Source organism: Mastacembelus armatus, chromosome 13 (genome assembly GCF_900324485.2).
Source record: "Mastacembelus armatus chromosome 13, fMasArm1.2, whole genome shotgun sequence".
In the NCBI taxonomy this organism is placed as follows: Eukaryota; Metazoa; Chordata; class Actinopteri; order Synbranchiformes; family Mastacembelidae; genus Mastacembelus; species Mastacembelus armatus.
In genome coordinates, this window is record NC_046645.1 from 27344392 (window position 1) to 27415616 (window position 71225).

The 71225-nt window shown below is 42.5% G+C and overlaps 4 protein-coding genes and 2 non-coding genes across 7 annotated transcripts; all 6 read left to right on the forward strand.

Annotated features, from left to right (window-relative positions):
• The first annotated feature begins 14799 nt into the window (after window positions 1-14799).
• On the forward strand, window positions 14800-21582 carry LOC113135426 (mRNA decay activator protein ZFP36L1). Its single transcript, XM_026315465.1, has 3 exons — window positions 14800-14900; window positions 17689-17873; window positions 18579-21582. Exons 1-3 carry the CDS (start codon window positions 14894-14896, stop codon window positions 19809-19811), a joined length of 1425 nt encoding a protein of 474 aa, XP_026171250.1. The 5' UTR covers window positions 14800-14893; the 3' UTR covers window positions 19812-21582.
• Window positions 21583-24731: 3149 nt separating this feature from the next.
• rps3 (ribosomal protein S3) lies at window positions 24732-29871 on the forward strand. Of its 2 annotated transcripts, none has more exons than XM_026298751.1 (7): window positions 24732-24812; window positions 25623-25753; window positions 26396-26489; window positions 27066-27160; window positions 28606-28793; window positions 28898-29101; window positions 29801-29871. In XM_026298751.1, exons 1-6 carry the CDS (start codon window positions 24783-24785, stop codon window positions 29095-29097), a joined length of 738 nt encoding a protein of 245 aa, XP_026154536.1. In that variant the 5' UTR covers window positions 24732-24782; the 3' UTR covers window positions 29098-29101; window positions 29801-29871. The 2 variants fall into 2 exon arrangements, 1 of the variants encoding a protein (XP_026154536.1); XR_003295151.1 differs by having other exon boundaries at window positions 24747-24812; window positions 28898-29147; window positions 29801-29869.
• Window positions 26680-26829, forward strand: LOC113125799 (small nucleolar RNA SNORD15). Its single transcript, XR_003295211.1, has one exon. It is a non-coding gene; the product is annotated as a small nucleolar RNA SNORD15 (small nucleolar RNA).
• LOC113125798 (small nucleolar RNA SNORD15) lies at window positions 29378-29525 on the forward strand. The gene has a single exon (XR_003295210.1). It is a non-coding gene; the product is annotated as a small nucleolar RNA SNORD15 (small nucleolar RNA).
• Window positions 29872-30645: 774 nt separating the features above from the next.
• Window positions 30646-35852, forward strand: kctd14 (potassium channel tetramerization domain containing 14). The gene is made up of 4 exons (XM_026298515.1): window positions 30646-31055; window positions 33770-33994; window positions 34172-34306; window positions 34998-35852. The coding sequence occupies exons 1-4, from the start codon at window positions 31002-31004 to the stop codon at window positions 35307-35309; spliced, it is 726 nt and encodes a 241-aa protein (XP_026154300.1). The 5' UTR covers window positions 30646-31001; the 3' UTR covers window positions 35310-35852.
• Window positions 35088-41017, forward strand: LOC113125186 (uncharacterized). Its single transcript, XM_026298514.1, has 4 exons — window positions 35088-35222; window positions 37563-37715; window positions 38377-38851; window positions 40250-41017. Exons 2-4 carry the CDS (start codon window positions 37658-37660, stop codon window positions 40587-40589), a joined length of 873 nt encoding a protein of 290 aa, XP_026154299.1. The 5' UTR covers window positions 35088-35222; window positions 37563-37657; the 3' UTR covers window positions 40590-41017.
• Window positions 41018-71225: the final 30208 nt, after the last annotated feature.

A 71225-nucleotide genomic window follows, 5' to 3' on the forward strand; every position in this document is an offset into this window, starting at 1 on the left:
TGGGATACGCTGTGGCTGAGCAGCTGTGATCGGGTCAGGGGTCAGGAGCCCTGACAACGGCCTGTTGCCAGGGAAGAGGCAACGGCTTTGTGGTGCTGCCGATGGAGCAGGGAGGTGGGAAAATTGGGGGAAGGGACTGAGAGAAAGAGAAATAAAGAAAGAAATTAACAAAGAGAGAGGAATATAAAGCAAAAGGAACAGTGAGAAAAATGAAAAGAAAGAAAAGAATTTTAAACCTAAATTATTTGTTGTTCTAAATATTAAAACCACAGATAAAAATGTAGAAACGGAGGAAATTGGGGAAATTACTGATTTTTTGGTACTAAAAATAAAATGCAACCTTTGAAATTTTTTGTAATGAAGTTTCTTGGTCTATGCAAACTGGTTTTTATGTTGGACGGGAATAAATGGAAACAAATATTTCTATATTGACAGTCGAGGTTTCTTAAAATGAATAAGGCAAAATTCAAACAGTGAATAAAGAGTTAATTTTCATCAGTTAATGTACCAAATACCACACAGGATCACCAAACACACCTCTTTCTCAAGGTAATTCAATATTAGACTGCATTAGATACATGTCACACCTGGTGACATGTTTTGTGCCACTCAGAAGACACCGTAGAATTAATTAGGAGCAACTCAATTAGTTTACATGGAAATTTATATGTACCTAGCCTCACTCTGTCACCAGTGACTTTTTGTGTGTGTGTGTGTGTTAAACTGGTCATTGTTCTTGTCAGTGTGTGTCCGAAGAGACTTGAGAGATAAATAGGTGGTTTTCACTATTCACCCTTATTTTACAACAGTCCCTGGTCCCTGTGTGTGTGTTTGTCAGTGTGTGTGTCACTGTGCGTGTCTGTTTGTTGTTTATCTGTGTGTCTGGGTGTCTGTGAAAACGTGGTGTTGTGTCTGCAAGAGCATGGTTGTCAAAACTGAACTGAACTAGTCATCTAAAACCGAATATGAGTGATGTTTATAAAAGAAAAGAATCCCCCATGAAATTTTCTGGAAAAATATATGAACTACAAAAGTAAAAATCAACTCAAGGAAATTGAAAGTAAAACAAACTTAAATGAAACCATCACCAACCATGCCATCAGCCCCTGTTGATGATCTTGTAAGCAGTTTCAGCTCCAAAGTTATGACTGTTGATTCCATTGCCCCAATTAAGACCAAGGTATTGTCAGCAAGAAAAAAGTCACCTTGGAGAAATGCCACAGTGATTAAAATTCAGAAAAGAATATGCAGACAGGCAGAACGCAAGTGGCGAAAAACCAAACTCCAGGTTCATTTCGACTTGTACAAAGAGAGTCTTCACAACTATAACCAAAAATTTAAAAATGCAAGGCAATCATTTTTCTCAGAGGTTATCAATAGAAACAGCAATAATGCCCGCACATTGTTTTCTGTTGTAGACAGACTCACAAACCCAGCACCCTCTGTTCCTTCTGAACTGCTGTCCAAAAAGTCATGCAATGGTTTTTGCAGCTTTTTTCACAGACAAAATGTCAAAGATAAGACAAACTATATCTAGCTGCAGTCCTAGGAACATGACAATATCACCTGTGCCTCCGTGTTTTCCGGTGAATCTAGAACATTTTGATCTCCTTGATCACAGAGCTCTGGCAGAAACGCTTCTACAATTAAAATCTACATCATGCTGCCTTGATATTTTACCAACAAATTTTTTTAAAAATGTTTTTAACAGCTTAGCTCCAGATGTATTGCAGATTGTCAATAGTTCTCTTCAGTCAGGGCAGTTTCCCCAGGCATTAAAAACTGCTGATATAAAACCTCTTCTTAAAAAGCCTAATCTAGATGCTTCAGCAGTAAGTACCTACAGGCCAATATCAACTCTTCCATTTTTGGGAAAAATAATTGAAAAAACTAGTTTTTCAACAAATTCACAGTTTTATGGTGCAAAACAATCTTTTTAATGCACTTCAGTCTGGATTCGCACACACCACACCACAGCAGAGACTGCACGTATTAAAATTTTAAATGATTTACATTTGAATAATGATGAATCCAAAACCTCTGTTTTAGTACTACTGGATCTCAGTGCTGCATTTGACACAGTTGATCATGATGTGCTGCTTGATAGACTAGAAATGTGGGTGGGAGTTACGAATCTGAGCGAACAAAAATTAAATGTGGGGTTCCTCAAGGGTCTATACTTGGACCTCTCTTATTCAATATCTACATGCTGCCCCTTGCTCAGATTATGGAATACTACAACATTGACTACCATACCTATGCAGATGACACCCAACTTTATATATGAGTATCATCTCATGATTATAGTCCTCTAATTTCATTATGCGAGTGTATTAATCAAGTCAAAGAATGGATGTGCCAGAATTTTCCCCAGCTCAATACAGACAAGACAGAAGTGATTGTTTTTGGCCTCAAAAATGAAAGGTCAAAGGTCATTGCTCACCTTGACTCCATGTCATTTAAAGCTACAAATGAAGCCAGAAACCTTGGTGTAATCATTGACTCAGACCTGAATTTTAACAACCACATAAAATCCATCACTAAATCTTCCTATTACCACCTGAAAAACATTGCTATAATAAAAGGTTTTGTGTCTAAACAACATGCAGAAAAACTTCTTCATGCATTTATCTTCAGTAGGTTAGATTATTGTAATGGCTTGTTTACAGGTCTTAGCAATTAGTCAATCAGGCAGCTGCAGCTAATCCAGAATGCTGCTGCCAGAGTCCTTACAAACACCAGGAAACTGGACCATATCACACCAGTTCTTAGATCACTACACTGGCTTCCCGTTAGTCAAAGGATAGATTTTAAAATTTATATAGATTTTAAAGATTTTAAAGCACTAAATGGTTGTGGACCAAAATATATTCAAGATGTATTAGTTCCCTATGAGGTTTCCAGATCCCTCAGGTCATCTGGGACAGGTCTACTGTGTGTTCCCAGAACCAGAACCAAACAAAGTGAAGCAGCATTCAGTTACTATGCTCCTCACTTATGGAACAAACTTCCTTGTTTTCTTAATGTGCTTTTACATCTTATTTTAATTTACTTTATTTGATTTAAATTTATTTTATGTTAAATCTCTTTGTTTTTAGATGCTCTTTTCCATGCTTTTAATGTAATTACATGCCTTGTAAAGCACTTTGAATTGCATAGTGTATGAATGGTGCTATGCAAATAAATTTGCCTTGCCTTGTCTTGGCTTGTCTTACAGCTCTCATACATGTCCTGCACCACTCGAACATATTTCTCTGCCACTCCAGACTTCCTCATACAAAACCACAGCTCCTGTCTTGGCACCCTGTCATACCCTGGCTTTTTCCATATCTACAAAGACACAATGCAGTTCCTTCTGGCCTTCTCTGTACTTCTCCATCAGCATTCTTAAAGCAAATATTGCATCTGTGGTACTCTTTCTTGACATGAAACCATACAGGTGCTCACAAATGCTCACTTCTGACCTCAGCCTAGCCTCCACTACTCTTTCCTATAACTTCACTGTGTGAAGTGCCATCAGCTTTATTCCTCTGCAGTTTCCACAACTCTGCATGTCTCCCTTGTTCTTAAAGATGGGCACCAGTACACTTCACCTCCATTCCTCAGGCATCTCACTCACTCTCCAAGATCTTGTTAAGTAGCCCAGTCAAAAACTCTACTGCCAGCTCTCCTAAACACCTCCACAGGTATGTCGTCAGGACCAACTGCCTTTCCACTCTTCATCCTCTTCAACGACTTCCTCACTTCGTTCTTACTGATCTTTGCTACTTCCTGCTCCACAACAGTCACCTCTTCTACTCTGTGCTCTCTAACATTTTCCTCATTCATCAACTCTTCAAAGTATTCCTTCCATCTTTCCATCACACTTGTGGCACCTGTCAACACATTTCCATCCCTGTCCTTAATCACCCTTAACCTGCTGCACATCCTTCCCATCTCTGTTTCTCTGCCTTGCCAACCTGTACAAATCCACCTCTCCCTCCTTAGTGTCCAACATATCGTACAAATCCTCATATGCCCTTTGTTTGGCCTCTGCCACGTCTTCATATTCTACCTTCCTCTTCTCTCTTTGCCTATGAACATGCCTTCCTCCTCTCCTTCTTCAACCAACAGTAGTCCAATTTCCACTGGCATCCTGTAAGTCAACAGCACCAGTGGTGGTTGTTGTTAACCCGGGCCATGACCGATTCGGTATGGAAGTCATATTTGTGATTCACATGTTTGATTTGGCTTAAATTTTACGTCGGATGCACTTCCTGACACAACCCTCTGCATTTACCCGGACTTGGGACCGGCACATGAAGACACTGGATTGTGCCCCCTTGTGGTTGCATTATACATCTTCATGTAACTGTATCCCACAAATTATATTGAGATTTGAATCATTTCCAATATTAATCTGTTGAATCCTTCACTGACAAGTTTCCATTTATTTTAATTGGTATGATACCCACCTGTAGTGAGTGATGAGTGTGTGTTTTATTCAAGCACTTGCAGCACAGAAATCATGGTCTAACCTAAATATGGAGAAAATCAACAGTTATGTGAAATATGAGAGAAAGTGTTTAGCATAATTTTCTTTAACTTTACTAATGAGCTTCTGCTGCTCTGTTCAGTTAACAAAACAGACCTCCTTTGCTTTCAAACACAAACTAAGAATGGAAGATGGTTTAACAACTGACCTCTGTGAGCAGCGTAATATTCAAAGCTCATCCAGTCAGTGACACATGTGGATCAGGAGGTAGTTATCTTCAGTTACAATGCAGCTGTGTCACGCAGGTCGTCTGTGGTGCCTGTACAGTTATAACACAAATCAGTGTATTCCTAAACCCAACTGAGTAGTTTTAACATCTCAACCTGGTTGAGGAGTTTTAATATTATTGTAACAACTATGATAAGAAGCAAAAACTGGCCACTGCTTTAGTGATAACAGCCCAGTTTGAGTACTACAAGCACGTCTTTATGTCCAATTTTATAAACAATCATCCTTGCAGGAAACATTTCAGAATTAACCTTAATTTGAGTTTGGAAGTACAGCTCATATCGGTTACAATATTGCGAGCTGCTGCGGCTCGCCTGGAGACTGGGACTGGCGCCCTGGAAACTGGGACTGGACCTCAGTGGGGACAACGCTGCCGGCACGCTGAGGAGCCAGAAGCTGTGGTGGAGCCTCAGCAGGGATGGAGACGTTGGCGCACTGAGGTTCAGGCTGCTGCAGTGGAACCTCAACGGGGACGGAGACGTCGGCGCACTGAGGTTCAGGCTGTGGGACTGGGGCCTCAGCAGGGACGTCCTCGTCGGCGCATTGAGGCTCAGGAACTGGGACGGGGGCCTCAGAGGGGATGTCCTCGTCGGCGCACTGAGGCTCTGGCTTCTGCCCCTTAGGGTGGCGGCGACGCCAGCATTGAGGTAGCCGGGCTGGAGGTTCAGGTGGCTGGACAGCAGTGAGGAGGGACTCGGGTGGGGAAGAAGCGAGGAGGGACTCGGGCTGGGAAGCAGCGAGGAGGGACTCTGGCGGCTGGGAGGCCGGGGACCGGGAATCTGGCGGCTGGGACGCCGGGGACCGGGAATCTGGCGGCTGGGACGCCGGGGACCGGGAATCTGGCGGCTGGGACGCCGGGGACCAGGACCGGGAGTCGGACACAGCTGTCTCGCCAAGGAGAAGGGGCCTGGCAAATCCCTACATACCTCTAGCATGGTGTGGAGTGAGGGAAAAAGGTCGAAAACCTTCTGCACTCTCTCCCTCTGCGTCTCGTGGAGGGAGCACCAGAGCACCCGCTCCTGTTGGACGCACCAAACCAGAGGCGCCACATAATCCTCGGCCGACTGCATGGAGGAGCCCTTCACTCCAATTCTCCTCCGACGTCCTCCCGTCGGTGTCCGCTGGGTCCGTATGGGGCCGGAGCATTCTGTTACGCTATTGGTGTGGTGTCGGTGATGAAGGAGAGGTAGGATGTGCAGGGCACAACAGGTTTTATTTCCTGGATCTCCAGGGCTCGGGCGAAACACAAAATGTTCTCTGCTGTTCGGCGGGCGGGCGGGCAGACAGGACCGGGAACGGGAACGGGAAACACAGGCTGTGGTACGCCTCACATACGCTACACGCTATAATGCTCCGGCAGGGAACAAAGGAACACAGGGCATATATATACACAGAACTGAAGAACTAATTGAACGCAGGTGAACATAATCTAACTAATGAACAAGGCTGCCAGGGAAAGGAACACAGAACGAGACAGGAACTAACCAAAATAAGGAAAAACAGGAAACAGAGATCTCGGGGCCTAACAGTATCATCAGCGATGTAAGACTTTGCTTTCACAAAAACTTATTCTTCTGTACAGCATTTGCTTGGATTTTTCTCTCCAGTTTGGAATTTCCAGTTTCTCTTCAGCCTTTGTCTCAACAGTGAATCTGAGTGTATCAGGAAAAAGGGGGACAACACAGAGAGCCTCTTTCTAAACCTAAATATGGTCAAATGTAATTAAAGGTAGAACATGGTGCATGCTGTTTGCAGCTAATGTTATTAGTCAAGCCAATGGAGGAGGCAACTGCTTTAGCTTCAATAACACATGACGTTCATTTGTGTTACCTCACTGGCTTCCTATTCACACGTTGTCCTGTACTGTATGTGCCGCTGCTCTGAAACTGACCAGAACATGTCTGTGTAGCACTCTTATCAGCACTGCATCCAACACCAACAGGTTTTTTCTTCAGCAAATCTGCTGCACTGTTTCGCAGCTAAAAAGCAGCTTCTCTGCAGCTGCAGGAAACCATTTTATTTTATGAAGTCATATCTGATTTTGACAAATTGTAGATAGAGAGATTCAAAAACTTCACTTGAACTGTACCTTATGCAAAAAATCTCTCTTTTTCCAGGTTTTTTGTTGCTTATGTGTTTGCTTCCTTCTCGTTTCCATCTCTTTGTTTACAGATTGATTTCCGTTTCTAAACATTCGTTTTTTTACTTCCTCTCTTTCCATCTTGGTGCATTTAACTCCACCCTCATTCCTGCTCCCCTCTACCCAGTGACAGGTGGTCCTCTGCTTTCCAACAGACCAGCTGTCCATACCAACCAGCGTTTGAGAACTGTACGTGTGTGTGTGTGTGTGTGTGTGTGTGCTTTCACATATACACACCACTCACACACACACACACACACACACACACACGCACAGCCAACAGTAGTAAGTTAACAAACACAGAGTTAAGTAGGTTTAAGCTTCATCTCCACTAGTGCTACTGAGTTTTACTTTTAGTGATTCATTGTGGTCAGTCGGATTCGAGTTAAACACTGACATTGAGTTTCTGCTGCTCGTGCTGACTATCCGGTTCGTCTTCTATCATTGCTTTTTACCCTAAACAAGCACGAAATCCTCTTCTTTTGTCCACATGAACAAATCTATGAAGGAGGTCTCATGGGTTAGTGATCCAAAGAACCACATAAAGTTGGAATTAATATTACATTTTATTTAACTTTTTTAATTCAATTCAATTCAATTTATTTGTATAGCGCCAAATCACAATACAAATCATCTCAAGGCACTATACAAAAAAAAACCCAACAAATCACTTACGAGCAAGCACATGGTGACAGTGGAGAGGAAAAACTCCCTTTAACAGAAGAAAAAACCTCCAGCAGACCCAGGCTCAGTTTGGGCGTTCATCTGCCTCGACTGGTTGGGGTGAATGGATAGAGGAGAGAGAAAAGAACAGCAACAATAAACAACAAATAGACACTGCAGGTTGGTGGGGCCAGTAACTGCACATCAGCAATATACAGCTCCAGGACCAGGGAAACCTGCAGAAGGTACAGAGAGTTTTTTCTTCCGTTAAAGGGAGTTTTTCCTCTCCACTATCGCCAAGTGCTTGCTCATAAGGGATTTGTTGGGTTTTTAGTTTTAGTTTTTGTAAAGTGCCTTGAGATGATTTGTATTGTGATTTGGCGCTATACAAATAAAATTGAATTGAATTGAATTGAATTGAACTGAAAAACGCTGAGGTCATCAGTCTGACTGAGTAAATATATTAGTAAAGTAACATATTAGTAAAGTAGTAAAGTATTATTAGTAAATATTCACTGGTTTTTTCCCAAAACCAGGACCATGAACACTGATCCAGGTGCAGACAAAAAGTTCTTAAAAAATATTTTCATACTTCAGCTTCAGGCCTCCAGTGTCATAACTTCTAAAAAACAACCTTGACGTGTGAAGTTGCTCTAACATGTACACATACAGGAACACTGTACACACATATTCAGACACAGTCAACAGTAAACCACATCCAGAATTCAGGCTGTGCACTCTAACTGACGGCAGATGTGTTCGTTAACACCTCATCGCTCAAACATTACCACACATCTAACCACACACACACACACACATACAACGCAACACCCTGTTGTGTCTCATTAACTGCTCGGATTATCAATGTGAGGCAATGAATGTTGTCAAAGCGACTCACATGCTTATCAACACCAGGGGACACACACACACACACACACACACTAACACACTTGTTTCCACTGGTTCATATCAATGACAGACATATGAAAACACAAACAGCATAAAGATACAGCGTACATGGTGCGCCAGTATGTTTGTTTGTCTGCAGTCAAAGTGTGCAAGTGTACAAGACCACCCCTAAAACACACACACACACAGCTCTGCCGACCCAGTTTTCTTCCTGTAGTAATTACTTCACTGGGTGTGGTCTGCAGAGCTGTTGACAACAGACGTAATTGTGAACAAACACACACGCATATGCACTGTTGCTTATATATTGATGCACTGTTGCTTGTATATTGTGTGTGTGCAACACAGAAGGAAGGATGTTTTTCCTGCTGACACGTGATGTTGATATTCCAGTATTTTGGCAAAAAGGAGACAACCATTTTCAGGAAAAGGTTGGAAATGACTAGTCCTCGCTGATTTACTACAGCATGCAGGTGGGGACTGTGGCTCAGCAGTCCACTAATCACAGGGTGGTATTTTGATCAGCAGTTCCCTTCATCCACATATCCAAGTGTTAAAGTGTCCTTAGGCAGGACACTGAACCCCAAACTGCTACCAGTGAGCCAGGTCAGCACCATCAGTGTGTTTATGTGAATCCGAGGCAAAACTGTACCATATTAAAAAGTAAGTGTAAGTGCAGTCTGTTGGACACTGCTAAGGAGAGACAGTGGGTCAAATTTCACACCCAAACTGTGTGTGTGTGTGTGTGTCTGCAAAAGATGAATGGACAAATAGTGTTTATAGTTTGTTGTGCTAGTTTATACAAAAATACCAACTACTTTTAAACTTATTTTTAGAGCATGGTTAAAAAACACTACACTTCTGCAATACAATGTGCAAATGTGTAAAAACACTGAAAACCTGAGTAAGTTGATATGTAATGCAATAATGAGCAAAACCAAAGGAAGAAGTTCTTCTGGGAGCAGACGTTTTCTTTGCAGCCTCCATGCAGCAGTAAATCAAAGACAGCACAGCAGCTGAATTATTGTGGAAGATAATCAGCAAAGTATCAACACCTGAGTCATCACATCTCCTCCTGTTCTTCACTGTCCATGATCAAGGCTTTGCATTTAGGACCAATCCCACACTGTAATAACTGTGGAAAACAGGAAACAGCACAGAAATTCCAGAGGGACATAATGTTTGTGATGGTAATGACTGTGTTAGATACAGCTGGATGGCTGCATCCATAACCAGAATTATTTCTCAGGCATGTGCCGATGACAGTGTTGGTGCTCAGAATATGTTTACATTTATTAATCTTTGTTACAATAAGCAAAAATAAGAATGGGCACATACAAAGCCTACACACTCGGTCTGATGTGTTTCTCATGGTTTTTACAAAATGTTGAATGTTTGATGTAAACCAATGCACAAGAGGAATCAACACAATTGACACTTCATGAGCTTCCTGAAGCCAACAGATTTTGGGATGATAATGAAACAAATTGCCCTACACTCTGGCTCAAAGTGCACAACACCAATTTACCAGATAACTCAAAATACACAGTTAATTTAGAAGTCAATGCATTATTTTCAGCACTTTTATTTATTTATAGAGGGCCTGGTGTCGAGTAAGCTGGTTCTGTAGTGCTTTGGAAATGATCATTACTGATGAATAATGAAGCAATAATGCGTTGAACATTCTATGCACATTAAAAAACATTGGCAATATGGATATTTTATTATTGGCACCAGATAAGTAGGATTCAGCAGATCCCCCTTCTGTTTTTTAAAGCGATTTCCAAACAATGCAATAAAATAATGTATGGATTATGTTTCCTGTGATTTAATGAAAGGAAGTTTTTGTTACTCAGATCCCCCAAGGGCTCGTTGGTCTTTGTTGTTGCATCATAGTGAGCAGCTGGCACCAAATGGCCTGTGTGTGTGTGTGTGTGTGTGTGTGTGTGAGAGAGAGACACATTGAAAGATTCCAGGAAACAGGAAACCGGCGGGAAAATTACAGCAGCGGGGGGGGGGCAGCTTTTTGTCAAAATATAATCCAGTGGATGCTCACCACCATCGCCCCTAATTCATTTCAGTTTATTTGTAGATCACTAAAAAATTATCTCAAAGCACTTTACATAGAAACCCAACAAATCCCATGAGCAACCATGTTTTTCCAGAAAACAGAAAACAGCTGTTGCTGAACTGATGTGGGAAGTTGGGAATGAAATGGTGCTGTGTGTGTGTGTGTGTGTGTGTGTGTGTGTTTATTTAATTTAAGTAAAGGGCACAACATCCATCCATTATCTACCCGCTTATTCCTTAACCAAGGTCACGAAGATCTGCTGGAGCCCAAAGGGCACAACAATCACATCAGTAATTTATTTTGTCTCTTTGTAGCTTCTTTTGGGCTCAGTGAAAGACAAACATTTGTACTTTAAAGCATCACTGAGCAAGTTTAATCCCAAAATACAATAAGTGATGCACATTTATCATATTCTTAGCTTTCATATCACCTGCCTGTTTTGTACAAAAATTACAAATTCTAATTTATCGTGCCTAAATTTGCTTTCTAATCATTCTGAGATGAAACCCAAAGAGCACTGCTTTAGCAGAAACATGTCGCTTCCCACAGTCAGTGTCATCCTCTCCACCTGTTCTTACAGCACAGCAGATATTTTCTCCAAATCCAGAAAACTGCAGTAGCGCATGATTGAGAAAAGAGAGGAGACTGATTGGAGTCAGAATTATTTCAGTTTAGAGTATGTTTTTGCAAAACTGCAAAATTAGAAGAGAGGAAGTTGGCATGATGGATGGAACCAGGCCAAACACAAAGTGAGATATCCTCCTCCTGCAGTTTGTTCTGACACGGTTGTTTATACGACTTCATCAGAGTCAGGGTCCTGCACAGTGATTTATCCACCTCTGTATAACAGTCGCCAACACCCTGGGGTCACCATACATCTTTCAGCTTGAAAAACACATTCATTTCTCAGGTTTAGTAACCATTAATCTCTATAGCTTTTCACTTTAATCGACCCTTTAAACTGTTTTACTCCTATCAGCGTTGGAAATATTTCCTGGCACCTTAAAAAAGGACCCATAAATCACCTCTTTAAAGCAGATACTGTAGAGTTGCTGAGGTCCTGTGTGCTTTGTTGGCACCAACAGTGTACTGTTAGTGTGGAAGGTTTGATTTCCTGGCTACAGGAGCACACAACCCACTGTTCCCCAGCACAGACTGACGATACAGGGCTGTTACAAAAACACAGCCCCTTTCTCATTTCTTGGTCAATTAGCATCAGTCAAGACTGGAGAACTATAGCAAAGATGTATTAATTATGTTTTTATAAAAGGCAAACAATCACACCTGGAACTTGCCTTCATCTTTATAATTAGTGGTGGGAAAAAAATCAACTCATTTACCGAAGTAAAAATACTACAGTTCAAATTCTACTGAAGTAGTCTAAGTATTATCAGTAAAATGTACCTCAAATCTATCATATCAGAAGTACAAGTATGAATTATAGAGGAAAAAAAGTGTATTTCAATGATAATACAATGATAATATCTGATGTTACTGGATAAATATACCTGCTGCATTAATGAACTTTATTGCAGTAGCTTTTTAAGTTGTGACCAGTTTGAAGTACTTTATAAAGTGTGGGTAACTTCATCTGCAACAGAGCATCATCTTCTACAAGATCTCACATGTTTGAAATTTTCACTGGACAGGAAGGGGATGGAAAACTGTCATTGGAAAAGTAACTGCAGCTGTCAGACACATGGAGTGTAGTAAAAATACAAGATCTGTCTCTGGACACATGGAGTGTAGTAAAAATACAAGATCTGTCTCTGGACACATGGAGTGCAGTAAAAGTACAAGATCTGTCTCTGGACACATGGAGTGCAGTAAAAGTACAATATCTGTCTCTGGACACATGTAGTGTAGTAAAAGTACAATATCTGTCTCTGGGCACATGGAGTGCAGTAAAAGTACAATATCTGTGTCTGGACACATGGAGTGTAGTAAAACTACAACATTTACTCTGGACACATGAAATGAAGTAAAAAGTACAATATCTGCCTCTGGGATGTAGCGGAGTAGAAGTAGAAAGCTGCTGAAAATGCAAATACCGCAGTAAAGTACTACAGATTGGTACTTAAGTACAGTACTTGAATAAATGTTCTTCAAGACTTTCTACGACTATGGATGGCCTTTGTGTAAGTGCTATTCCATACGAAGGGTTCCAATATACACAAAGTGGCAGAACTAATGCAGTGGACATGTGATGGCAATGAGCCTCATTCTGTTGGAAAAGAAAGAAAGAACATAAAGTAAGAGAGGAAAAAGAGGACAAATAAAATAATCAAGATAGCAGAGCGGGGGCAAACGCAAACAGGACACTTGACAACCATTTGGAGCCACTCTGAAATGGAAATGACCTGAATGAGCCAGCATCCATGACAATGGACCTGCTGGTTTTTGGAAAAACATGTTGCTGTTCCCACCACCCAAACTCGGTGCACCGGACATTTGAATACCTTAGAAAGCTACATCCCTCTGCATAATGACACAGCTATGAGTTAGTCACTTTTGGCAGCTGCAAAATTGTGTTGTACTGGACGCAAATGCTTTGAAAAACCACCAGATGTTTGTTTGGAGTTGGACGGAGATGAAGCTGATGAGTCTAACTTCTTTATCTTCATGCTCCTCTGCTCCAGAAGAAGGAAAGAAGTTGATTTTCCCATAAACAATGAGAACTCACAGTTAGGGAACAGTCAGGTCTTGGTTGTTCTTTAAACTCCCTCAAGTTGGATCGCTGGTTTTATGTTGTGAGTTGTTCAAACACAGTGACGCAGGGGTAACACAGGGAGGACAGTTAGGTCAGAACCTGTGTGCTGGGATTGTCCGAGATGCTTCACTGTGGTGTGTATGGGAACATATGGAGATGCTTCTGGACAATGGAGCTCTTGTCATACTGGAGCAAAGAGGCCGAGATGGGGGGGGGGGCGACCATGCTGGGGTATGTGTTCCTGTGAATGTGTGTGAGAGAGATTGTACGTGTGTGGTGGTTTAGAAATTTTGTTGTGAGAAACTAGAGAGAAGGCTGTAGCATATTAACTATATTATATATGTTTGGTCACAGTGAAACTAGGGTCTTTTCTGTTTGAATAATATTTGTATTTCTCTTCATTTCCCTCTTTGCCATTTTGTCTTTGTAAACAAACAAAGCAAACAAAACAAATTTATTTGAGGAAATTCCGCTCATTCTGATCTTTATTATTATGAGTATAATATATTATATTATGAGTGTATTATGAGTTAAGTGTAGTAGTTGCTGTGACATTACCATCCAAACGATATAATTCAAACCATAAAAATTTACCCAACACTTAACGGCCTGTAGCAGTCTCTATAAACCCGCCCCTCCCTTGTCTACACCCAAACCACTGCTAACTGACGCAGCCACTTCAACCAGTGCCATTTCTCAGCCAAGCTAAATTGTTATGTTGACTGTGGCTGTTAGGCCCTAAATATGATCAGATAAATATGATCAAACCTGATCAGAACTGTATTAGAAAATGGCTCTTATGAGGGTAATAATAATAGGGTGATGGATCCTCCAGGTGTTGAAGTGTTTAAGAAAATTTGAACATTTTTGACTCACGTCTTAACTGGACTAAAGGATTTTCTCTATATGCAATGTAGCCCAAGGCAGGACGGCAATTTGCTATTAAATCATTTATCATAGTTTTAATTAGTGGAATAAATGCAAAAAACTTCCAAAGGCAACATTTTTTGTTTCACAAAGAAAATGAACCAAAAACACAGACCTTCCCTGGTGCCATACAGGACTACACTGTGACAGTTTCCCAAAACTGTAACTGTAATTGATCTGATGGAGCTTCCTCACATTAGCTGGAGTTTTACCATCAGTGACCAAGTGGTGCTCATGAGGAATTTGTTTGGTTTAGTTTTGAATGAAATTGAATCGAATTTGATTGAACTGAATTGAATTGAATTGAACTGAACTGAATTTACAGCAAAGGCTTGGTCATATTTTACTTTGTTTTCAGCGTCTCAGTCCAGATATTAACAGATTTGCAATGTTGTTCATTTTAAAAATAATTTTATTTAGACACAGTTCCTTTGACTCTTTTATAAACATTAAGGCCTTTTGTATTGAGGATTCACTAATGTAAAAAATTTACATTTTGAACTATTCACAGCCTGAGTACTACAGTAACCACCCTTACCAGAAAACACCTCAGCTGGATGCAGGAATCACACAGTGGGAGTGAAGAGCATTATCTGCCTCAACACACACACATACACACTACAGCCACAGACAGTTGTGCTGGTTATGTAAGAACAGATTCAGTTTCTTTTTGTCACTAAGAAAGTCAGACCACAACAACACAGAGAGAGCATGAAAGGTAACTGATTAATTCACTTCATCAGCCTGAAAAGTACACAAATGCAGAGCGAAGGGGGGGTGATAGACAAATTTGCCTTCTTGTTCATAAATTACTCAAGTAATACAGAGAGAAAAAAAGTAAGTAGAGAGTAGCGTAGGTGAATACAGTATGAGTGAATACAGTATAAAAGGAAAGAGGTAGAAAACATAACGACAATCAGTCTGTTACCAAACCAACCAACCACAGAGAGGAAACCACACTGGATTACGGTTATTTAACTCTGAACACACACACACAGTAACGAATCAGTAAGCAGTTCTGATAAGTGTCTGTTGCATGTTTTACAGTTTGTTTTGCAGCAGAAATAATTGCATTTCTTCTGACCTTGCACTGTGGAAGCCAAATGTGTGGCTGTTTACATAATGTGCATATATGTGCTATATAATTTCATTTCAATTGTCTAAATAGAGCTATTCTTCTCCTAAGTGCCAAAACAGAAGCCGTTTGACAAAAAGCACTTTCAGACTAAACAATTCTAGGAACTATACCACTGAGAAATGGACATGAAAACTACAGACCTTTGAGCCTTTTTCCTGATTGCATTCACTTGCCATAGCAATGTCACTTCTGTTCAACATTCAACAACTTTGGTGAAAATTTTCATGTTTTGCTTTGATCAATCAAGATCTCTCTGAATTTTCTCTGTCGCTTAGGCAGCACAGACATCGGTGTCAGAGTTTTTTCTTCCCATGTTAAACTTTTGTTCATGTTACTAAGATTAACTTTTAAAAATGCCAGTTGCCAGTGCTGCACAGGCTAAGTTGGTGTTTGGTAACTTAGCATAAGCATAAGTACCTCATGGTTCATATTATACTGAAAAAGACCTAGGAGACAAAAAAGTCCCCAAAAACTGTGCTATAAGAACCATTATAGTTCTCAGTTCCTGCAGTGCAGACAGACAAGGGGAACTTGCTCCAAAGGTTCTAAGAATTAGGAAGATTTCTCTGGTCCAAAAGCAGCTATAAAGGGAGGACATTTCAGTTTCTGTCTCATTGTCCATGTGACTTGGAGAGCAGAGCAGATTTATGCCTTTCTATTTATATTTGACTATTCAGTGTGACGACTGGGGTTAGAACCCTCTATGTCTGTACAGGTCTGATCTGTTATTGACAGTGGACAGTCCACATAGCAGACACTGAGGATGAGGATGTTTATTTAAGAACATGACATGACCAACTTTCTTCATTCAGTAAACAATCAACACTTCTGTTCATTCATCTCTTTGATCCTGAGTATTTTTGTGGAACCCACGTTAGGAGAGAAACCATGAAACCAGAAGCAGTCTTTGTTTTGTGATGTGAAAGACGTAACACTGGGCTGACAGCACTCATCCATCCTGCTAGGTTTGAACCATCTTTACTGACCTGAATTTGCATTTCAATATAACAGCATACCATGATGATGAAAACATAGCTGCTTTACCCACATGTCCAGACTTGTTCTTAGCTAAGCCAGGCCATAAAAATCAAATACAGACCTGAAACAAGAGTGAAATTTTAATCCAGTCAGAAAACAATTATGATTTAAAATTTGTAGCTCGGATACAGCAACAACAAAGGATCTTTTGCTAGTTAATAACAACAACAGGCTTCATATGAGCCTGGGATTTTTTCCCTCATTGCGTTTTAATGGAATTTTGTTGTTCCAGAGAATCTGCATCATCTTTAGTTCAACCAATACCATCATTTCTGCCCCCAAAATATGTGAGAAATGGTCAAGAAATAAAAGTGCTCATTAAACTGGGTGGGGTAAACAATGACCCACTCACCCATTTACTCTTCATTTCACCTGTGGGCATTTTGGTTCATCCAATCAACATGACTCTGGAGCAGACATACATGTGTGAAAGACACAAATTGTTTTGTTTTAGTCTTAATGTGAACAGAAACACTGATGTCAGTCTGTGTCAGCAGCTGGACAACCAGCACATCTGTATGGATATACACATTTATTTGTAATTCAAATCATGTCATATTTATTGACAATATATGCTCTCAATATCCCAGACTGGCCATTGTTTAAGTAGAAGTAGATATAAGGTTTTGCATCACTAGAAACTCAATAGATTGCACTATATTAAGCCTGCACAGACTCTTAAAGCATCAAAATCAGTTAAAAAGCAAAGTTAGTTATTTTTCAAGTTATTGCGGAAGTCTGTGTCTCCAATATATTTGTACACTTTTAACAAACTTTGCTGCATTTGCAGCTGCACTAATGACCATAAATGTGTGGTATTTGCAGCACAGGTCACTATGTCTTTAGCTGCATCGTTCTCCAACTAAGCACAGGGATGGCCTGTTAAAAACAGAAGAATGCATCTTTAAGGATTTGGTAATGAATAGGTTGAAAAGTAGCTTCACTGAGCTCCTCCTTTCTGTGCCCACCCTGCCCCCCAGCACACCCTTGCAATGCAGAACCCCTACACCCCCCACCACCACCACCACCAACACACACACACACACACATTAGCACACATTCTCCTCTGAAGAGCTCAGGCTGGGGGTGGGTGGGTTTCCCCAAGTATTTAAGCAGATTCCAGCAGATGGGCAAAGAACTTTGCTTCAGCAGTCACGTTCTTCTTTTCTGTGTCCTTCACAACTGGACCTGACTGCTTCAGTTCTCTGCCTTTGCCTTCTGAAAAATTACTTTCAACTCGTGGAACAAGTAATATCTCTATGCCTGACCATCACAGGCCAAACTGAACTTGTTTCATCCAGACCTCTAAAGGGTTTCTCTGTATTTTCAGCTCCACAAAGACTTTGCTTTGTTCATCTCTCCTCTTCCTCTTCGGGCCCAGAAACTTTTCGAACTCCCCAGCCTTCTTCCACCGTGGGATCATACATCCAGCTCCTTCACTCACTGAGGATGGTGGAGCCAACTATGGCCTCCGATTTTTTAGCACCTTTCCTTGAACTGGATGAGTTCGGCAAGGTGAGAGCAGCCAGTGAGAATTTAACACTTTTATACATATCTACCAACATATCTGAACTTATGATTTATTTGCAAATAAACTTTTTATTGGCTGTATCATAAATTAAGTTAAGGACTCTGTAATGATGCTGTAATTCCTTTGTCAGAAAACAAAGAGATAGCTAGATTCTAATTTATACATTTCATCTTTACTGCAGCTTTTGGATTGCAAGTCAAATGGTTGGTTTTTAACTTATTTTTTTAAACAATCTTAGTCTACTTTGTTAGAAAAGTTAAACTCTAGGATTAAAGTTTGATTTTGCTCAAAATGTGATGTGTTTGGACAAACTTTTTAATCAACCTTTTTTACATACAAAAGGAAAATGCTTGACACTATAAGTCAATTCTATTTTTAAAACAACTGGGTTTTAGTTTATTTTGACTTTGAGGAGTCCTATGCTTGTTTTCAATCAGATTCAGTATATCTTTTTTTTTTAATTTAAACTCATAGTTTTATTCCAACTGTTAGTGAACTTTCAAGTTGAAGTTCAGTCCAACCTCTTCGCAAATCCATGAGTACATTTTCCAGTCTCTTCTTATCAGCCCTGTTGTCATAGCTGCAGCTTTAAATCTCCTTTTAGTTCGACTTGGCCTTTCAGTCTTTCTCCAGTGCTCCAGGAATGCAGAAAGCTCATATCTATTATTCTCTCTTCTTTTGTGTGACAGAATTTCCATGGCCTGGAGGCAACAGATGGCTCGTCTACCAGCTCACAGCAGCTATGGCAGAACCGCAGTCACAGAGTCCTCGGCTTCCAGCGTCGCCATTCTCTCTGCCCTGTGACCCTCCCCAACTCCAAGTTCAACAGCAGCAGCAGCAGCTGTGAGGGGACTGAGTCATCAGCCTGCTGGGGGCTCAGTATGGCCTCCAACCAGCAGTGGAGCAGGGAGGGTCAGCTGCTCCACTCCTCACTCAGCCACATCCCTTTCAGAGTTGACCGCTCAGTCAGCATGATAGAGGGCAATGTCTGCAGCTTGGAAGGCAGAGAGGAGAAAATCTCCAATGTGTCCCCACCAGGGCTGCTCCCTCCACCAGGCTTCTGCATCAGCACAACATCTCTTTCGTCCACTGCTTCCTCGTCTGCCTCCAGACCCCCAGCCTCCTCACCTCACATCTCCACCCGCTACAAGACTGAACTTTGTCGCACCTACGAGGAAAGTGGGTCATGTAAGTATGGCGCCAAGTGCCAGTTTGCCCATGGCTTAGACGAGCTGAGAGGCCTCAGCAGGCACCCCAAGTACAAGACAGAGCCTTGCCGCACTTTCCACACAATAGGCTTCTGCCCATACGGCGCCCGCTGCCACTTCATCCACAATGCAGATGAGCTCCACCCTGGCCCCGCTGCCATCCCACCACAGAAACACAAGATGCGGCCTCCTCTGCTGCGACACAGCCTGAGCTTTGCAGGTTTCTCCTCCTCTCCACAGACTTCCCAACCAGTTGAGCAGTCACAACTGTCCTCCCTCCTCTTCACCCGGGCCTCCTCTGTCTCCCCTCCCCCATCCTCCACAGGGAGCCCAGAGCTCCTCTCCCCTCTCTTCCCCGAGCAAGGGGTACTGAAGCACTACCCCTACCCTTTCTCTGGCATCACTGACCTGGCAAACGACAGCAGTGATTCAGCACTGTGCTTCTATGCAGTGAACGATTCAGTCAGTGATAGGTGTCCAACCTCAGCCTTTCCCTCCAAAAGCTCAAGCCTCCCTTACCACCTCCCCGAGAAGCTGCCAGTGTCCCTGAGCAGTCTCCCTGGCCTTCAGCGCTGTTCCTCTGCTGACTCCCTCTGTGAAGAAGGCTACACTTCCTCCTGCTCCCTCAGTTCTTCCTCCAGCCGTACGGAATCACCAAGCTTTGAAGGCCGGCGCCTGCCCATCTTTAGCCGCCTGTCTGTTTCAGATGAGTAGGGAAAGGTTTTACCATAGGGCTGAATTTAACCAAGGACAGATGCTCTAAATGTTTTAACTCTGTGTGACCCATATCCAGCCTGTTGACATTTGTAATCTATCTGCATGAATTAATCTCACAGAAACTATATTATAAAAACTAGTAAATTTAAAACAAAGTTCAGATATAAGTCACAAAGAATTAAAGCATTAGGTTCTCAGTTCATCTCTAAATGCAGCCTGGTAAACGTACCTAATTTTGTGCATATTGCATTTCTTATCCAAGCAGTTGTACCACTGCTCCGTGTTCGTCCAATTTTAGCTTGACTCCTTTCTTTGCTTTTTGTTTATTGGTATTTTATAAGGTTGTTTTATGCTATTGTTACTGCTGTATACTGTTGTATACTCATTTTTAAAGAATCCTCAGAGGGTACTTCATTGAGCTTGGCATTCATCTTTATGTATTCCTGCCCAGTGAGGATCTGTGTGAGAAGTTCCTGTACCCATATTTAAGAAGGATTTTAAGATTGGTGCTGCTTGGCCTGTGTATGACTGGTGTGTTTTTAATACTGCAAAGATGCTTTTACAGATTTTATGTTAGTCCCTAAAAACAGTTAGTGTGACGCCAGACAGCATCACTTTTGAAGTGATGTTTACAGCTCTTCAGTTGTGTGTAATCAACCTATTGCATGAGTAAGATGGCAGAATAAGTGTTTTTTCTGACTAACTGAGTAATTGGTTATGACTGTGGTGTCTTGATTGTATTGGTCTGCCAACAAGGCACAAATTTAGGCAACTCTCTCTAGTTACCAAAGTTGGTGTTAGCATTCCCTTTGAATTACTAATACTGTTAACACTTAGCCCAACTTTTAGCCATGACAGGTTATTATGATTAATGCTATTATCACTTGACACTTCTAAGACTTATTTATTGTTTTTTGTATGATTTGTTGTTTTTGTTAAACTTTGCTTTGTGATTGTGTTTATGCATTTTAATAATGCCAGAGAAATTATGCTTTACTTATGCATTGATGTGTTCTGTCTGTTCGGTTTACACTGTCCAGTAGCTTTAAGAAGACTAGAAGAGAGGAGGAAGAAACACATTTTGGCATTCTGTATGTATGTTGCCTTACTGGCTAATCACCCTCAGAAATCAAGACACAGGTTTTCATGTCAGAAGCAGCTCGACATGTTTTTTTACTTCTGCTGTTGATGTGAGCACACAGTGAGTCTGCTCTCTTCTATGAGCCTCTGACTACAATAACCTTATTCCAGTTACTACTGTAAAAACAAAGAAAAACAGTGGTGAAAGAAAGGTTTACACATCCATGGCCTCAGTGTGACTCAGCAGTGGCAAATGAAAATGTCAGTACATTATGACCATCAGAGTGTTTATAGAACTGAAGTATTGTGGTCTTTTTGTGTGGAAATATCTACCAGGTATGCTGTCTTCTTCTCTTGTCATGTAAACACAGGTGAACATCTGAGCTTTGTGTGTAGTTGTTTAGTTATCAGAGCTGCCTTGATGTTTGTAGGTTCAACTCTGTTGCACGCTAGCTAGGTAACTGTGAGCGGCAGGTGAAATCAGTTCAGATTAAGTCAGGAAAGCTTGATCTTGTTTATTTTTGTCATGAAATCTTTTCAACCTGCCCAGACAAGTCTCAATTCTGCTGTAGCTTATTGTTAGTTTGTCTTGACAGTAATCTGTCTTTGTAACTTTTTTAACTTAAACTCTTATTTATTTTGTTTTTCAAAGCAAAACCTATATTATGTTTTTTGTTTCACATAATTTAAGTGCATTTATTGTTTACATTCCATGGGTTATATTGATATCCTGGTTCTTTATCTTAATATATTTGTCTTTATTTGAAAATAAAGGTCTTTAAAAAAATAACAGCTCAGCTTGTGTATGATTGTGTACGCATAAAAAATCAGAAATTATTTTACTAAATCAAGGATGGTTTGGAATTGTCCTCTATCTTAATGATAGAAAGGAATCATATTTTAGCAAAATGACAAGCAACTTAAATATAAATAAATAAAAAATAAAATCCAGCACTGTTATTCTCTTCTCCTAAATGAGCTAACCTCCCTCTTTTCATCTCCTCCCCCCTCACATGTATATTCCACCACTGAATGTCACTAACTTTGTGCTGTCTCTCTCCCATAGTTTGTGCTCTCTCCCTCTCTCTCTGTTCTCTCTCTCTCTCTGTACCTTCTGCAGGTTTCCCTGGTCCTGGAGCTGTATATTGTTGATATGCAGTTACTGGCCCCACCAATTTGCAGTGTCTATTGGTTGTTTAATGTTGCTGTTCTTTTCTCTCTCCTCTATCCACTGGTCGAGGCAGATGGCTGCCCAAACTGAGCCCAGTTCTGCTGGAAGTTTTTTCCATTAAAGGAAGTTTTTCCTCTTCACTGTCACCAAGTGCTTGCTCATAAGGGATTTGTTGGGTTTTTTTTTGTAAAGTGCCTTGAGATGACTGTATTGTGATTTGGCGCTATACAAATAAAACTGAATTGAATTAAATAAACAACTCATTCTGATCCACATAGGTCACACATTGTCTCTTTTCTTTTTTTTTTTCTTCTTTTCTTAAATCTTTTTTTCAGCCCAGCTTTTTGTATGATCATGTCTCCACACAGGAGAAAATGAAAAGCAGTGCTATTCGTGGTTTCTTCAGAAAAAATAGTTTTGCCAAAATCTGCATGTTTTGTATCATGGAAAGAATATCCAGAATTTAACCAAGTGCACAAACATTAATGATGTAAAATAAAATGCTTTCTCTTTTTCGTATTAACTGCTCTCAGTGGTAAGTTTCTTTACTAGACTATAAGTAGCAACTGTGATAAACAGCGTCAATGTCCAGTATTTGTTTTATTGCTCCTGTGAGCTACAGGAGTCAGATTCCTTAGAATGGCAGTAAAAGTAGGGCTGCCAAAAGTGATATATAGATAGATTGTGCAGGAAACCTTAGTAGTTAACACAATGGGACAACACAAATGTTCATGTTAGGAAAAGCATCACTTTAAAATATTGTTGCTTCTGGGGCCTTTTGCTCATTTGTATCTCACTCACACAAAAGGAACAAAGATTAACTTTCTGTTTAGGGAATCTCACAGCCCTCTCCTCTATCTCTATGTCCTCTATGTGTGTGTGTGTGTGTGTGTGTGTGTGTGTGTGTGTGTGTGTGTGTGTGTGTGTGTGTGTGCATGTGAGTGTGTGTGTGTGTATGTGTGTGTTAGGAGGAGTGGGTTTTGTTGCAACTGGCCTGAACTAATTTTGAGTAAATGACACAGGAGAATGTTTGGGCAACAGATGCTTGAACAAAGACTCCCCAGCACACAATGACACACAGAGATACTTGTGACTGATTTCCATCTATTCATACAAAGTGGAGCAGAAGTTGAGATCCTCCCCAGTGTGTGTGTGTGTGTGTGTGTGTGTGCGTGTAAACTACTCCATTACAACAAAATTTCATTTTATATATATATTTATACAGGGTCTAGTCTTTTACCTGAAAACAAAATGTAGGTGTTTGGAGTAATGCTATAACAGATGTCATTATAGATTGCACATTTTGACTAAATAAGGTTATCTTTTTTTCATATTATATATTCTGTATTTTATTATGTTTTTCTTTATTGTATATTTGTTATTTGTTGTATAAGAGACAGTAAAGATTTGTGTGTGTGTGTGTGTGTGTGTGTTTGTGATGATATTTGGGCAGGCTGAGGATTTCCGTGTAGTGAATGAATGTGTGAATGAATGAATACCATTCAATGCCGCTGATTGTGTCTGTGTGTGTCTGTGTGTGTCTCAAAAGGCCAAGGGCCATCCCTGTGCAGCCCCCCCCCCCAATTCCTTGCTGGTCATGCAGACCCTTTGTGTTTCTGTGCTTTCCCTTTTCAGTCTAACATCTGTATGCTAATGTCTCTCACTGGGAAAGAACTCGATTCAGCCTGAGAGAGGGTGAGGGGCAGCTTTCCTCTGAATGGTTGTGTGTGTGTATGTGTGTGTGTGGAGGTACTGCTCTAGATTCTAGATTCAGACACTACATAAGAAGTGTGTTGAAGTAGAAACTCAAATCATTACGTTACACAATCCACATGAGCCTCCAACAGCTGGTCTGCTGCCTCATCCAAACGCACAATGTTTAGAGTCATACACACTGCAAACATGAACAAACTAAAGGTGGGAAGTGTGTTAATCTAGGTGTACACCTGGACATTAAGTTGGACTGGACTGGTCACTGAACACAGACGTTCCATATAAAAAATGGTATAGTCAACTTTTCCTCCTAAGGTGCCTCAGATCCTTAGACATCTTCAGGAAGATGCTGCACATATTTTACCAAACTATGGCAGCCAGTGTGCTGTTTTATGCTGCAGTCTGTATGTGCTGTCAAGGCACCTAGACTGCAGCATAAAACAACTCCCTCTGCAGGTGCATTGACAGCACAACAGGTTTCAGGAAGTAAAACCCGATAAATCAGCCACCTTTATCATTATATTTATTCAATTCAAAATCAGTTAAACACTTACCAGTATACCAGTTAGTGGTTTTGAAAAGTAGAATTTAAAGTAGGGCATTTAGTATATAGTTTGAAAAAAATCATTTTAAATGCATTGTATAAAATGTTGTATAAATATAATACAATTCGTCACGTTAGTTAAAGGCAGTGGAACAATAACAGTGAGCATTACACTTGTTATATCATAACAAACTATTGCTGGTACAAACATAAATATTAATTAAAGCTAACATAATAACACATTCACAACAACATCTTTGTGGTTAGTTTGGACCAAGAGAGTATTTTTTATTTATTCATTTTTTCCACAGCCCATCAGTGACTCGATCCACTGCGATCAGAAAAAACTACAGTTCCCAACGGCAGCTAAAACGATTACGTAAACGGACGTTAGAAGTTTTACTATAAAACCATTTCCGCTTACGGTCCCGGTCCTTTCCTGTCTACGGCCCGTTGGAAGATGGCGGTGCAGATCTCCAAGAAGAGGAAGGTTAGTGCAGTTTTTCCGCGTTTTTTTCACACAGGCAGCATCTTGTGTAAAAATGGGGTCCTGTCGGTGCGGATGCAAGTGCTTTGTGTTCGGCCAGGTGTTAATCTGTCTCGTTGGAGTTCGGTCCGCAGAGGATTAATCCAGATGCTGCCTGAGCTGCGTCCTCCTCATTTGGCTAACATGTCTTTTCCAGCCCGGGACCCGCACACACGACCCACAGTCAGACATGTTTCCCCAACGATAAACAGTTTTATAACAGCTGCCGAGCCTCGGACGTCTCTGCCTGTCCCCGCTCCCCTGAGTCCGTGGCCCCTAACACGGCTCAGTTTGGCCCAGTTCGGCTCAGACCGAGAGAAATCTATGCTATGCTAGCTGTTAGCTGCCCCAGGAAATATTTCGAAACGTGATTATAAACGTTTTTATTTGTGGCTGCTGACGTTAGATAGACGCATCTGCAGCTGTGTGGCTGGAGCCTTTTGGTTAGTGCTGGAAACAGACGGGTCAGATAACACGAGTCACTGATGTTAGAACTTGTGTGGGAGTCACTGGGCTCTGCTTATTTTGGAGATCACAAGTCAACAGTTTTTTCTCGTGGCTTATATTCTGAGTTTTCCAAATTGTGCAGTGAAATATAAAAATATTGCAGCCGTGATTGCGTCCCCTGACAGGGTGGTGACAGACTGATTTCTGTTTTTACAGTGTTTGTGCTAATGCTTTTTTCTTTCAACATCTCCACTTTCCTGGTATTGTCATGTTTTTTTGTCTGGGTGATACTCAGATGTGCAAACATTAATCTGACACTGTCCTCAGTTCGTCTCAGACGGTATCTTCAAGGCCGAGCTAAACGAGTTCCTGACTCGTGAACTTGCTGAGGACGGCTACTCCGGTGTAGAAGTGCGTGTGACTCCAACCAGGACTGAGATCATCATCCTGGCCACAAGGTGGGGGTCCAGGCTTGAGGTCGCTGTGACTTTTGGCTCTAGGAGACAGTGAAAGTCAAATGTGCTAAATCATTCCATGTTTGCATTCTGAAATTCTTACTAAAGTAGATTTGATATAATCTTTTAATATAAACTGATGTGAATTTGTTTCAGCAGATGAACACACCTATCTGCAAGTATTTCAGGTTTGGCCTGGTCATAATATTCAGCACCAATTTGTTTCTTTGTTATTTTAGCTATTATAATTGCAGCCTGTCTCACATACATAAGCTCAGCTTCCAGCATGTAATTATGACTGGCAAACTTAATTTTATATATTTGCCCAGGAACTTTCCAGTGTAAGAGGACCGGAAAACAAACGTGGATGCCTCACGCTGGCCACAGTTCAGGTTTAGACAGATTTAACAGAAATGCCACTGTTGTCAGTGAAGCACATTTTAAATGTCACACAACCAGCTGTGATCATGCAGATCTCTTGACCACTGTTTAACATGGGATTCCCCCTCTACTATTCATTTCATCTGACTTAAACAATGCATTAGGAAAAAACGAGCCTGCAGCATGACAAGATTTCCCTGGGTGCTGTGGATGGCTGTATTTTTCCCTGGAATCCAGTGTAACCATGGGTGTCTTTGTCTTTAGGACCCAGAATGTTCTGGGAGAGAAGGGCCGTCGGATCAGAGAGCTGACTGCTGTGGTGCAGAAGAGGTTTGGCTTCCCTGAGGGCAGTGTGGAGGTGAGGAAACCAGGATGGATTACATGAAGCGAACGTAAATGCGAAAGATAATAATCTGAGTTGTAATTCACACGTACAACGTGAAGCATAACACTTTATAATGCATATTAAAAAACTGTATTTAGATATTAAGAATTTATCCTAAGAATGAAATGAATGCAGCTACAGGTTTTTAACATTGACTTTCTCCCTTCAGTGATGATACGATGACGAGACAGAATAAGACTCGATCTGGGTCTGGAGGTCACTTGTTCAGTTCCACGTTCTGTGGTTCTGTTCTGGTTCCTCAGATCAGGGGGTCCTTTCAATATGAAGACACAGAGGCATTTGTCTGAGAGGGGTCAAAGCAATAGAAGTGTAATAAATATCCATAAAACAGTACTGAATGAAATAAACACATCAATGCAGTTCACAGCTGTTTCTAAAATACAAGATCCATGTGTAGTCTGGGAAAGGGCCAATGCATCAGATTCAATGGAAACACACTCACCACTGGGTCTAAGAACCATTTTGAGCGCAACCTGCAGTTTGACACTTATGGTGTGCAGTTTAACTGAACTGTTTCCTTTCTGTTAGCTCTATGCTGAGAAAGTTGCCACTCGTGGTCTGTGTGCCATCGCTCAGGCAGAGTCTCTGCGCTACAAGCTGCTGGGAGGCCTGGCTGTGCGTAGGTAAGCAGGCATCACATTAAACACATATACCTTTATCTGGACTTTGAAATTAATATTTATAGAAGATCGCATGGTGCTGTCTGTTAACCCTCTGGGGTCTAAGGGGGTTTTGGGGCCCTGGACAAATTTTGGCAAGCCCTGACATTTGTGCTTTTTTCAGTGTCTTTTAAACATTAATGGCTAAAGTCTGATAACACTGTAATCAGCACAAAACGGGCTATAATAATATGTGAGCAGTGAGTTTATACATGATTGTGTTTTTCAGAAAACAGTGTTGGTTAGTGAAAAACTACAATTTTTTAGTCACTGAAATAAGACCATAAAACACATACAGAACATTGGTTCACAAGACTTTGGTGATGCAGGTGGAAATTGATGGTGAAGGCAACAAGAAGCAGGTTCAGGAGCAACTCCATAATCAGCTGGTTCAAGTGAAGGTTGTTCTAATTTTTCACTATTATGAACTTGGTTTCTAATATGTAAAAAAAAAAAAAAGCATATCAGTCCACAATTTGAGAAGGTTGTAGATGGTAGACACAACAATGAAAACTTTATTAAAAAAAATATATACACTACTCAAAAAGTTATATATGTATGTATATATTTGACTTTCAGGTGAAATTCATGGAAAATGTAAAAAGTTCATACTACAGTGATATTATATCATGAAAGTAGGGCATTTAAGTAGAAGTATGCAATGGTAATTTCTTCATCTCAAACAATTTATTGAAACAAAAGCTAACAACATTGGTGGGTATACCACAACAAAAAATTTCAATGTCTCAATAACTTGTCAATTGTTAGGTGTCGTCTTGGTCTCATGATGTCAAAATGTGAACAGCATGATGAAGAGGACTGTTTAAATACGAACTGTCATTGAACCAGAATATTTAGTGGTCAATGGTCATGGATCAGACACTTGTGATTTTTGTGGTTAATCACCTTGTTAGAGAACACCATGTTATGCAATAAGTACTGAAACATTGAACAGTTGGACATGTGCATTCAAAAGTTTAGAGAAGGTCAAATTAAGTTCAGCTGTAAAGGTTATAGTGCATTTTAGGTGCATTCTGAAAAAGTCAAATATCCTTTTATAACTTTTTGTGAGTAGTGTATATATTTCACTGCTTCAAAATACCATGTACATGTGTCATGTTGCTGAAGAAGTGACTGACATTAGAAATATTCAAGGACTCATTGTGGTTCTGCTGGAGACTGGTCAGATCCATGTTCTGTGGCTCCTCAGAGCAGGGAGTCCATTCCAGCTGAAGGCATCTGCATCTGTGCATTTATCTGAGAAGGGATGAATCTGTCCAAACACCCTTACATGCTGAAAGTGAATGCTGAGAACGTCTTCGGGACAGTGAATCATTTTACAGTAGCTGCATTTTAAAGTGCAAAAGAAGCTAAGTTGGTCACTGTGCTTTGCCCCCCACCCCTCCCAGGGCATGCTATGGTGTGCTGAGGTTCATCATGGAGAGTGGTGCCAAGGGCTGTGAGGTTGTGGTTTCTGGCAAACTGAGGGGTCAGAGGGCCAAGTCCATGAAGTTTGTGGATGGCCTGATGATCCACAGTGGAGACCCCGTCAACTACTATGTCGACACAGCAGTTCGCCATGTCCTGCTAAGGCAGGGTCAGTACTCCTCCACACGGATGTATTTCTGTTATTGATTTTGGCTCCACACTTTCTTCGGTTTTACTTGGTGATGATACATATTTACTAATTTGCATCCTCAGGTGTGCTGGGCATCAAGGTGAAGATCATGCTTCCCTGGGACCCAAGTGGTAAGATTGGTCCCAAAAAGCCCCTGCCTGACCATGTCAGCATTGTGGAGCCCAAGGAGGAGACCCTGCCCACCACACCCATGTCTGAGCAGAAGGGGGCCAAGCCAGAGGTGCCAGCCATGCCCCAAGGAGCACCTGTGCCCACTGCATAAGGGGGTAGGAGACAGCAGCAGCCTGATTTATAAATAGGGAGGGCTTCAAGGTGATTTAACTGGATGTGTAAACCAGATGATATGACTGAGTCCTTAAATTTATCCATTGATAGCTAGACAGATGCCAGGGCCAGCCTCCAATACTGTTGGGTCAGGATCCACTGCATGTTAACGTGACGATTAGGTTCATTTACTACATTGATGGAAGTGGCGCTGGTTAGATATTATTGTCTGTACCGTAAACAGTAAGCAGGTGATGAAAAGAGGCCAGTTTTTGTCCCTTCAGTGATGATAAGATGACGAGTCAGAACAGGACTTTGTGGTTCTGGTGGCAACTGGTCCAGACCTACGTTCTGTGGTTCTGCTCCAGCTCCTCAGATCAAGGGGTCCTTTTCAATTGAAGACATTGAGGCATTTGTCTGAGAAGGGCTGAAGATATTCTCTTCTGTTTTAAAATCACAAAGGAAAAAGTGAAATCAGGTCCAGACTGATCACAAGTTACTTGAATATTTAGTATCTGAAGTTCCGAATAGCTTTAATGGCAACACTGTTTTATCAATATATCTGTGTCAAATCACTTTAGGCCAGAGATGGTCCTGAAATCTGAACCTATGCAGTGTCAGGATCTGGGCTCAGATCTACTGGAGTCCTTGTAACAGCTTTTTAATTGTGGTTTTTGTTTTTGTTTTTTTGTTTTTTTCAGGTTTGAATTGTTCCACCAGATGGAAGAAGACCCTGTTTTTTGAGTAAAAAAAATAAAATCTGGAAAATACACTTGGCATGTTGTGGTCACACTGATACACGTGGGAAAACTCAGTAAAGCAGGAAATTAAGAGTGAATTGACCTGCATGTTTAAAAACTCATTAACTACACCTGTATGGTGTCATCTGCAGTTTCACTGTCAAATTTACTGCCATTAGGAAGTTTTACTGGCTGATTAAATATCAGTGTAGTGTACATATCAGGTAGCGTTTAAAAGAAGATGTCCTTGTTTTATCTTTACTCTGAACGTTTTCAACGGTTTGCACAAAAACCTAATGTAGAATATCTTAATCTATTACATAACTTTTTTGTTTACACACTCGATCAAATGACTCAGACGTATCACGTGAAGGCCTATCTGTCAGGAGGAAGTCAGATGTCTCTCTCTGCTTCATTTCCTGGAGGCAGATGTAGTTCTCATGCCATAAGGCATAGGCATTTCCATTTATGTTATTTGTATAGTGCCACCCAGTGACAGTGGAGAGGAAAAGTCCCTTTAACGGAAGAAGAACCCTCCAGCAGAACCAGGCTCAGTTTGGGCAGCCATCTGCCTCGACCGGTTGGGGTGGGTGGATAGAGGAGAGAGGAAAAAAAACAGCAACAATGAACAACAAATGGACACTGCAGGTTGGTGGAGCCAGTAACTGCACATCAGCGATATACAGCTCCAGGACCAGGAAGGTACAGAGAGAGAGATAGAGCACAAAGTGACATTCAGTGGTCTATTATACATGTGAAGGGAGGAGAGAGGAGGGTTAGGGTAGGGGAGCTCAGTGCACCGATGGTCTTTGGGCAGTCTAGGCCTATAGCAGCATAACTAAGGGTTATGGGTTACCTTATTTTACTGTCACTGTTTTCTCATGTTGTTATCAAAACATTCCATCTTTCCAAAATGATGAAAAGCTGAGAGTAAATAATGAGCATTTTTTCATTTAGGTTTGTATAGACTTTAAATGGTCAAGCAAGCACAAATGAAGGTTTATTCAGAATAGGTGACAAAAATGGTCACAGATTTTTGACCAGAGTGACTCCTCGTCTCAGCACTCGAGTATCAGGTCCGGGTTAGGCCACGCCCCCTGACTCTTACCTGAGCTGCAGTGAAAACGGTCTATATCGCACCTGGACGAACCGTGAAGCAAAGATGAGTCTGCCGGACTATAAATCATCTGACAAACAGTCTTCAGCCGCAATCCCAGTAAGAAAAGCAAACTAAAGTTGTTTTTTAGGGTTTAGAGCTGAGCTTTAAGCTTGCTGAGTGACTCAACATGTGTTTGTAGGCACAGACTAGTCTTTCCCACTCTGCTGAATGATTATTATTTATTGCAGATATTTTTTAGCGATAGTTTTCAAATTAGTTTGGTTCGAAAACCAAACAAATTGGTCCACAATCTGGCTTAAAAGGAAAATATGAATTTAAGTAAACTCTTGAGTTGAGATAGAAACTCAACTTGGTTCCTGTCGGGAGAGCATTACAAACTTTAATTCTCCAACAATTCTCTTGGGAAGGTGGCAGGTTTAAACCACTGGACTTAAATAGAATTTTGAGAATGTTAAAGCTGCTTAATTCGTAAACCTCACATGTCAGAGAAAAGGTGTTTTCTAGTGCACTGCATTTATACATAAAAAATACAATAATTAGGATTTATGGGTGTCATTTATCAATGGGTTATATGTATTTCAAAAGTTACAGGTAAAGTAACTGTCTAATAAATTTTCTACTGAATTAAAAAGTAAAGTGCAATTACCTGATCATTGTACTTACTGTTAAAGCTGACATGAAACTATTGAGCATGACAGCGATGAAGTGTATTCATGATGCTCCACAATTCAATTCAATTTATTTGTATAGCGCCAAATCCCAATACAAATCATCTCAAGGCACTTTACAAAAACTAAAACTAAAAACCCAACAGTTCCCTTATGAGCAAGCACTTGGCGACAGTGGAGAGGAAAAACTCCCTTTAACGGAAGAAAAAACCTCCAGCAGAACCGGGCTCAGTTTGGGCGGCCATCTGCTTCGACCGGTTGGGGTGAGTGGATAGAGCAGAGAGAAAAGAACAGCAACAATAAACAACAAATAGACACTGCAGGTTGGTGGGACCAGTAACTGCACGTCAGCGATATACAGCTCCAGGACCAGGGACACCTGCAGAAGGTACAGAGAGAGAGGGAGAGAGCACAAAATAGTCCACAGACTATTGTGTTACATGGAGCTGTTTAATTTGTGAGTTTATATCTGCCTGTTTGGGTCAGTTACATTAAAAATCCAAGGTGTGAGTATAGTGTCCCAGATAATGCAGTGTTTGCAGAATCGATTATTTTGTTTTTTTCATTGTGTTTCCCATTTTGCAAAGGTTGAAAAATTATCTGTGGTGTTTAGCCTCAGTGATGCTGTGGGTGTTTGCAGCGAAGGCCTGTGCTCTTACCAGCCTGAGCTGGTGACTCATGTTAACGCCCAACCTGTAGCTACTGAGCACACAGTGAGTCGCAGAAACAGGCGCAGGGTTAAATTGATAATGACTTTGCCACTGTAAATTAATCTACAGTGCCAGGTCTTTTCTCTGGGTGGTTCTGCTATGCCTAATGTTAAAAATTCCCAGAGCCCATAGTTGTCTCACTGTGGCCACTCATGATCTAAATTAAACCCCAAGTATTTATTTCACACTGACATGAAATAAGGAAGAATGTTTGAAACTGAGTCCTGCGAACCATTATGTCAATCATACTCTGAATAATTGGAGGACGGGAGTTATGAAAAACATTTCATTTAATAATTTATCAAAATAATTGTCTGATAATGGTTTCTTGAGGAAGATAGTACATGATATATGATAATGCTACATATATGTTATAACATGTATTGTCTATGCAATGAGGAAGAACAGTTGACATTCTTTCTTAGTAAAAAAGACAGTACCACACAGTGAACATACTCCACTATATGGAGATGACCTGTATCAAATCCTACTTCAGGAAAAGTGTCATAATTATCAGCAAAATGTACTTAAAGCAAAAGTACTTTACTAAGGGATGGTTCAGTACTACACAGAGTGCCTGTGAATGTGAATTTGAATGTGTTTGTTGCAGGTACCTCCAGAAAAAAAAGTAAATCATTTGCAGTGTAAGTATTTCTAGCAGTTACAGCAGACAATGCAAAGATAAAATGTAAATGAAAAGCACATTAAGGTGCATTCTAAAAGTAAGTGCAAAAATCAGAGCCTCTCACATGCTTCTCTCCATCGTTGGTACCAGCAGTCAGCTCGCCCACCTGTGCTTATTTTGGTTGCATCAGTAGCAACAAGTGTGGACGAAGTGCGTATAAGCTATGACACCTACTTGTGTTTAACTTCCACCACCAGTGGTCAGCATTACACATCACAAGTACGTTACATTTTCCCCTGAAGTGACAGATTGAGTTTGTTGAACAGATTGAATATGTCGCACAGGTAAGCGAGTTGGGCGACCCATTCCTTCTCACTGAAATGAGCCGCCAGTGGCGAGTTTTTTTCCAAGAGAAATCTCTGCAGCGGCTTTCGTAACTCAAACACTCTGGCCAGTGATCTTACTCTGGATAGCTATCTTATTTCTGTGTGTACCTGTGTGCCTCACGGACCGGTACCGGGCCACCGCCGGGTGGTTGGGGACCACTGGTTTAGTATTTTAGTAATTCAGAAAATTTTAAATGAAAAAATGTAGTTTAGTTTTGGACAAAACAAGACATTTAAACACAATTTGGTAATGATAATGAAAGGAGTTCTGGTGCCAAATTTAATGTTATCAACCATCACACATGCCAATACTGATATACCCTGATTTATCAGCTCAGCTATGGTAGATCTAAAATATGGTGGTAGCACTTGAGCTCTATCCAGGTGTTTCAGAAATAAAATGAGCCATCCTTTTCTGCAGCACTCCTCTGTTGTGCAGTTAAATGTCGGTGGCCACCTGTTCAGCACCTCTCTGAGCACCCTCAGGAAACACCCTGACTCTAAGCTTGCCGACTTGTTCAGTGGACAACCCAAACTACGCACCGACTCGCATGGACGCTACTTCATTGACCGGGATGGGTCACACTTCAGAGCTGTCCTCGAGTTCCTGAGGTCAGAGCAGCTGCCAACTGACAACATCCAGGAGGTTTGAGTCCTGACTGGTTTATAATCATCTCAGTGTCGCTCACATCCTCACTCCTCTCACTTTTGAAATATATATTAAAATAAATTGTAGTTTTTCACTGTTACTGTATAAACCTGTGTGTGTGTGTGTGTGTGTGTGTCTGTCCGTCCGTCCATCTGTGTCTGTGTGTGCACCCAGGTTCACAGGGAGGCCATGTATTACAACATCAAACCACTGATCAAGCGTCTGGAGGAGACACCTCAGCTGTTTGGAGAGCTGGTGGGGCGGCAGCAGTTCCTCTCCAGAGTCCCACACTACAAAGAAAACATCGAGGTTGGTTACAAACATTCTTGAAGGGCCAACACAAAATTTGACCCACTACATTTGCACAGCTGCCTCCACATTCTTTTATGCATTTGATGCAGCTCTAGTTTCTATAGATGGCACTCTTTTTTTCTTTTTGAGTGGCCCAAGACACCAGAGCTCCTGCTAACTATCCTCCTCTTCTATTCATTCCTGACAAATCACAGATTTAGGTTGTTTATTTCTGGGAAGCTCAATTGAATTCAATTTTATTTGTATAGCGCCAAATCACAATACAAATCATCTCAAGGCACTTTACAAAAACTAAAACTAAAAACCCAACAATTCCCTTATGAGCAAGCACTTGGCGACAGTGGAGAGGAAAAACTCCCTTTAACGGAAGAAAAAACCTCCAGCAGAACCGGGCTCAGTTTGGGCGGCCATCTGCCTCGACCGGTTGGGAAGTGCTAAAATTGATATATGCATAAAAATCTCTGCGGTTGTTAATTCTTCCTAATTGACACCAAAAATTAAATGTGTTTAAAATTAAAAATTAAAATTAAATGTGTGATTCATGACAAAGTGTAACAGTAGCGCAAACATCATGTGATTAAATTATTCATAATTATTCTTCTTCTGAAGAAGAAACCAGTGGCCCTGCCCAGTTCAAGTGAAATCATCGCACTCTAGTTGTCCAGTCACCCCAGTGTTTGGTTTGCAGGTGTTGATTCGTATCGCCAGAGCTGAGGCCATCGCCACCCGCCACTCCACCATTATGATCTGTGTACTGCGGACAGAGGAAGATTTGGGTTTCTATAACAATGCCATCAACAGCCTGGAGGCAGATAAGGAGTCAGTGGTGACCTTTGGACCCTGGAAGGCCATCCCCTCCGTCAGAGACCTGCTGGACTGTGTTAAGATGGACATCAAGAGTCAGGGCTATATGGTGAGCATCGAGCCCCATGTCATGGAGAAGAGCTTCCTGTCCAGAACGTACAACTTCTTCTACAAACTCATATTCACCTGGTGGTGATGCTACATCTAAAACTGTACATGTTTCTAGAAGTACCAGACAGCATTTTAACAAATTCCATTAATTACAAGACCAAGTTTCAGCAAGCCGTAAGTCATGCTAGATGTAATTTAAATAGCTATTCTAAACACAGCAGTAAAGCATCAGTGTATATATTTCTACAGTGGTTTAAGATAAAGTGTCAGGTCCACCAAAGTATTTCTGTTGAATTACTTTCTCCAAAGTAAAGATTTTAGTTGCCCATAAATATGAATACGGTGTCATTTCCTGGGTAATGTCAGTGAATTCATGTTTTACTGTTAAACTGTAATTAACAAATTACCTTTTTTTTCACTCACAAAGTTTAGATCAGGGTTGTTTTGATCACGGCAATGAATAGCACCGTTGTGGAGTGTATTATGCTTTTGTGCTCACAGCTCTCCAGTTGTCTATTTTTGGTCATATAATTAACGTCATTCATGCTTTGTTATATTGAGTCTTTCCCTTGCAAGTCATTTTGGTGTGAAATATTTTACAGTTCTGTATTAAATATTGTGTCAGTTACTGAGAACAATACTGCGTCACATTCACAACAATGGGAACTCCAGAACACAGATTATAAGAAAGGGAAAAGGTCATTAGACAGAAAAGCTAAGCAAGTGTGTCAGCAGAAAGTGGAGCAGCGGTCTGAGTGTTCGCCGCAGAGCAGAGCAGGGCGTACCTTCATGTCACACACTTCCTGTGTGATCAGGGTGTGAAAATCAACAGTGTGGTTAGACAGCGGCTCCAAGCACAGCCCTGCAGATGAGAGGCCTTGGCTTAGTGGACGGTCTTCAAGTAAAATGTCTCAGGTTGAAAAGATAAATCTTAGAAGTGTTGTGTGTTTGTCAGATCTCACTACTGACTAAAAAACTTTGGGATCAGATAACTGAACCAAATGGTTTCCACCTACTGGATTGTTAGTTTTTCCTGGCGCATTGACTGGACTGTCTTCCTATGTTCCATGATTTCCTGACTTTTCCTTGAGCTGACCAACAAATAAACGTGTGCAGAACTCTGATGAACTGATATTCCCATCGGCCCCTGCTGCGTTGAGTTGAACAGCAGGAGGGTGATTGTGGTAGTATAGTATATCTGCTGAAAATCAGTATACTAACATTATCTCTGTGTACATGTTCATGCTGTCGTTATTTTGGAGCATCACTGAGCACTTTTTTCATTTTCGGACCATGTATTTGTTGCATGTGGTTTATTTAGAAGCTTCCAGACTCCTGAAGAGTAACTTTTAATTTCATGTAACAGAACATTACCATTACAATTTTGTTCTCCACCAGAAAATAAGGCTAGGCCAAAGAGAATTAGCTTCCTTTGTTCCAAGAAGCGGCAGGTGTGGACATGCTAGCTACAGTATTTTCACCACAGTGTGTCACAATCACGCTTCCTCTTAAAACCCCCTGATGGTAAAAAGTTGCACACTTGCATTTCACACCTTGGATCACATAAGAAAAGTGACATTGATAACTGCCAATAACAAAAGTCACAAGGTGGACATTTTCATCTTTATTTAATTTGATTCACTGTAACTTTTTTCAAACTTCCTCAATCTGCTTCATTTACAAGACTGATTTGTTTTATTTCCCAAACAGTGACAGAAACATTTTGATCATTAATCTGTGGGTCATTTTAGCAAACTTTTCTCAGGAAGACAAACTACTGTTAACAGGTTAGCTGCTCTGATCCCTTATAATAAGTAAAACTATTCTCAAGATAAATGGTTTCAGTTGCTCAATTTTGTTTTTAAATTAGTATTTTAAAACAACAGAGAACTTCCATGCTGAGTTGCTGACAATGAATAACCATTGCATTTTATTACTAAAAAGTCTTAAAACAGGATGATTTGTGTCAGAAAAAGGGGACATATTTTTGACAGCAGAATAAAAAGAAAGTTTACACATTGAACAGCATCATAGGGCGATAAAAATGTAAATTCTCAAATCAGTTAACAGAGTACTATTTTCAATTCAGTATGCATTCATGTTTTATTTCATAAAGAAAAAGCTGTAGATTATGAATCACCTCTACTGCATGGACTGATCAGCACATCTCATGGTGACCGTCTAACTTCATCATCAGAAGTGGCTGAAGCTCAAGACATCAAATGATTTTTTTAATCAAACTACCGTTTCCAAGGACAAGAAGGAGCTTCATGCACACAAAGGTGGACTTTTATGACAGTGAGGATTAAGGCTGACGTGCCTGTCCTGCTTTGCTCAGTGTCACAGGAAATGAAGTCAGTGCAGAAGAAGGAGCCACAGAAGAGATACGAACCCTAATCCTAACCTAGAGCTGCTGAGGAGGCAAAAACGAACATGACTGGCACAAAAAACCCAAGCAGAGTTCTGCTGGTCACCGCTCTGCTGCTAACAGGTACTGTTTCTTCAACTCAGTGTATGATTGTACAAAAATGCCTTCTGTTACCGTTCTATACCTGACACTGTTGTTTTATCCTTTTAATCCACAGAAATAAATAATTTTACATAAAATAACCTAGCACATTATCTTATGTAAAATCTTTATTAAAAATAGTTAAATACAGCTACAGTTTTGGAAAATGTATTTCAGGTAATGCAGTGTCTTAATGTGTTGATCTTGAACTTGATTTAATTAGCATGTTACCAATTTTCATAATTGAGTTTTTCCAATAATTTCATTTTTTTCAAATAGTTGTGTAAAAGCACCAGATATCCAACTCAAATGTGGCAAAATATGGAAGATACATCAAAATGACACTGGGCCAGGGCTACAGTAAATGTGGTTTTGATTTGATTTTCATGTATGCACCTAATATTTAGCTCAGGTTCTTGTGGTTGGAACCACTCAGGTTGAGGATTTCTGAAATTTTCTTTTGTGGAATTAGTATTTGGGGACAAGTGGGGTCTTCAAGCCTTAAAATGATCCTAGAATTAGTTTTTATTTAGTTGTGTGGGATTAGCTCAATCCTTTCATTGCATCAAATCATGATGATGTTAAAGTTTTAGTTACAAGTAAATATGTTTGTATATTTAAGCATGACAGTTTGTGTTTCCAGGTGTGAGATGCAACAAAAACACGGTGTTTGTGTACAGCACAGTCGGCGGTGATGCCCTACTGCCATGCACCAGCCTGGTCACTGCAGACTGCTCCCTCATCTCCTGGACCTTCTTCAAGGATGGCCAGGTGCGCTTCACTTATGAGGTCAGTGGGGGACAGGTGAGGCAGGATTCGGACAAGTTCAGTCGAATGTCCATCACATCCAACTGCTCAATCCACCTCCATGAGCTCAGGGTCGACGACGCTGGCTCCTACATGTGTCTGAATCAAGGAAACACCATCACTGCCGTTTACCTGTCTCTCCTCACCATCACTTCAATTTCCAAAGTCACTGACCTGCAGCTTGGAGGGAAGCTCATCCTGAGCTGCGTCCTCTTCACTTACTATGACGCGGGAAGCTGCAAGATTTACTCCAGTGTGTTCAGCCTCCGCTGGGCCACCAAGGACGGGACTGAGCTACCCAGAGACAGCAGGTTTGTTTTTTGTTAGTCATCTGAACTGAGCTGGCCAAGAGTTCAGCCAAATCCCTTTGTGTGTAGCCTATTAAGTTTATGATTTTATAAATAAAAAAAATAAAACTATTAAACATGTGATACATTGAACAAAATCTTGAAGTAATAATATTGCTGTCAAAGCAAGACAGACACTGCTACACCCACAAAATTGTTAAATGGCCCATGGTTTCATGGTTTCATTTAGCGGTAAGTTTTCAACATGTCCTGTCTGTGACTTTCAGCACCAAGTCTACTGGTTACTGCGGAGCATGCAGATATTTAAATGACTTTTAAATACGTGATTTCCAATAATAAAGGCACAATAATTCCATAAAGCAGCTGGCCACTGGAGTTTTTAGCAAATGTTATTCAAACATGAGGGATTATTTCCAGCGACAATTAGTCCACATTTGGTTTCTATGAGTATATGTGGCAGCAGGATGGTGTATGTGTGAATATTACCAAATTCACCCTACAGCACTCAAAAACAGCAAAATAGAAGAAGAAGAAGAAGTACTTTATTAATCCCCAAGGGGAAATTCAGTTGTTACAGCAGTTATTAAATTTGAGATTATTTAAATTATATTGATTAATAGTAATTCATAAAGTAATTAATAAAGTAATTAACTATTTATTTGGGGGGGGTTGTGTGTGTGTGTGTGTGTGTGTGTGCGCACGTGTGTGCGTTATTGTTTATATTGAGGAATTATAGAGTCTTATGGCCGTGGACACAAAAGACTTCCTGAATCTTTCAGTCTTGGCTTTAGTGGGAATTAGTCTGTGGCTGAATGAACTTCCCATTCGCCACAGTTCCTCATGAAGTGGGTGGGCAGGATTGTCCAATATGGAGTTTATTTTGTCCACCATCCTCCTCTCTGCCACAGCCTCCAGACTGTCCAGTTCCAGTCCAACAACAGATTTTGCCTTCCTGATTATTATTTTGCCTTCCTTATTTAGTCTGTTGGCCTCACCAGCCTTGATGCCACCTCCCCAGCACACAACTGCAAAGAACAGTGCACTCGCTACTACAGACTGATAGAACATCTTCAGTAGCTTGTTGCGCACACCAAAAGAACAGAGTCTCCTGAGGAAGAACAGTCTGCTCTGTCCTTTCTTGAAGAGTGCATCTGTATTCTTTGACCAGTCCAGTTTGTTGTTAATGTGGACTCCAAGGTATTTGTAGGAGTCCACAATCTCTACTTCGTCTCCAAGGATGGAGACAGGGACTGGGGTCTTCCTGTTCCTCCTAAAGTCCACCACCAGTTCTCTAGTTTTCTTGATATTGAATACATAATATATAAATAAATACAAAAGGTATGAAACACGGACTAATGAATGGCAGCCGTATGATGTGTCTTTGAAATTCTTGTAACGCAGGTATGAGATGACTGACCAGACTCGCTGCAACATCACGCTGGTCACGAAACTCCAGAGGGATGACAACAACAGGAAGTGGAGGTGTCAGGTGGACACTGCAAAAAAGCACAGAGCAGCATTTCAGGACTTCACATCCACCTTTTTGCTTCATAACCCTTCCACTGTCCAGGCTTTGCTTCCTTCAGCAACCATGCACTGTCATGTCCAGCTGCCCATTAGCCGCATAGTGCTCTGTGTGGCGCTGCCTTTCATGGTAGTTATAGTGGGATTCTTCACATGGAGAACAGACCAGAGGGCCAGAGCATCTACCAATGGCATCGAGCTCCAGGAACTAAACTGACTCTCCATCACTCTGTCTGTTCTGCAGGATACTCCACTTTTTGTTGGACTCCAAATCAGTGTAGACATGTTACAGATAGTAAATGGTCTTATACTTGCATAGCGCTTTTCTACACTCAGGTGTGCTCAAAGCCATTTGTCCATCCACCCACACAATCACCCACTCATGCACCCATTCATAGAGTGTTCAGTTCAGTGTCTCGCCCTCGGCCTGTGGACAAGGATCGAACCACAAACCCTCTGGTTCATGGTCAAGATGCTCTACCATCTTACCATTAAGATTTTGGTCATAGGATTTAATCAAGCAAATGATATAGCAGGTTTATTGATTAGACTTTAAAACATACAGCTATTGTATTTTTTTTTTGCATTGAACAACTTTCCCTCATTTTTCTGTGTATAATTTATTAAAACTATATTCAAAAAATATATCAGTGTCATTTGTTATATTTGATATTGTATTAATATTTGTTCGTTTCATTCAAGGGAATGTGTTGGTGATCCTTTGCCAAGACTGAGTCTGTATTCTGCTCTGGGATTGATTGGTCAGGGCTCGGCGCCACTTCGAGAAAGAGCGCGCTGTTCCCGTATGGCAATAAAACCACTGCAAGAGGAAAATGCTACATATGGCTCTCGTGGCTCTTTCCCCGTAACATGTTAACGGTAGGTCCAGCTAGGATCTCTTTTGCTGAATTGGGATGTAAACAGGGTAAACCAAATGTCAGAAGTGGTTGTTTTTCCAGAGAACAGAGACACACTTTGCTGTCCCTCAGTAAATAATCCTGAGTGGCTGCAGATTTGGGGGGGGGGCTTTAGGCAGCATCTAGCGTTGACCTAAACCCCACCATGACGTGGCAATACGCTAGACCTTTCGGAAAATGTATATGATGGGGTTGCCGGGCGGGCGTGGGCCTGGAAATCGTTAGGAATATTATTCTTCCCTATTAATATTTTTCTCCGAAACGTCCTCAGATTTGAACCCCTGAACATGTGTGAAAACTCACCAAAATTCACACAGAAATCAGAATCGCGTGAAAATTTAATATTTTATGGGTTTCATAAACAAACTCAAAAGAATGGCTTTTCAGCGCCCCCGACAAAAGTGAAAATACATTGTGCCAATGGGAGCCTGGCCAAAATTTTTTCATCGCACAGCCACCAAACTTGGCAAGCTTACTCTTCATGTCGGGCCAAGAAAAAAAGCTTATCATGTCAAGGTCCACCAGGAAGGAAGTCCACCAGCTGGGAGTTTAACTTGAGGTCATTGAGTTTACTGGTTTTGCTCACCTCAAACTTAAACGAACTCCTCCTTGGGCTTTTAACCGAATGAGCTCATTCTTGGTCAGCCTCATCTATATGTGAGGGGCAGCTAAAGTTATCCAAATTTCGTAATTACTTTTTATGGTTTGCCTTTGCTGTGGCCACCCAGTGTGGTAGTCTTTGATCCACTCCACCATGTCTGCAGGAATTTCCATATCCTGCATCTTTGCACTTAGCAGGTGGGGCTGAATAGTGTTGAAAGCACTTGAAAAGTCAAAAAACATGACACTCACAGTGTTGCCCTGCCTCTCCAGATGGGAGTATGCTCTGTGCATTAAGAAGATGATGGCATCTTCCACTCCGATGTGTTCCTGATATGCACACTGCAGGGGGTCCAGAAATTCAGACACTTGAGACCTCAGGTGTTGCAGGACCAGTCTCTCAAACACTTTCATGACATGTGATGTTAGCGCTACTGGTCTGAAGTCACTAAGGGTACTGGGACAGCCTCTTTTTGGTAATGGGACAATACAGAAAGGTTTCCATAACTTAGGCACCTTTTTGAGCCTCAGAGAGAGGTTGAAGAGTCTCTGAAAAACCTCTGCAAGCTGTCCAGCACACACCTTAAGTACTCTGGGACTGATCTCATCTGGTCCTTTTGCTTTGTTGATCTTTAGTTTAGCTAGTTCCTTCCTCACCTGTTCTGTGACAAGGCTGGGCCTGTGTATTGTGTTGATCAGGAGTCAGATGATGAGGGCAGGGGAGGAGGTATTGGAAGTGTGGTATACTTCAATGTTGTATGGCTGCTGATAGAGGAGATGGCACCAGGGGGCAATGGGGAAGTAGCATTGGCAGAGATGTTGGGTTGGAGGGATGTGAAGAGACCCCAAGGCATCAGCTAAGGTGGTGGAGGGAGGAGAGATGGTGTGTGAGAACACTGGGTCGGAGTAAGAAGCAGAGGTGGTGCCAAATCTGTTAAAGAACAGGTTAAGTTCTTTAGCAAACTTTGAGTCTCCTTCCACATGGAGACTCAATTACTTCTTATAGCCAGTCATTATTTTCATCCCATGCCATACCTCTTTGATATTATTCTGTCTCTACAGAGCTGCTTTGCCTCTCTCAGCTTCCTCTTGAGTTCTTTCTGCACAGCCCAGAGTTCCTCCTTGTCTCTTGACATGAACTCCCTCTTCTTCTTGTTGAGGAGGCCTTTAATGTCCTTATTTATCCATGGTTTATTATTGGGGAAACAACAAACTTTTTTGGATGGAACAACATTGTCCTCACAGAAGTGGATGTAATCTGTGATACAGTGAGAGATGCCTTTGATGTCCTCACCATGAGCGTCCATGAAAAGGTCCCAGTTTGTAACCCTGAAGCACTCCTGCAGGGCCTCCTCAGCATCCTTTGACCAAACCTTCACATACCTCTTGGTAGCAGACTGTTGTCTTACTACGGGCTTGTATGTTGGTACTAGATATATTAAGTTGTGGTCTGATCCGCCAAGTGGGGGGAGAGCTGAAGAGCTGTATGCCTCCTTCACATTGGCATAAAGCAGATCAAGAAGGCAAGGCAAGTTTATTTATATAGCACAATTTATACACAGAGTAATTCAAAGTGCTTTACAGAAATAAAAGACAGGTTAAAAATACATAAGCAAGAATAAAAAATAAAAAGGCATGCCACCACTTTGTCACCATATTTGCCCCTTATGATATCGACTATCGGACCACGCTGACCCATATTTGTGGGTCCCCTACTTTCAGTTTGTCCCATCCCTGATGGACTAAAAGTACCTCAACACAGACTATCTGCGGAGACGATCCTGAGTCCCGGACTCTTACGTCTAGGATCGAGTAGACTACAGCTGGAGGTTCCAAACCCCTTATTTAAGTCTACAGCTGTTTAGACCCGTATTCTAAGGATAACACTAAAGCGCCACTAAAGCGACTGTCTGTTGTGTTTTTGTCTGCTGGCGTGGAGTCGCCTGCTCTTTTAGGAGTCCGTGTAACAAATTTATCCATTGTTATGCCCTCTAATCATTGCGTCGCTGCGTGAAGGTTTGCCTATTGTTCCACTACAATTAAGTGTCAACGTTAAACATTTATTTCCCACACCATGGTTTCTATTGTTTCCCTCTAGTTGTGTTTTTTAATGACACGTTTCTTTGTATGTGGTTGTTTTATTTTGCGTGTATGGTGTTTGTCAGTAAAGAAAATTATGAATTAGGATATACACAAAATTAGACTAATTTACTCCCGTTCGCTGCGCCCCACCTGTCACGGCGTCATGCCTCACTAGTGGGGCGCGCCCCACAGTTTGAGAATCACTGCACTAACCACATTACTTACTTGTGTGTGTTTCTGCATCATGTTCCGAATTAATCTGTTAACTGGCTTTACCATGCTGCCTACTCTTGTCCTGATTTGTCCTACTTTATTACTTGGTGATATGCTGTGACTCAGTGTGACTTTGGCCACTTCTTTGGATGCTTGGCTCTCCGGAGGACTGTTGCTTGACTGTTTCACTGTGATCCAAGTTTGTTTCAGCTCCATCACTGTGACTCTCCTGAAGACTTCCGGCATTTGGTATGGTGTTAACATCTACAGTATTACTATTTGCCTGGGGGATCTCAGCTACTGGTACAGTGTTATCAAGGCATGCTTGTGGGAGTTCAGAAGGTGCATGTTCTTCACCTGGAGGATCCACCTGGAGGAATAGTATCTTAGCAGATACTACCCAGTTGGCAGTGTGCTCTGTCCTGTCAAATTCTGACTCTATCACAGAAAGAGCTCCATCAACATCACTTTGCTCTTGGCTTGGTTGAGAATCACTATCAAAGGATGACTCCGCATCATGTTCAACCTTCACTGGCAAGAAGTTGGCTTGTAAAAGCAAATTTCTGTGAACAATCCTCTCCTGCTCCTTGTTTATAATGCGGTAAGTGTGGCATCTTGGGTCTTTAAAGACTACAGTATATAGGGTGGAGTCCCATCTGTCAGCTAATTTTCTGCGGCCACGCTCACCCTTGTTTGCCAAGAGAACCTGATCTCCCTCCTCAAGGTCTGTGCCCTTTGTTCTCATATTATACAAGTCTGCTTGGCGCTGCTGGCTGGAATCAGCATTGGCTTGGGCCAAGGTGAGAGCTTCCTTGAGACCATCCCGTATTCTCCTGACATAACTGCCATAGTCTGTGATGTCAGTGTCTCTTTCCACACTGTGGAACATAACATCTACTGGCAGTCTGGGAACTCGTCCATACATCAGATAGAAGGGGGCATACCCGGTGGACTCATGGGCTGTACAGTTATATGCAAAAGTCAGTGTCTGCAACATCTGTGGCCATTTGTTCTTATCCCTAGGTGGTAAGGCTCTGATCATGTTCCCTAAGGTTCTGTTGAACCTTCTCAGTATGGCCGTTCCCCATGCTGTGGTAAGGTGTCGTCCTTGACTTTTTGACACCTGCAACTTGCAACAGCTCCTGAATTAACTGGCTCTCGAAATTTGCACCCTGGTCTGAATGGATTCTCTGTGGGAACCCGTAGACACAGAAGTACCTGTCCCAGAGCTGGCGTGCAACTTGTTTTGCTGACTGGTCTGAGCAGTGGAAGGCACGGGCCATCTTAGTGAAATGGTCTGTCACCACCAACACAGCTACATTCATTCCCTTGGAATCCTCTGCGGACCAGAAGTCCAGGCAAACCAACTCCAGGGGACATGTGGTCTTAATACTTTCAAGCAGGGCTCTACCCTCAGGCTCCAGCGTCTTGCTGACCACACAGCACTTGCAGCATTTCACATATTCTCGGACATCACGCTCCATGTTGACCCAAAAAAATCTCTGCCTAGCCAAGTACAATGTCCTACCCTGACCCTGGTGGCCAGGATCGTCATGGACACCACACAGAAATTGGCTGACCAGGCAGGAAGGTGTCACATACTGGTAGCGTTTTTTCCCAGTCAGTGAGTCTTTGCACACTCTGTACAGGATACCATCAAACATTTTCAGTTTCTCCCATTGTTTCAGGGTTTTTAAGGCCCTCATTGACAGTCTCACCCTCTCCCTTGATGGCCGTCTTCCCCGGGTGACAAAAGGGATTACTTGGGCCAGTGTAGCATCCCTACCTTGTTCATCCTCGAGCTCTTGGAGTGAGAAAACGGGCAGGGCACTTTGACCTGGTGGGGTTAGTTGCTTTAGATCTTGAGCCAGCCAAGAAACCACCCTTTGGTTGGGACCCTGATCCCACTCTACATGGCCTGCTAGGACTGCAGACACTTCATCATTTGTCAGGGAGTAGTGTTCCAGGCCCTCTGCTAAAGGTGAGCTCTCTACCACCTGGTGATTGGCACTGACCCTGAAGACCTCCTGAATGACACCCTCTTTAATCTGCCGTGACTCCTCCAACAATGTTTCATATGGTTCCTTAATGAGCCTCTGACAGACCTGATTCTGGATGAAGGGCTGCCTACATCAGCGACAAGGTTCGCAATGACAATGACAAGGCATCAGCGACAATGTTCTTATTGCCAGGGATGTATTTGATGCTGAAATTGTGGGGGACAGTTTGGCTACCCATCTCTGCTCACATGCATCAAGCTTAGGCTTTGTGAGGATGTAGGTTAGTGGATTGTTGTCTGTCCACACGGTGAAGTTGTGTCCCTTTAGCCAATGGCTAAATTTATCACAAACTGACCATTTTAGTGCCAAAAGCACAGGTGAGGGCCTTGCTAGCAAAGGCGATGGGGTGTGCCTTACTCTCACCCTCTTGGATCTGGGACAACACAGCACCTAGCCCATCCTGAGAGGCGTCTGTGGAGAGAATGAATGGTCGACTGAAATTAGGATGTGCAAGCACAACAGACTCCAGGAGTGTGGTTTTTAGTTGTTCAAATGAGTTGTGATGGTCCTGTCCCCAGTCACTGGGATGTAACTTTCTGAATGAAGCAGGGCCTCGTGTGTTCCCTCTCTTTCCCTTAGGGGTAGCAGTCAGGGCGAAAAGGGGCTTAACTATTCTGGAGCAATCCTGTATGAACTGTTGATAGTCCATGACCATACCTAGGAATGAGGGATAATGACCGTGCTAAGATCCTGTGGGACTTCCAGATACAGACTGACAAACAGGTGATGGCTAACCAACCGGACATAGTAGTGGTGGACAAACAGCAGAAGAAAGCCGTAGTGGTAGATGTAGCTATCCCAAATGACAGCAACATCAGAAAGAAGGAACATGAGAAGCTGGAGAAATACCAAGGGCTTAAAGAAGAGCTAGAAAAGATATGGAAGGTGAAGGCAACAGTGGTCCCCCGTGGTAATAGGCACCCTCGGGACTGTGACCCCCAAACTGGGAGAGTGGCTCCAACAGATCCCAGGAACAACATCAGAGATCTCAGTCCAGAAGAGCGCAGTGCTAGGAACAGCTAAGATACTGCGAAGAACCCTCAAACTCCCAGGCCTCTGGTAGAGGACCCGAGATTGAGGAAGACACACACACACCACCCATAGAGGTGAGAAGGGAAAATTTTTATATGTATATATACAGTGGGTACGGAAAGTATTCAGACCCCTTTAAATTTTTCACTCTTTGTGTCATTGCAGCCATTTGCCAAAATCAAAAAAGTTCATTTTATTTCTCATTAATGTACACTCAGCACCCCATCTTGACAGAAAAAAACTGAAATGTAGAAATTTTTGCAAATTTATTAAAAAAGAAAAACTGAAATATCACATGGTCATAAGTATTCAGACCCTTTGCAGTGACACTCATATTTAACTCACATGCTGTCCATTTCTTCTGATCCTCCTTGAGATGGTTCTGCTCCTTCATTGGAGTCCAGCTGTGTTTAATTAAACTGATTGGACTTGATTAGGAAAGGCACACACCTATCTATATAAGACCTTACAGCTCACAGTGCATGTCAGAGCAAATGAGAATCATGAGGTCGAAGGAACTGCCCAAGGAGCTCAGAGACAGAATTGTGGCAAGGCACAGATCTGGCCAAGGTTATAAGGTGTAAAAAACAGTACCTAGTGTAGCCTAAAACATGCAAATTTATCAAAACATCATCCAAACATTTAATCGAACAGGTTTTCTATTTTATCACCCAGTTCGCCGGTAATGTGTAGCACCACGAGAGCGCTTACCTTCCAAACAGAGTAACAAACACTGTTCTGAGACCAAAATGGCGCTCAGAACGAGATTCACTCAGAAGCTACGGAATCCCAGGATGGACAATATGGCTGACAGACCCAAAACAATGGCGTGGTAGCGCCATCTACTGGCGGTGATTTTCTACTGCCCTACAGTTACAAAAGAATTTCTGCAGCACTCAAGGTTCCTAAGAGCACAGTGGCCTCCATAATCCTCAATGGAAAAAGTTTGGGACGACCAGAACTCTTCCTAGACCTGGCCATCCAGCCAAACTGAGCAATTGTGGGAGAGAAGCCTTGGTGTGAGGTACAGAAGAACCCAAAGATCACTGCGGCTGAGCTCCAGAGATGCAGTAGGGAGATGGGAGAAAGTTCCACAAAGTCAACTATCACTGCAGCCCTCCACCAGTCGGGGCATTATGGCAGAGTGGCCCGACGGAAGCCTCTCCTCAGTGCAAGACACATGAAAGCCTGCACAGAGTTTGCCAAAAAACACATGAAGGACTCCCAGACTATGAGAAATATGATTCTCTGGTCTGATGAGACCAAGATTGAACTTTTTGGTGTTAATTCTAAGTGGTATGTGTGGAGAAAACCAGGCACTGCTCATCACCTGCCCAATACAATCCCTACAGTGAAACATGGTGATGGGAGCATCATGTTGTGGGGGTGTTTTTCAGCTGCAGGGACAGGCAAACTGGTTGCAATTGAAAGAAAGATGAATGCGGCCAAGTACAGAGATATCCTGGAAGAAAACCTCTGCTCAAGACCTCAGACTGGGCCGAAGGTTCATCTTTCAACAGGACAATGACCCTAAGCACCCTAAGCTAAAATAACAAAGGAGTGGCTTCGGAGAACAACTCTGTGACCGTTCTTGACTGGCCCAGCCAGAGCCCTGACCTAAACCCAACTGAGCATCTCTGGAGAGACCTGAAAATGGCTGTCCACCAACGTTCACCATCCAACCTGACAGAACTGGAGAGGATCTGCAAGGAAGAATGGCAGAGGATCCCCAAATCCAGGTGTGAAAAACTTGTTGCATCATTCCCAAGAAGACTCATGGCTGTACTAGCTCAAAAGGGTGCTTCTACTCAATACTGAGCACAGGGTCTGAATACTTATGACCATGTGATATTTCAGTTTTTCTTTTTTAATAAATTTGCAAAAATTTCTACATTTCAGTTTTTTTCTGTCAAGATGGGGTGCTGAGTGTACATTAATGAGAAATAAAATGAACTTTTTTGATTTTGGCAAATGGCTGCAGTGACACAAAGAGTGAAAAATTTAAAGGGGTCTGAATACTTTCCGTACCCACTGTATGTATATACAGTATATATGATATTTAGATACAAATATGTAGAACCCGTGCTTGTGTGGGTTTACTCCGGGTACTCCGGTTTCCTCCCACAGACCAAAAACATGCATGTTAGGTTGATTGGTGACTCTAAATTGCCCTGCGATGGACTGGTGGCCTGTCCAGGGTGTACCCCTGCCTTCCACCTGAGAGAGAGCTGGGATAGTCTCCAGCAGATCCCCGTGACCCCGATTCAGGAAAAAGTGGGTATAGAAGATGGATGGATGGATGGATATTTTTTAAAAGAACACCAAATAACCAAATAAACCAAAACCGAATAAATCGTTTGAAGGAAAAGCTTTCCCGTTTACTGTCAGCGGCGCTGTAAAACAGACAAAGTAAAATCACAAACCTAAGATGATTATCATACTAAAATATAATGTAGAATCAAATGTCATCATCCTCTGTCTTTATGGGCAAACAGTCATCACAACATCACTTTTGTAAGAATTCAATGTTGGAGTCATTGTGCTTTACAGTCCAGAAGTTTAAGACAAATCACACTCAGTGAAGGTCACAGTCATGTCTTCCTTCATTGACTCTGGAGGAGTTTCAGGGTCCTGTGAAATGGACTGATACATTTGTTTCTTAATTGCTGTATCAACAAGGCGTTGACAGAGGCCTCTAATACATGGAATGCAACAGCAACCACAGTAACTAAAACAACAATCATCACAGCCACTAAGGTGAATTTGGACAGAACCAGACCGCTCCATTTACCAAACATTCCCTCCAGCCAAGAGGTGAAGTTGTTGTTAATACCAGCATTCTCAGCGAGCTCTTCAGATAAGGCTTGCAGTCCTTGTAGCGCTCGAGTGACAGATCCACCTCGGGAAGTGTTGTTAGGAATAAAGGTACAACAGGCAGATCCAAACATTTTAGAAACACCTCCCTCCTTAGCCAGCAACATATCTAATGCCATCTGGTTCTGCCAGATAAGACTAGTTTTACCTAACTGCTCTGCTAAGCCTCTGACAGCATCTCTAGTGTAATTAATGAATTTCTGCTGGTTGTAATACAAATAATTTATCCATTCAACATTTTTATAAATGGTTTATCACCAAAACAGGACAGATTCAATGCATGTAGAGTCTGTTATCAAAACTGCTGGCTGCTGCAGTGCCTCTTTTCACATGCTGTGGGCTGTCTAGGGAAGAACCAGACAGAGGTAACACATAAAATTGCATTACCAATTGTATAAGAGCACAGGTTCCCTGCCAATCAGGTAGGAGCACTGGTCTCAGCTGGTTCCCCCCACAATACCACCACACGTCAGCACGTGCAGTAACATGGCTGGTGAACCAGGAAGGATCATAGCCCTCCTCTGGAGTGGTTATACTGGTAGTAGAGTTGCACCAGTGGAGACCACAGATCTTTCTCCCTGAAGTGGAATTTCTCAAAAACGGGGATATAATTAGCATTGTAAGGTGTAAAGAAAGGTGGAGTAACAACAGGAGTAGATGGCATCAAATAATGCAAAGACTGACATTGTTTTACTGCCCAGGGGGAGGTGGAAGTAAACAGTTCAAGCCTGTCGGATCATGGTGTGGATTAAGTCTAAAGGGCATTGTCCCTAGCTGTGGTCTGGCTCCTGTACAAACATTACAGTCAGAAACTCGCAATTGCTGGGATATATGGGTGATCCAATTCAACCAATTATTCTTATCAGTGTAGCCTGTTTCTATATCAAAAGTCTCTTCAAGGGTGGTGAGGTTTAATAGCCTATTGTTAAAATGGGGGATTGGGATGGTACCTCTTCAGGCTTGTCTGTACTTGGTGCCTTAGTCGGCTGGTTGGTACCAGTTGTCTCATAATATGTGCGATATAATGCCTTAATCCGGAATTGCCCCAGGGGATTGGTTTCAGGAATATTGGCCCCTAACACATAAAGGTCTGAATCAATGGTGGCAGGGTCCTTGAGGGTCAAAAGTAACGGGTTATTTTCTCCAATGGGGAAGAGTTCTGCCCTTGACTATTGCCCTTGACTATTGAAAGTCGTTGCAATAGAGTCCTTCCCTTGTTCCAATTCCTGTTTCCCCAATATGGTCGGTATGTCCACTGTGTAATTCCTGTATTCCATCCTGCATAAGGGCATGTTGGACACCAAGTAGTTCCTATGTCACTGACACAGATATACTTGTGTGCCCATATTAGCTGGTCTTGTTACACATTACCACAGTTAACTACATTACAAAAATCAATCTGGACAGTTTGAGTCTCATCGGCCCAAAAGATTAAAATGGGCACATCATTAGCTCTCTTTGTCCTAAGTTTTATTTTGATGTTGTTGATAGCATTATCTGGCTGTCACAATTCCTTCTCAAGGGGGGAAAAGATACCAGGTTTTAGCTCAGTGGAGTAAGTAGCATTCTCTGGCTGTTGAAAACCCTTCTCAAAGAGAAGCAAAATCGGTAAAACTGTGATCAGTGATATAACAATCAAGATGCTTATTGTCAGTCTTACCCCTCCAAATGGTCTAAAGGGGTGCCAGGGTCGATATATTGGACCCCTCATGACAAAATGTATTTCTGAGTAGTCTTCACCCCAGGTCATTCTACTCCTCTAGGAATTACTTGAGAAAAGATGCTAGGAGACTCACAATAACCCTGTGGGATCCGTGTCCAAGTCCATCTTTTGCCCAAAAATTCATATGCAAACCAACATTGGCATTGTTTATTAACTTCAATAGAGAAAAATGCATTTGCAATGTCAGTGACAGTAAACCACTTTGAACTGGGCTTGATGTCATTCAGCAGGGTGTATGCGTACCAGTGGATCTCTATCAATATCATCATCATCATCGTCATCAATATTATTTAAATAATCTCAAATTTAATAACTGCTGTAACAACTGAATTTCCCCTTGGAGATTAATAAAGTACTTCTTCTTCTTCTTCTTCTTCTTCTAGGGTTAGGGCTAGGGTTAGGTTCTGCTTTATTTACAGCTTGTAGGTCCTGCCCCGTCCTCCAGCCGGTGCAGAGAGCAGCCTTTTTAACCCTCTGGGGTCGACGCACGCGCCGGCGCGTTTTGACGCATCTTTTTCTGATAAGGCCGAAACAAACTTAAATTACTCCGTCAATTCTGATCGTACAGATAAAAGAAGCATATCATTCAAATCTGTAAAGGGTCTAGTTTTAGTGGTATACCATCATAATAACAACAAAACGTTGTGCTTTTTTTAAATAAAGAAAGCCGACAGGGTGCGCTCTCTGACTTTTCTGTCTCTGCCATTTCTCTTCACAGACGCGTAAATAAAACAACCAGAATCTCAGCGAATACTTGGCTCATAAAAATAAGAATTATATGGCTAGAAAGCTTGAAATGTTTTCTTTTGAGTGAAACAATTCAAGTCAAAAACAAATCATCACTTTTTATTTAATCCATATGAACGTAAGGAGAAGTCCGTTTTTTCCTGTCTCACCTCATTACAGGTAATGCGGTCCCGCCTTGTACACTGTCCACTGTTCACATGTAAATAATCTCAGGTGAACCAGGTAAATATGTGCACGCCCCCGAGAAATGACACAAAATATCAAACTTCATCATAGAATTTACTCACTTTTTCGACGTGTTTGGATGATGGCGCGTTACGCACGTGAAGCGGCGCTCCTTACATTCCTCACAGAGACAAACAGTTTAGTTTGTCCTCAGAGTAAAAACACTGATTTTAATTCAAATGAGGATCGTTTGCTCCTCATTGTGTTGTATTGAACAGCACTAATCCGTCCCATCTACATTGACTGAAAGGCTCATTATGCGCGCCTTTGTCTGGACGTTCAGTGCGTCTTTTGTGTTCTCAGGTAAATCACATGACTATTCATCCTCAGACACACCTTCTTGCATATGGCCTTTCTGGACAAAAAGTGTCTTAGAAAATTTAAATCAGTGTATTGTTTACTGTGAATGTGTGAACAAGATGACATTCACAGCACTCTGAAGTAAACACTTTAGCCTACAACATGCTGGTCTCCAAAGTCTTGTGAACCAGTGTTCTGTTTGTGTTTTATGGTCTTATTTCAGTGAGTAAAAAATTTTAGTTTTTCACTAGCCATGCATAAACACTTTTTTCTCAAAAACACAATAATGTATAAACTTGAAGCTCACATATTATTGTAGCCAATTTTGTGCTGATTACAGTGTTATCAGACTTTAGACATTAATATGTTTAAAAAACACTGAAAAAAGCACAAATGTCAGGACATGTCAAAATTTGTCCAGGCCCCAAAAACCCCCTCAGACCCCAGAGGGTTAACAGGAAACAATGGTGTGTTACATGGTGAATCTGGACACTCTCTTATAATCTGTAGGGAGAGTCAAATACTGGTTTAAACTATACAATGTATATAACTGTTGGCCACCGCCCAACCATACCAGTACTTTTCCACCTAAAGGAATTTAGTCTATTACCATATATGGAGTTGTTATTCCCTTATGTCTCCCCTATAGTAAAGAGCGGTGACCCTGTCACGTGTCTAAACATATAGGATTACACACTATGGTGCAATACTAGTCACAGAAAGTGTGTCTGCATTCCCACAATGCCCCCTTTTGGGCTCTCCTAAGAGCCCACCCCTAATATGTAAGTATCAAAATTTGATATCCCCCTTTTGATCTCCCCTAGGAGATCACATATCAATAGGCCTTAGTATGGCATCACTACTGTGTACATCATCAGGATCAGTAGCCAATAAAGGCATGAGGACCTTCGGGTCCTGCTTCTCTATGGTGGATGAAATTAGGCGGAGCACCAGGGACCGCATACAGAGAATGCAGCAACACCCGCATGTGACCAGTATCCCTACAAATACAGAAATTGAACCAAAATCCAAACACCTCCATTTTAACTCCCCAGTTGTTAACTAAACTATCTAACAATGGCTAAGCATACACAATAAACTAAATAAATCAACGGCTAAAACTACCACTCAAAATCACAACCAACAATCCCTCGACGTTGCCTCCCTCTGCGCTCTGATTCGTCGGCTGGAGGCTTGGCACACCTCTTGTTGGACAGGGGCGCTGCTTCCACCCCCTCCCTTTAGGCCGTGTCGGCCGCTGTTCCTCTTATCTTCGGACTGAGGGTAGACTACCTCAGTACCTAGACCCAAACCTCGGGGATTATTCTGCCCCTTGGTGAGGAGGGTCCTTCTCTGTCTCAACTGAGTCAGAGGTATGTTCTTGCAGGTCCTTCTGTACCTGGGTCAGTGATCTGGGTGGTGGGTCCCCTGGAGTACACTGTGACCAGTGATACCAGGTATCGCCTTTTCCCTGCAGCCTCACTGCGTGTGATGTTCTCTCTGTGACCTTATAGGGTCCTGTCCAACGTGGTTCGGACCACTTCCTTTTGATGACCTTCAGAAGCACCCAGTGGGCTTCTGGGACCGTCTGTTGTCCGGAGACCCCCTTGTTCGCCACCTGTTGAGAAAAAGCTGAAACGAGACCTTGCAAAAAGTTAAAATAGGCTTTAGCTGACAGACTTTCTCCACTATCACCTTCCACTGGGCTAGCAGTGTGTGGCCCAGGGAAAGCTCTACCTGCCTGAAGTTCAAAGGGAGTAAAGCCTGTAGATTGATTAACTGAACACCTAACTGACATTAAGGCAAGTGGTAATGCATCCACCCAATTCATTTTTGTCTGTGAACAGATTTTAGCCAATTTGGTTTTCACTGTCCTATTCATTCTTTCTACCTTTCCCTGTGACTGAGGATGGTAGACTGTACCAAACCCATGCTTCAATCCCAGCATTGCTTCTACCTTCTGTAGGTCCTGATTTCTGAAGTGAGTCCCATTATCTGATCTGATTTTCTCAGGAAACCCATGTGCAGGAATGTATTGATTAATTAGACAATCACAGTATTACTATCCTCCTTTTTAGCCGACCAGGCTTCTGGCCACCCTGTGAAAGCATCCACACACATCAACACATACCTATATCCACTTACCGTGGTCCCCATGTCCGTGAAATCAATCACAATCTCTTTCCCTGGTTTAATGACCAAGGGATACTTACCCATTTCTGGTCGCGTTGTGGGTCTTGAGTTGAACTGTGAACAAATGTCACAACCCCTAACCAGTTCCTTTGCCATATCTTGTAAGTAGGGATGCCACCATTGTCCTAAATTTCTCATCATCTGGCTTGCTCCCACATGTCCCAGTCCATGTGCTTCCTGGAGAGCTGTTCTCCTAATTCCTGGAGGGAGAATTGGGCGACCACCCGGTCCCCTCCATAGGCCGTCTACTTCTGTAGCACCTCTCTCTCGCCAGAGGGTCCTCTCCTGTGGGGATGCCCCCTTTTGGAGTTTCTTAAGCTCTTCCAGGTTGAGTCGCTGTCTAACTTCTTGTTCCACGTCCAATAACAGAAGTTTGGTCTGATACCCTGCCGCTGCCTTAGCTGCTTGGTCTGCAGCCTGGTTTCCCTTTGCCGTGGTGCTGTTGGATGAGTCGTGTCCAACAACATTTAATCACTGCCACGGCAGGTGGTTCGAGCAGCGCTTCAGCCAACTCCTTCATTTCCGCCTCATGTTTGATGGGCTGATTAGAGGCAGTGACAAATCCAGCTCGAAGCCATTGTCCTAATTCCACATGCACTGCCCCCGCTGCATAGGCTGAATCAGTGTAGATGTTGACTCTTTGTCCCTTTCCTAGTTTCAGGGCTGCTATTACTGCCATCACCTCGGCTCTCTGGGCCGACTGTTGTCCCTCCAGTCTCTCGGCCACTCTTATTTCCAAGCCGTCCCCTGTGTCCTCCACCACCGAGTATGCTGCCTTCAGTCCTTCCTTCTCGTCTCTATAACAGCAGCCATCCGTATAGAGATCTTGGGCCTCCGACAGAGGGGTCGCTTGTAGGTCTGGTTGCACCCTCTCCTCCTTCAGGACCTTTTCCACACACTGATGTGGTTGCCCTGTTCCAATTCTGTCTGCCATATTGATCCCCTCATGGGTGTATGAAATATGTGGTTCCTCCAGAACCTTGCTCAACCGTTGTTGCCTGAGTGGCGACAGAGTGAATGTTTGACAATTCACATAGGCCATAACACTGTGTGTCGTGAGGACTCGAAGTGCGTGTCCCATCACGATGTGAGCGGTTTTTTGGATAATCTTTGCCACGGCCGCTGCGTGTTGTGTACAGGCGTGGTGTCTCTTTTCCATTGTATCCAGCATTACACTGGTATACATCAGAATTCTCCTCTCTCCCCCTTTTTTCTGGAACAGGACGCCATTGGCCACGGCGTCCGTGACAGAAACATCCAAAAAGAATGGGAGTGAATAGTCCGGAATAGCCAAATCAGCTGCTGTAGCCAGTTCTTGTTTAAGGCAGATGAAGTTTTGCTCTGCCTCAGTCGTCCAAACAAGGTGGGCGGAGAGGTTCCTCAGACCTTGGTTTTTCACCATCCGTTGGAGGGGGCTCGTGATGTTGGTGTAATCCGGGATGTAGGAGCGGCTGTACCCTGTAAGGCCAAGGAAGGAGAGCATGTCCTTTACCAGCAGGGGCTTGGGGTGGTGCAGTATGGTGGATCTGTGGGCAGGGGACAACCCTGCCCCCTTTTGGGAGATCAAACGCCCCAGAAAGGAGACTTGTCTTCTGCAGGTTTGGAGTTTCTGTTTACTAACCTTAAAACCCCCCTCTGCCAGAAGCATCAAGACTGTCTTAGTGGCCTGTATGCAGGCAGTTGCAGATGGTGCCGCCAGCAAGAGATCATCTACATACTGAATAAGGGTGGTCTGGTCCGGCAATTGACAAGTGGAGAGCGCCTGCTTCAGTACCTGATTAAATATGCCGGGTGAGAGAGCAAAGCCCTGAGGTAATCTGGTATACCGCAACTGGGCTCCCTGATACGTGAAGGAAAAGACATCCCTACAACTCTCTGCCAATGGCAGACAGAAAAAAGCATTGGCCAGGTCAATACAGGTAAACCAATTCTGTGCTGGGTCGAGATTAGTCAAAGCAATGTAGGGGTTAGGCACCGGCACCGTAGGTGTGAGCAGAATATCATTTATTGCTCTCAAGTCGTGGGCCATGCGATATTTACCAGTACCTTTCTTCTCAACCGGGAGAATGGGAGTATTGCAATTGTCGAGGAGCGAGATCCAGGGGCGCCACCTTTGATATGCTGACCAGATGCCTCCCTGGTCTGGTGGTTCAGGGCAAAGTTTAGCCCAGTAAATGTCTGCTCCCTATTTCTCAGAGGGTCTAAGTAGGAACTGCGCACATTCCCCGGTAGAATACCGGGTGCAAGGCAAGCACGTGCCATCTGGTAGAGTCACACTCAGTCCTTCAAGGGAGCAGAAAATAGTAGCCCCCAGTTTGATCAGTAAATCCCTCCCCAGGAGGTTGACAGGAGTGCCCGGAGAGTAGATGTAGGAGTGGCGGACGCACTGGTGGCCCACTTATGTGAGTAGTGGCAGTGTCACCGGCAGTCTGTTTCTCCCCCGAGAAGCCCATAACTGTGGTAGTCTGCGTCGACAGCATAGATTTTGAGGTGGTGTTCAACGTGGAGCACGTTGCCCCGGTGTCGACCAAAAACGACAACTTCATGTAATTGACCGTCACGGGCAGCAGTGGATCTGCCGTAGTTTTACTGCTGTCCGGGTCTCTCGGTGGGGTGTATCATTCTTGGTAGGGATCCTCCCAGGTCACGGGAGATCCCCAGTCCATCACTGGCATGTTGTAGGATGGACGGCCACCTCGTCCACAATACGGACGAGGTGGCCGTCCGTATTGTGTCCCCCCCGGGTTCTTCCTCGGGCGAAGTAACCTCTGTGAGGACAGTCTTTTACCCAATGGTCTGTGTCCCCACATAGGAAGCATACATTTGAAGTGCCTCGGGGTGGACCCCACGCCCCCTGCGTCCTCTCCATCCATTTCCCCCCCTCGGAGCTCCCCTGTACCCCCTCTGTTCACCGATAGATGGCGATTCGGCTCCCAGGGCGGTATGGGAAACAGGTCCAGGGATTCCGGAGCATCCATTCCCCATTGCCACATCAATTTCTTTGGTTCCTCATTTTTCTCCTTCTTTTTGTCTGAGTTAACCCTTTGCCGGGCCTCTTTAATTAAAAGCTGAGTTTGGAGGCCCTGATTCTGCTCGTCTTCCTTTTGCAATTGTTGCTGAACATGAGTCAGATGGTGCACCAGATGTCTCTCCCACACCACAGAGTCGGCCCCCCTGTAAATCAGGATTGTCACACATAGCAGTTTTTACCTTCTCCGGTACTCCCTCAGGGGCCCTGGTTTGCCAGGATGACACCCAGTATGACGCACCCACAGTTCCTTAGTCCGATCTAAGTAGGTCCTTGGATTTTCTTTCGAGTTCCATGCCAGTTTGGGCACGGCGGACGAAGTGGGTAATGAATATTTTTCTCTAATCACCCTGCTCAGGTCACCAGCCCATTGCGCAAACGGCTCCTCATCATGCCGGAGCAAGGTCCCTGCTGCCCTCTCAAGGTCTCATGCGTCTATACTGGTCAGGCACCTCTGAATAACCGCCCTAAAGTTTCACAATGCCAATCTCTGCCCTGCGGTCAGCTTATCCAATTTGCCAAGCCACAAACCTCCTCCCTCTGCCACCGGGGGGAGTTGATCCACCAACGCCTGCACATCCCCGAGCCCGTACGGCCGATACTTCACTCTTCCTCCCGAGGCCAACAAGTGTGCTTGAAATGAATGATGCGGATTTACCTCCCCGTCCTCCACTCGGTCCTTTTCGTCCTTGCTGCTCTCAATGGATTGGGTAAACTGATTGGGGGGAGGTGGGGGACCCTTGGGGGGGTCCCCATGATCTGAGCTTTTGCCAGTAGTTCTCACTAGGACCTGGATCTTCTAGTTTACCAGTCTCCTTTCCACCTGAGCCGTTCGTTTCTTCTTCATCAGCCTCCTTTATCTCTGGACGCCATGCTCCTTATGCCCAGAGGACTATCTGTCCTACCTTTGCTTGTCTTTGTGGGGTGAACTTCAGCAACACTTCCCGGTCTAATGTCTGTGGGTCCGTCCACCTGTCTGTACTTACCTTTGCCTCAGGAGGTGTTTGAATATGAATATTCCTAGGGCCTTCCTCTCTATGTGCTCTGTCTGCAAAAGGAACAGGTTCCAGCACATGATCCGGGGAACTTCGTCCACTTCCAGAGGGAGTTAACTTCAAGGTTTCCCACTCACTGGTATACTCCTTATGGCCTGATTTCTGTGGATGGGCCTGTGGACCAGGCTGAGGCAGATCAGGCACTTGCAGTTCTCCTTTTTTTGATCTCTATTACCGGATATAGGGTTGGAACCGAGGATGCCGACGGACTACTTATGAAATAAGGTGGCGGCAATTTCTCGTCAGTTCCCCCTTCGGCCTTCCATGTCTTATCCTTGTGTAGATGCTGGGTACTCTGCCACAGCAGGGCTATATTCGTCCAGGTACTGGCCTCTGCCTCCTCTTCCTGTTTTTTCTGTCTGAACTTACCTTTACGGAACATGGAAGCTTTTTCTCCTTCCATTCCTGCTTCCTTGGCCTGTTTCTCGTGTCCATGTGCCTTCTCCCATATCCATGGGATCAGGGCAGCTCGATCCTGTGGGTCTCTTCCTTTTTCCTTAATCAAATCCAATAGCTTCTTCCTATAATGTTCTTCCATTTCTTCTTTTGTAGTCTTCTGCCCCTGCTTCAGCTGACCTGCCGCCAGGGTTGATGCCACCTCTAACTCGTCACTAATCCTTCATTTTTTGGAATATCTTCACAAAGTGGATCAGTCTCTTTGTTGAAGCCTCCTGGCACTGTTAGTGGAAGAATTATTTTGATAGGTCTTATAGTTTTTCTTAGATTCTCCATTCCTCATGTGTAAAAGTGCTGTGTCACTGTCACTACCCCTCACACTCTGGGCTTAAGTCACCATAGCAACAGCTCACAAAGCATTAGCAGAGACAACAGCTGCCTGTGGTTGGTAATTAGATCGACAGTTTCAGGCACCAAGCGAGGCCATTTTCAATATCAGCCATGGTTTTCTGACATGGTCAGACTTTCACAATAAAAGTCTACAGTCATTAATAGGAAGATATTACATTTTTGTAAACTACTGGTCCTCGGGCAGTCTAGGCCTATATCAGCATAACTAAGGGATGGTTCAGGGTTGCCTGAAGCCAGCCCTAACTATACGCTTTGTCAAAGAGGAAGGTTTTAAGTCTAGCCTTAAAAGTACAGAGAGTGTCTGCCTCCTGAACCCAGGCTGGGAGCTGGTTCCATAGGAGAGGAGCTTGATAACTAAAGGCTCTGCCTCCCATTCTGCTTTTGGAAACTCTGGGAACCACAAGTAGACCTGCACTCTGAGAGCGAAGTGGTCGATTGGGATAATATGGTACTATGAGGTCTTTAAGGTATGAAGAAGCTTGATTATGAAGGGATTTGTATGTGAGAAGAAGGATTTTAAATTCTATTCTATATTTTACAGGGAGCCAATGAAGAGAAGCCAATATAGGAGAAATATGATCTCTCTTGCTAGTTCCTGTCAGGACTCTGGCTGCGGCATTCTAGATTAATTGGAGGCTTTTTATTGAGATATTGGGACATCCAGATAGTAATGAGTTACAGTAATCTAGCCTTGAGGTAACAAATGCATGGACTAGTTTTTCTGCATCATTTTGAGACAGGATGTTCCTAATTTTGGAAATGTTGCGCAGGTGAAAGAATGCAGTTCTAGAAATTTGTTTTATGTGTGAGTTAAAGGACATGTCCTGGACAAAAATAACTCCAAGGTTTTTTACAGTAGTGCTGGAGGCCAGGGTTATGCCATCTAGAGTAGCTATAATATTAGAAAAGTTATTTCTGAGATTTTTTGGCCCAAATATAATGACTTCTGTTTTCTCTGAGTTTAAAAGTAAAAAGTTACTGGTCATCCAGGCCTTTATGTCAGTTAGACAGGCTTGAAGTCTGGTTAACTGGTTTGTGTTAACAGGTTTAATAGATAGATATAACTGAGTGTCATCTGCATAGCAGAGGTAATTAATAGAGTGCTTCCTAATGACATATCCTAAAGGAAGCATGTACAGGGTGAACAGAATCGGTCCTAGCACGGCGCCTTGTGGACCTCCATAACTAAGTTTTGTTCGTGTGGAAGGTTCCTTTCCAGCCTTCGTGATGCCTGCTTTAAGGTACGAACATGTAAATTATACCATGGGGCTAGTCTTCTCTGATTCACTAACTTCTTTTTCAGAGGGGCTACAGAATCAAGTGTTTCACGCAGTGAGGTTACAGCGCTGTCAACAACATGATCAATTTGGTAGGGAGTAGGATTGAGGCAGCTGCCCTCCACTATGTTTATACTTGGCATAGATGCAAATAAAAATGGAATCATTTTCTTAAATTTATTAACAGCGTTGTCGGATAAACATCTGCTGTAGTGGAATTTTCTTCCAAACGCAGCATGATCCATCATTTTAAATTCAAAAGTTATTAAAGAATGATCTGACAAAACAGGATTTGGGGGAAAAACTATTAGATGTTCAATTCTGATGCCATAGGTCAGAACAAGATCAAGGATATGATTAAAACAGTGGGTGGGTTTATTAACGTTTTGAATGAAACCAATTGAATCTAATATAGAACTAAATGCAATGCTGAGGCTGTTATTTTCAACATCTACATGAATGTTAAAATCTCCCACTATAATAACTTTATCTGATCTAAGCACTAAATCAGACAGAAAGTCAGGGAATTCAGTTAAAAACTCTGAGTAAGGAACAGGTGGACGGTACACAGTGACAAGTACAACTGGTTTTTGTGTTTTCCAGTTTGGATGTGAGAGACTAAGAGTGAGGCTCTCAAATGAGTTATAACTGTTCTGAGGATGAAAGTTTAATAATAAGTTTGTTTGGAAGATTGCAGCTACTCCTCCACCTCGACCTGTGCTTCGAGGAACATGATTTTTATGACTGAGGGGGGTTGATTCATTCAAACTGACATATTCATCCTGCTGTAACCAGGTTTCAGTAAGATAAAGTAGGTCAATTTGGTGATCAGTTATCAAATCATTTACTAACAGAGATTTAGAAGAAAGGGACCTAATATTTAATAATCCACATTTGACAGTTCTGTTTTTCTGTTCAATAAGAGGAGTGGTCTTAATTTTTATTAAGTTTTTATGAATAACTCCTCTTTTGTTAACGTCTGATTTAATTGATTTATATGTTCGAGGGGCAGACACAGTCTTTATGTGGTTTGGGGGGGCTCTAAGGAAACTGCAGAGAGGCGTTTTAGACTGGGTCTCTGCATCCCGGTCCCCACCCTGGATTGTCAGGCTTTAGGTCGCTAATAAACTCGGCCAAATTTCTAGAGATGAGAGCTGCACCATTCAAAGTGGGATGGATGCCGTCTCTCGCTACCAGACCGGGTTTTCTCCAGAAAGTGGCCCAATTGTCTATGAAGCCCACATCGTTTGCTGGACACCACCAAGACAGCCAGCGACGGAACGACGACATGCGGCTAAAAATGTCATCGCTGTTCAGATTGGGGAGGGGTCCAGAGAAAACTACGGAGTCCGACATTAATTTAGCAAAGTTACACACCGACTCAACATTAATTTTAGTGACCTCCGATTGGCGTAATCGGGTGTCATTGCTGCCGACGTGAATAACAATTTTCCCATATTTACGATTAGCCTTAGCCAGCAGCTTCAGATTTGACTCAATGTCGCCCGCTCTGTCCCCGGGAATATATTTGACTATGGTCGCTGGCGTCTCTATTTTCATGTTCCTGACTATGGAATCGCCAATTATCAGAATCGGTTTCTCAGCGGGTGTGTCGCTGAGCGGGGAAAATCTATTAGAAACGTGTACAGGCAGGTGATGAGCCGTGGGTTTCTGCTTAGGAGTACGTTTCCGTCGGACTGTCACCCAGGCTAATTCTCCGGGCTGCTCCGGAGCTGCCCTTGGACCGCTAACAGACCCTGACCCTGATTCTAGTATAAGATCCCAAGAGTCTCCAGCAGCACTGTGTCCTTTCAAAATAAAAGCCCTGAAATAGCATTTTCTCAACAGAAAAGCCCTGAAACAGCAACTCAATATTAAATCCTACATTGGTTATTGGCATATGGCTTCAGGCACCAAGTGAGGCCATTTTCAATATCAGCCCTGGTTTTCTGACATGGTCAGACTTTTACAATAAGTCTCCAATTATTTATAGGAAGATATTATTTTTTTTTAAAGTATAAGGAATATTCAACATAAACTCCAGATTCTAGTGTAAGGTCCCATGAGACTCCTTCAGCATATTGTGCTTTCAAAATAAAAGCCCTGAAATAGCAACATGACCTTAAAATGGTCGTATACAGCTTCAGGCACCAACTGAGGTTATTTTTAATGTCAGCCATGGTGTCTGCTCCCAGGACATGGTGATACTTTCACAATACAAGGCTACAGATATTGATAGGACAATATTACATTTTTGTAAAGTATAAGGAATATTCAAAATTAAGTTCAGATTCTAGTATAAGGTCCCATGAGTCTCCTATAGATTTTTGTCCTTTCAAAATAAAAGCCTTTTTTATAGTATTTTCTCAAAATAAAACCCCCTCACTACAGTTTGCAGTTCTCGATTATTCCAACTGCGTCAGGTGATTCAAAACGTGCTTCAGCTGTTTAGCGGCTGCCGACGCAGTTTGCCTCGAGCTTTTTGCAGTGGTCAGCAATCCCAAAGCAATTTCTTCAGAAATTGCATCGTCTAGTTGTTGGGATTGCTGTGTAAACAGCAAGCCCAAGATATGTTCTTCGTTTTTTCTCTTTATTATTATTATTCCGCTGTTTTTCGGTCGCTATCTAGTCCTACACTGTTCGACGTAGAAACGTCATTCAAACACCGTCCCGTTCAGCTCGATGAGGAGAGGGCTGCTTCTTGATATTCCAAGATATTCCAGGTTTTGTTGGAATTTTTTCCCATAGAAATGAATGGAGAGAACATTAAAATCCTCTTAAACTTTGTCCTCTTTCAGCTTTAACTGTGTCAGCATACTTTCAACTAGAAACGCCATTCGACCTTTAAACAGGTCAGAAGGCATTAATCTGTAAGTCTTGTATTCTGTTTTTTGATATCTATTTTGGTTTTTCTTTAATCGCAGTTTACGTTTTATGGTTTTTAATCGGCATTTTCTGAATTTTACATTGGTGTGTATGGGAGAGAGCTAGAGTGGGTGATGTTATCACTCTCTTTTATCAACTTTTTTCTCTCTTTTCTTCTCGTGTTAACTTTCAGCTTAGTAAAACATTTATATATCAAAGTAGTAGAGATTTTTGTCTTCTTTCAGGTAATGCTGTTCTCATTTTGATAGGACCTACAGTTTTTCCACCAGGTGGCCATATCCACAGAGAGTGACTGCTCAATCTCTCATTCACTCCCATTGTAAAAGAGCTCCAGGAGTTCTGGTGAAAAACACAAATGAAGGCTGTTTCTAACTCGCCACCAATCCTTCATTTTTTGGAATATCTGCACAAAAAGTGGATCAGTCTCAGAAACATGATCTTAGAATGGTCGTATACAGCTTCAGGCACCAATTGAGGTCATTCTGCTCCCAGGACATGGTGAGACTTTCACAATAACAGTCTACAGTTTTTTATAGGACGATATTACATTTTTGTAAAGTATAAGGAATATTCAAAATACAGTACAGATTTCAGTATAAAGTCCCATGAGTCTCCTGTAGCTCTTTGTCCTTTCAAAATAAAAGCCTTTTTATAGCATTTTCTCAAAATAAAAGCCCCCTCGCTACAATTCATAGCTCTCGATTATTCCATCTGCGTCAGGTGATTCAAAATGTGCTTCAGCTGTTTAGCGGCCAGCGACACAGTTTGCCTCGAGCTTGTCGCAGCGGCCAGCAATCCCAACGCAATTTTTTCAAAAATTGCATCGTCAAGATATTATTATTATTCCACCGTTTTTTGGTCGCTATCTAGTCCTACACCGTTACTTTCAGCTAGAAACACCATTCACCCTTTAAACGGGTCAGAAGGCATTAATGTATAAGTCTTGTATTCAGCTTTTTGATATCATTTACAGTTTTTCTTTAATCGCAGTTTACGTTTTATGGTTTTTTTTAGGCTTTTTCTGATTTTTACATTGGTGTGTATGCGAATGCTCACAGCTAGAGTGGTGACATCATCGCAAGAGTGGGAGAGGCTGTTAAATTTATTGAAAATTCTTCTCTCTAACTCGCCGTCACGGCCACCAGGTGGCCAAACCCACAGAGAGTGACTGCTCAATCTCACATTCACTCTAATTTTAAAAGAGGTCCAGGAGTTCCTCTTCTTCTCCTTTCAGCTGCTCCCTTCAGATGGTGGTGCCCAGGAACCTGAATGACTCCACTGGTGCCACAGTTTTGTTCATGATGGTGAGAGGGGTTGGGCGGGGGGTTTTCTCCTGAAGTCCGCTACCATCTCCAGGTTGTTGTATCTGCACCAGAGAGCCAGCAGCTCTAGCTCCTGTCCTCTTTACAGCCAATCAGAGGAGCACATATGTCTTGAGTAAAAACAAGCACTTATTATAGTAAGAGGGAGACAATCTTGGGACTGTGACAGTAAAGGAGAAACACCAGAGTTAAATCAACTTTCCTGGATTACATTTAGTTAAACTTTAATCTTCTTCTTCTTTTCCTTTCGGCTGCTCCCTTCAGGGGTCGCCACAGCGAATCATCTGCCTCCATTTAACCCTATCCTCTGTATCCTCCTCACCCACACCAACTATCCTCATGTCCTCCTTCACTACATCCAAGAACCTCCTCTTTGGTCTTCCTCTAGGCCTCCTTCCTGGCAGCTCTAACCTCAGCATCCTTTTACCAATATATTCGCTGTCCCTCCTCTGAACCTGTCCAAACCATCTCAATCTGGATTCCCTGGCTTTTTCTCCAAAACATCTAACATGAGCTGTCCCTCTGATGTACTCATTCCTGATCCTCGTCAGTCCCAGAGAGAACCTCAACATCTTCAGCTCTGCTACCTCCAGCTCTGCTTCCTGTCTTTTTCTTGTTGACCCTAGGTACTTAAAATCCTCCACCTTCTTCACCTCTACTCCTTGTAACCTCACCGTTCTACTTGAGTTCCTCTCATTTACACACATGTACTCTGTTTTACTGAGGCTCAGCTTCATTCCTCTCCTTTCCAGATCAAACCTCCACCTCTCTAGATTTCCCTGCTCTCACTACAGATGACAATGTCATCTGCAAACATCGTGGTCCACGGAGATCCCTGTCTAACCTCATCTGTCAGCCTGTCCATAACCACAGCAAACAAGAAGGGGCTCAAAGCCGATCCTTGGTGTAACCCCACCTCCACCTTGAACTCCTTTGTCATCCCTACAGCACACCTCATACATGTCCTGCACCACTCGAACATACTTCTCTGTCACTCCAGACTTCCTCATACAAAACCACAGCTCCTCTCTCGGCACCCTGTCATATACTTTTTACAAATCTACAAAGACACAATGCAGCTCCTTCTGGCCTTCTCTGTACTTCTCCATCAGCATTCTCAAAGCAAATATTGCATCTGTGATACTCTTTCTTGGCATGAAACCATACTGCTGCTCACAAATGCTCACTTCTGACCTCAGCCTAGCCTCCACTACTCTTTCCCATAACTTCATTGTGTGACTCATCAGCTTTATTCCTCTGTAGTTTCCACCATGCTGCACATCTCCCTTGTTCTTAAAGATGGGAACCAGTACACTTCTCCTCCATTCTTCAGGCATCCTCTCACTCTCCAAAATCTTGTTAAGTAGCCCAGTCAAAAACGCTACACTCTACACTCTACACTTCCATTTCTCCACAGGCCTTTCCACTCTTCATCCTCTTCAACGCCTTCCTCATTTCATCCTTACTGATCTTTGGTACTTCCTGCTCCACAACAGTCACCTCAACTACTCTGTGCTCTTTAACATTTTCCTCATTCATCAACTCTTCAAAGTATTCCTTCCATCTTTCCATCACACTTGTGGCACCCATCAACACATTTCCATCCCTGTCCTTAATTACCCTAACCTGCTGCACATCCTTCCCATCTCTGTCTCTCTGCCTTGCCAACCTGTACAAATTCACCTCTCCCTCCTTAGAGTCCAACCTATCATACAAATCCTCATATGTCATTTGTTTGGCCTTTGCCACCTCTACCTTCACTTTACGCTGCATCTCCCTGTACTGTCTGTTCTCTTCTGTCCTCTCAATGTCCCACTTCTTCTTAGCTAACCATTTCCTCTTAACACATTCCTGAACTTCCTCATTCCACCACCAAGTCTCCTTATCTGCTTTCCTCTTTCCAGATGACACACCAAGTACCCTCCTACCTGTCTCCCTGATCACTTTAGCTGTAAGCAGTCCAGTCATCTGGAAGAACCTCCTGACCTCCCAGAGCCTGTTTTAGTTCCTCCCTGAAAGCCACACAACACTTTTCCTTTTTCAACTTCTACCACTTTGTCCACTGCTCTGCCCTTGTCCTCTTCATCTTCCTCACCACCAGAGTCATCCGACACATCACCATCCTGTGCTGTCTGGCTACACTCTCCCCAGCCACTACTTTGCAGTCACTGATCTCTTTCAGGTTGGAATGTCTGCACAAGATGTAATCAACTTGTGTGCTCCTGCCTCCACTCTATCCACCTTATGCTCCTCCCTTTTCTGAAAAAATGTGTTCACTACAGCCATTTCCATCCTTTTTGAGAAGTCAACCACCATCTGTCCTTCTGCATTCCTGTCCTGCATACCAAACTTACCCATCACTTCCTCGTCACCTCTGTTTCCCTCACCAACATGTCCATTGAAGTCTGGCCCAATCACCACTCTCTCACCACTAGGGATATCCTGAATCACCTCATTCATCTCCCTCCAGAATTTCTCCTTCTCTTCTAACTCACATCCTACCTGTGGGGCACTGACAACATTCAACATCACACTTTCAACTTCCAGCTTCACACTCATCACCCTATCTGACACTCTCTTCACCTCTAAAACATTCCTAGCAAAACCCTCTTTCAGGATAGCTCCTACTCCATTCCTCTTTCCATCCACACCATGATAAAACAGCTTGAAACATGTTCCTAATTTATAGGCCTTACTACCTTTCCACCTGGTGTCCTGAACACACAAGATATCCACCTTTCTTCTCTCCATTATATCAGCCAACTCTCTAGTTTTCCCCGATAAAGTCCCTACATTCAAAGTCCCTACTCTAAGTCCTACACTTCTGCCCTTCCTCTTCTTTCTTTGCCTACGAATACGCCTTCCTCCTCTCCTTCTTCGACCAACAGTAGTCCAATTTCCACTGGCACCCTGTAGGTCAACAGCACCAGTGGCGATCGTTGTTAACCCAGGCCGCAACCGATCCGGTATGGAAGTCATATTTGTGTTTCGCATGTTTGGCTGAAATTTTTACATCGGATGCCCTTCCTGATACAACCCTTTGCATTTACCCGGACTCAAGATCGGCACATAAAGACACTGGATTGTGCCCCCCTGTGGTTGCATTAGGTCCAGGTCCAGGAGTTCCATGGTGTATAAATCTGCCACATTCCCCCCTTTTGACACAAAGTGTCAACACATTTATCATAAGACATTACCAATCAGGGGAAACAAAATGTTACATCATTAGTCAGGGTCTTTCTATATTTGGATCACTGTCATTGTATGGGTTTCCCGGCGCCCAATCATTCAAAGCCATTTCGTGTTTTAATAATGTTAGTCTATGAGATTTGTCATTTGCTTGAAGTAAATAAAAACCTTTTATAGTTTCATTTGCAAATGCAGACATTGAATAGGTAGTATTGTCAACGTGATCGGCTAAAAATTTTACACCATACCATGGTAACTGTCATATCCCGGAAACTAGGTTTCCAGTTCTGGGATTTTATTTTGTAGGGACAAGGGGAAGTGTTTGGGCATTCTCTTCTGAACTTGTCTTGATTACTGATTTGTGTCACCTGCGGACCTTTGCTTAAATAGCAGGGATCATGTGGACACAAGCCGCCGGATTGTTTGTTACCACACTCTCGTGAGGATTCACGTTTCGGCTGTATGTACTCTGATGTTTGACGTCTGGATTGACCGGAGGAATCTCCAGCATACGGCAAGTGACTTTTCTTTCTTTTTCGGCTCAAGACCCAAGACGGACAATTCACTCGATGAGGTTTCTCCTGGCCGTCGGAGAAACCACAACCTTCCGACTCTTCTAGGATTTACAGTCATCACCATTGGTCTTCAACCAATCCCTCACTTCATTCATTGTACTCCCAAATAAACTTTGGTATACTCTGCTTCGGTGTCTGGGTACTTGTGTTAGATGGGGTCGTGATCCATACTAATTTATACACAAATCATGACAGGTAACAACCCAATTCCCCATTTTTCACCTAAAGAAACACGCCAATGGAAAGCTTCAAGGGTTAAAATTTTGCTATCTCTTGTTTTTCAATGTGATTTACACTATGCATTAAATTAACAGGAACTAAGGCTAAGTTAACAATTATAAGGTTAACAAAATAGCAATATCCTGACCATCCTGACGGTAGGAAAAGAAATCCTTTAGTTCCACAAAGCCAATAAAAATTTCCAATAGGCGATATACCCATATTTGCAGGAACATGAAGGCAATCATTTACTAGTATTGTTCATCCATCTTCGAAAGTGATATTTACTGAGCCAGAAGCTGGCTGGTTCTTAGCCCCATATTCAGTTATGATTTTCCGACTTGTAAGACCAGCAACAGGGTTTGTACATCGTGATATTCCCATAAACTGCCCTGTTCCATTCGAACACAGACACATTGAATGTGAAATATTTGTGGGTTGCATGCGTACTTCAACAGGGTCAGCTATAGTATAATTCAATGGAAATGGTACAGGCTACATGTGATCACAAAACCAATCTACACATAACAAATAAATTGATTTCTGCTCCTGTGTATGGCCATATGCATACCATATGGTAAAGCCTTTAGCATACCATATTTGATGGGAATATTTACAGTAGGAATACCAACTATTAGCATGAACAGAGGGTTGACATAGCACTTCATCTGCATTAAACCCCCAAGGTTTCCAATCAAGACTGTTCAAACAACTGTCTTTTGTGTCTTATTAATAGTTCTTTGTTTGCCTCTAAGATATCATCTTCTGGGGGCTCATGATCTTGTCTGGATGACATGTCTTTGCTTCTTCTTCCTTTTGTGGTTTTGTCTGTTCTTAATGCAGTCTGAATGATGGCTGCAGTGGTGATAATTCCAATGATGAAAACTGCTAACAGCCCACAAAGTCTGTGCATCTTCTCAGCTCCTTGTTGTCGTCTCATCGGTGGCACCCTGTGGGAAGGGTTTACAGTGGGATGCATGAATCCACATAACTTTCTCTGCAATCCGGAGCAGCACCTGGTATAGTTCTGTCCAATGGGGCTGGTTCCAATGCTTTTTCCTAAGGTCCACAATCCAGTCTCCTGACTGGATGGTATGGAGTTTTTCTTACTGCAGGCTCAGGAAGGGCAGCTTTTACCTTAGGGTCTGGTTAACTGCACAACAGTATTATAACATCTCATCATCCTTTCCTGTTAAAGTTAATTTATTCTGGGGGAAAGGCGTATTTGTCATTCACATGGGTCATCCAGTGAGTATCTCATAAGGAGAGAGTCTAGTTGTTTTATGTGGGCGGCTTCTCATAAACATTAGTGCTAGAGGTAAGACTAGAGGTAAGACTTTGACCCATGATAATTGTCTCAGCCATTAATTTTGTAAGTTTGGTTTTCAGTGTCTGATTAGCTCTTTCAGCTGCACCATCGCTAGCTGGATGGCATGCACAATGTGTTTTTGAATTAATCTAAAGACTTTCTGTTAGATTTTGTATCACATTATTTACAAAATGTGATCCATTATCACTACTTAGTTTGG

Excerpts from the sequence above, each read along its gene's own strand:
- LOC113135426 (XM_026315465.1), top strand. Across the intron at positions 17,874-18,578 it reads AACTGGATGAGTTCGGCAAG|AATTTCCATGGCCTGGAGGC; the intron begins GTGAGAGCAGCC and ends TTTGTGTGACAG.
- rps3 (XM_026298751.1), top strand. The coding sequence starts at position 24,783 with ATGGCGGTGCAGATCTCCAAGAAGAGGAAG. Across the intron at positions 25,754-26,395 it reads ATCATCATCCTGGCCACAAG|GACCCAGAATGTTCTGGGAG; the intron begins GTGGGGGTCCAG and ends CTTTGTCTTTAG. Across the intron at positions 27,161-28,605 it reads GGAGGCCTGGCTGTGCGTAG|GGCATGCTATGGTGTGCTGA; the intron begins GTAAGCAGGCAT and ends CACCCCTCCCAG.
- kctd14 (XM_026298515.1), top strand. The coding sequence starts at position 31,002 with ATGAGTCTGCCGGACTATAAATCATCTGACAAACAGTCTTCAGCCGCA. Across the intron at positions 31,056-33,769 it reads AGTCTTCAGCCGCAATCCCA|CACTCCTCTGTTGTGCAGTT; the intron begins GTAAGAAAAGCA and ends CCTTTTCTGCAG. Across the intron at positions 34,307-34,997 it reads ACTACAAAGAAAACATCGAG|GTGTTGATTCGTATCGCCAG; the intron begins GTTGGTTACAAA and ends TTTGGTTTGCAG.
- LOC113125186 (XM_026298514.1), top strand. The coding sequence starts at position 37,658 with ATGACTGGCACAAAAAACCCAAGCAGAGTTCTGCTGGTCACCGCTCTG. Across the intron at positions 37,716-38,376 it reads CACCGCTCTGCTGCTAACAG|GTGTGAGATGCAACAAAAAC; the intron begins GTACTGTTTCTT and ends TTGTGTTTCCAG. Across the intron at positions 38,852-40,249 it reads GAGCTACCCAGAGACAGCAG|GTATGAGATGACTGACCAGA; the intron begins GTTTGTTTTTTG and ends CTTGTAACGCAG.